Here is a 72,089-nt window from a genome sequence, read left to right as displayed (position 1 = left end):
ACTAGAACCGTTTGAGTTGTGTAGTTGTGGATAAATTGCTAAGATTTATAAACTCAAAACAGGTCATTTTTATATAGGAAGTTTTGGGAAATGTCTTATTTTCAAATGGCATGCTACCGAAATTTTTAAAAAAATTCCCAAACTTCTCTTGTATACAAATGATTATTAACCGTTACCTAGAACTGTAATTTTCATAGCCCTTTTGGTTGTTTCCAAAAGAGGGAGATGAAGAGGCAAAAAATTGGGTTGAAATTGGGTAGCACTTAATATATATTGTTAGGGGGAGCCATTTATGGCTATACCCACATTTTTTGCATGATGTATTTGTTATCATCAAAAAGGGGGAGAATGTTGACCTTATAGGTCACGCTCGGTTTTGATAATGACAAATACATGTTGTATTTAATGGATGTTTGAGAATATGTGTAGGTATACAGTTGGCAGGTCAAAATCAAATGGCACAAGGACTAAAAGTTGAAAGACCTAAAGACCTTGAAAAGTATATCATGTTGTATTGTAATTTATATATTTATCATTTTGGGTCTAATAGTAACTTAGGAAAAAGGTCTATAATAATTAATGTCTTACCTGCATGGTAAGAAGGATAAGCTCAAGACCATAGATGGACCTTAAGGGGTCGACCGACGCCGGATTTTTTCGATGTCCTAAAAAAGACCTAGAATGACCCTAGGATTCACATGTATGCATAAACATATATCATCATATGAATAGAGTTAAGGTATAAGGGACTTAGAACCGAAATGTATGAAAAATACATGACCGAAATGTATGAAAAATACATGTTTGGCCGACCGAACTTTCCAGTTCAGTATCACCCGGTTGACCAAACCGGGACCGGGTCAACACTTTGACCATAGCTTGGTCAACCGAACCTGTCTAGTTCACTTAAACCTGGTCAATCGAACTCCCTAGGAGTCAACACTTTGACCATCAAGTCAACCGTGCCAAAATTGCATGCCAACGCCCTGGTCAACTGAGTTCCCACATGTGGAACTCAATAGTTTGGTCGACCGAAATATGTAGTTCAAATCCCCAAAGTCGATCGAACCGCGTTAAATGAAAAAATCGCCCTTGGACCTCCATGTCCGGTCAACCAAACCTATAGTTCAATTTGTTCCCGGTCAACCGAACCATGCACAGCTCGATCAACCGAACTTCCTTCGGTCGACCGATGCTCTCGTGTTGGACATGATTTTTTACAGCAGTTAAATTTTTTAAAAGGGGTTAAATATGTAAAAATGTTTTTAAACAATTTTAATAATCCCCTACATGTCCTAAACGATTATATTTTTGGGGAACTCTATATATACCCCTTCATTTGCAAAAATTAGCAAGAGATTAGCAAAACAATCAGCAAATATCCTCTGATTCTCAAAAACTCTGTTTCTCACATACAAGCTTCATTTCTTCATTCTTACTCATCCTCATTGCAAACCTTGCTAAGTAAGAGAGCTATTGAGAGTATCTAGTTAAGCTTACACTCTCGTTAGTTCTAGTTGATTCATATATATTTTTATACGAGAGTAAGCTTGAAATTTTTCTAGGAGACTTCATTAATAAGTTTTGCGTAGGAAAACTTCGTAGAACTTGTGAGTTTTGCATCATCATTGCAATACTCAAGAGTTCGTATTGCTTTTTGTTTGTGAAATAAATTTTTACGAACCGTTTTCAAATATCTAGTGCGCTTATTTTTTAGAAAAATACTTTTGGGATATTTGCTAGTGAAGATTTTGTTTTGTATCTTTTGATTGATAATATCATCTTGACACAAGGATCAAATAATTTTTACAAACCGATTTCAAATATCTCGTGTGATTTACTTTGAGAAATATTTTTTTGAAATATTTGTGCATACACAAAAAGATCTTTGTTGAATATCTTTTGATGATTTTATCTTATTGAACACAAAGATCAAATCATTTTATAAATTAAATCTGAATATAACTTGAGGTATATATTTGTACAAAAATATTTGTTAAGATATTTGAAGTGTGCTTGTGATCTTTGTTTGTGCATTGTGATTGAAATCATTATTTGACACAAAGATCATATCATTTACACTCTCACGCACTGATTTCAATATTTGCATTAATAATTGAGAGTAAACTTTTAGACTACACTGAACTTATCAAATCCTATCTTTTGGTAGTTTATTGATTATATTGTGCGTATTAGGTACATATCTGCTTTACATGAAAGCATAATCATTGTACCATTTGATTGAGAAATTACTGTTGTATTTCCTGGCATGGCCTGAGGGGGCGATAATCCAGCCCGAAAGGATTATGTAGGTTGAGGTTAACCCTGTGTTAATTGACCTAGTTGTAAAGGTTGAGGTTAGCCATGTGCTAATTGACCTGGTTGTTTAGGCGCCGCTCCACCCGTTAAGTGAGCTTATAGTGGTAATCCTTGTGTTTGTTAGCCAAGGCGGGAACGTAGGCACTTTGGCCGAACCTCAATAACATATCGCGTGTATCATTTACTTTTTTCGCACTTTACTTTACTGCACGTGTATGTTTATTTATTGATTGCATAGATTGACCTTAGGCTTGAGGTAATACTGTTGTTAGTGGATTGACCTAGGGGATAAAATTTTTAAATACCAATTCACCCCCCCCCTCTTGGGATTACATCAAAGCTAACATGGATCATACCACCGTTTTAAGAATTTAACTGGTTAACGGGAGTGTGTGAGCCTAAGGATATTAAAATAATTATTATTCCAGGACTAGCTGATTATACTAAAATATGTGGTTACAAGGTTTGTGCTCTGAACGTCACAGGCGTTGGTTTAGGAGTCTTACAGGCACAGTTTCTGTGAATAAGTTAAGGGGAATAGATTAAGTTAGTTGTTTTGTAAATTCTACCAATTAAAATGGAAATTATATGTATATATATATGATTATCATGGAAGTTTTGAAAGCCAACCGTTTAAACTGAGGGTATTGAGCTTAGGGTTGTGTTAATAGCTATTATTTTCGAAAATGAACCGATTAAAGTAAAGAATAAGGTTACAGGATTTAAGTAATGGATTTTATGGATAATTTGACTAGTTGAAATGATTGGTTGGAATTGTTTTATATTTTCTAAAATTGGTCAAGGTGAGTAGGGTTAATTATCTCCGTTTTTCTTACTAATGCTTATTTTGAGTATTAGATAAATTGTGGTGATAATTTAACCTATATTTTAAGTAAAATGGATAATGAACATGGATTGACTTGTTATTTTAGTTGTTATATAAATATGTGTATTATTCAAATCGTGTGGCATGAGGAAAAATGAAAATACTGTGTTGAGTTATGAAACATGTATAATATGTTGAAATACTGAAATGCGTTAGGATTATATTGTATTTATAATTGTTTAATCAGAGTAGAGTATTAATGTTAAATTACAATGTGTGATTTGAGAACTCCAGTGGACCATAGTATGCACGGTACCGTTGCGAGAGTTATGAAGAGCTTAGTGCAACCACACGTCTTAGAGAGAGTATTGGTATTGAATAGTCGATTGAGCTGTGAAGGGTAGAGTTCCCCCTGGAGTCTAGACTAGCATAGGAAAGCCAATCGGACTAGCAAATTGAAGAGTTGGAACTTGATTTAACTTTGGTTGGCCGACCAGGGTTAAGTCCAGCATACGGGCCGAACAACCTATCATGTGGGGAAGCATGTTGGTTTTTATCCATCCGCCAGTGAGTTCTAAACTCATATCTATAGATTTAACAAAAGTATAATAGAATAGTGCATGAACAGTGTATATGAATACAAAATATATGAAGACAGAGGATGTGAAATGTGATAACAGTGCACGTGAATACAAAATATATGAAGACAGAGAATGTGAAATGTGATAACAGAGTATGTGATAGGAGAATAGAGCATGTGAAAGCAGAGATTATGAAAGTTGGGTTTTACAGAGATAACAGCATACAGAGTAAAGTAATAAAGTATTAAATGCATTAAATATAGTAGTATTATATGTATTTGGGGCAAAGTAAACTCTCCGTCTGAGGACTTGCTGAGAAAGGCGAGTGCCCTAATATGTATCAGTTGTAGCCATAACAGGTTGCATAACGTATTAGAGAAAATGTGAGCTACATGTATAGGAGTGTAATCTCCCCTATCCTTAGGAGCTTTCGCTCATAAATAATTGTGTGTGTGTGTGTGTAGTAGTAGTAGTGGTAGTAGTAGTAGTAGTAGTAGTAGTATTATATGTATTTGGGGCGAAGTAAACTTTTCGCCCTAGGGTTTGCTGAGAAAGGTGAGTACCCTAATAGGTTTCAGTTGTAGCCATACCAGGTTGCATAACGTATTAGAGCAGAGGAGAGCTACATGTATGGGCGAGTAATCTTCTCTATCCTTAAGAACTTTCGCTTATAAATAGTTGTGTGTATGAGTGGGTATGGTCTGAGAATGATTTTATAATTGTGGTTAATTAACAACTTATGATATTTTTGTATACACTAAACTCATGATAGCCACACACTAGTATTAATCTATTCTGCCTTACTGAGATGTATCTCACCTGTTATGCAATTCATCTTTTTCAAGACCTCTGCATGATCAAACTTTGCAAGTTTGGGACTGGGTTTGTTGGCATAGCATTTTTGTGAGAGGGTACAGATCTTGGATGTATTTTTAGGTTTATGTTTTTAGTTTTCTGAGATGAATATATATGGATACTAGATGTTGGGAAAGTTTTAGGATGTTTGTATAGAACTTTGGTATATTATTGATGATGTTTATTTATTTTTTCACTGCGTGATTGAGGTTATGGTATTAGATATAGGTGATTGTATCACATCACACCTCGGGCCCCACTTGGTAGGTTTGGGGTGTGACAATCATGGTTTATGTGTTTTCATGATACTAACCTATATGTTGTTCCTAGTGCATTCCATATTTGTAGATCATGTTTAGTTCAGGTTCAAGTGACAAATACATGGAGTACTAGAACAAAGGCAAAGATCAGACCGAGTTGATGTCAAGTAGGAAAGATCAAATGAACACTCACTTGAAAGGACCCAAGCACAACCAAAGGAAGCACAATTGTTAAATTATATGTAATAAGGGTTGTGTGAGGTAGGAACATTTTGTAACTCTTGCAGTTTTGTTTCTGCATGTTTTTTGAGTAAGAGTTGAGCAATTGCACATGCATATTAGGACACATGAGTTTATTGGATTGTACTAAAAGTCACAAACTCAACATTTATAGTTTTCAAATATAAAATAAAGAGTTTTTCAATAGAATCCTAAACTCAAATATGTTTTCCAAAGGGATAAGTTTTCAAATATCCTAGTACTTTAGACATCTTCATACTTTGTCCCTGTTTTATCAAAACGAGTCTTACATCCAAAAGTTTCAAGAAGTCAAGCATATTTTCATTAAAGGATATATTGACATATAAGATATTAAAATAAACTTTCAAATGTATTTTCATAATCAAGATATCTTATATCAAGAAGAAACTTATTTGGACAAGTATTAAACTTTATTAGACTTAATATATTTCATATACTTTTGTCCAAGAATGTTTTATGTCATTAAAAGGCTTTTTTTACAAGGAAAAACATAACTCTCATCAACTAATGCATAGCACTAGTCAACTCAAAAAACCAGTAGCTAGATCCTGTCTCGCAGTCCTGGCACTGGGCAACAGTGGAGGGCACTAGTAGACTAGTGGGTGGGACTAGTAGACTAGTGAGTGGGACTAGTCGACTAGTGGCCTTGAGCCCAGTACAATAATGGTTAGAAAACGATTTGGTTTTTTTAGGAATTGCTCCCAATGGTTCAATAACGGCTAGTAAGGGTTTTTTGGCTATAAATACAAGTCTATAGACTTGTTTAGTATGGTTTGAAAGATTTTACACAAGTTTAGTCATAAACATCTTTTGAATCCAAAACCTAACACTTTGCATTTAGTTATTCATTTCAAGTGCTCATTCTCTCTTACTCTCTAATCTTGTGTGAATCATTCCTTGAGAGAATAGTGGGAGGATTGTTTTGTATCAGCTCAAATTAAAGGAGCATCATTTGTATATCCATCTTCTTGTAAAAAGGTTCTTTGTGAACCAACTTGGTGAAGGTCCCTGGTGAACCGAACTTGCAAGGCATCTTGGTGATCCTTGTGGCTCTTAGTGAGCACGGTAGGGATTTGTTCCTAAGTGTAGGGATTATTCTTGAGTTGTAAGGCTTTTCCTCCGATGAAGGAGATTTATAGTAGATTGTGGAATCCTTGACTTGGTACTAAGGCGTGGACACAGGCTTGGTACCAAGCCACGTTAACTACCGGTGTTAAGCTTTTCTCTCCATACTTTTATTTTATTTGTCTTGTGCATGATTTATATTTTGTATATTGTGATTTAATTACTTTAATCTTTCCAAGAGTTTTTTTTTTTTGTAAAGAAAGTCCAATTACTCGAAAAGTGTCCATTCACCCCCCCCCCCTTGGACTATATACTCCTAGGTGGTACGTTTAACAAAAACAATTTCATCCTGATACACCACAACAAACTTGTCGAGGTACTCATGAGATACCTGGTTGAATGTCGTTGGCACATTCGTCATCAAGAACTCATGCCCCATTTAGTGTCACATAAGTCGTATCTATACATGCCTATCTACTATCCACACCCGATAATAGTCTGATCACAAATCAAGTTGTATGAAACACTCTACATGAATTAGTTGATCAAACAAAATAGTAATGAATGGAGCAAGATAATTGTTGCGCACAGTCACCTTGTTTAGCACATGGTAGTCTACACACATTCGTATGCTTCCATCTTGTTTTCTCGGAAACAATACCAATGCTCCAAATAATGCTTTGGAAGGGAATATATAGCCAACTTCCAATAACTCATCAAGTTGTTTGCTCAATTCTACTAACTTTGGAGGTGCCATTTGATATAACCTTTTAGCGAGCAGCTTCACTCCTAGTAACAACTTGATTTCATGTTCACACCTTGTCACAAAGGGAATTTGTAAAGTACATTGTTTGGTATAACAAATTTACACTCATCCAAAACAACTTGGATGGTAGTAGGCTCCTGCCCCTGGCCTACGTCTTTATCTACCATCATAAAAGGGTGGTCTTCCCTCAAATAAAGGGAAATAGAAAATGACATCCGCATTGCCTTAGTCTCCCTAAGAAATCCATTTGAAGAATAACTTGGAAATCATCCAATGACACAACTATGAAACTCAAATTTCCTACCCACTGCCCAAGTTTCATAGTAACTTGCTTGGCTACTCCTAGAGTAGGTTGAGATGTGGAGTTAACTGCTTTTATGTGTCTTGAATCCTTCTCCAACGATAAGTTGAGTCTTTGTGCTTCTGCTTGTGAAACAAAATTATAGGTAGCTTTTGTATCAACCAAAGCACGAATTCTCTTCCCGTTAATCTATAGATCTACAATCATCAACCCTTTAGCTTAGGTAACCTTTATCTCTTTTGTCTGCTTCTCGAATGCATTCACTAACCATATATTGCGCTCATCCTTGGGGTTTCTTCCTCATCCTCGTCAGCTTGCAGTGTCCCATATGAAATAGAAGTTTGTAAGACATCAAGTGATGACTTGTGAGAGCACTTGACAAATCTATAAAGTGCTCTATATATGAAGCATGCCATTTTACCCTTACCATTGGGTGCGTTGAATGATTAAGACAATGAAACTTCCTTTGAAATTGATGTCTTAGTGTCAAGTCCCCCACCTTCGGGTTTGCCATTCTTGAAAGAATTTCCATAATTTTCACCCACACCACTCTCTTTGGACATTGTGAAACTCTCTCCAACCTAATTAGTTAAACATTTCACGGCAGCTTATGCAATAGGCAAGTCTTGAACTCTTTGTCGATGAAGTTTTGTCCTCACCAGTTTCAAACCCTCAAGAAAATATAACAACTTGTCTCTCTTTGGCATGTTATGTATATCTAAGAGGAAAAAAGAAAATTGTTTGACATATTCCTTGATTGAACCATTATTCTTAAGGTCATTGAATTTACGTCAAGCATTGTACTTTCACTTGTTTTGATTTGGTCCTCATTGTGCGAAAGTACTACTTGATGTCAAATAAGTTCTCCAGCTCCTTAGCATCACAAACATCTCTAAATGTTCTGAGCTCTAGCATCCTAGTTCCTCTATACTCCATAGCAATATTGAAGTTCCCTATAACAAGAACCATTAGGTTCTTCTTGTAATTAGATAAGCCATTTGAGCCTATAATTTTTTTAGTATATGGTGGAGGTCAATTTTTTATCATAGAATTCTATTGATGTTTTTGTGATCCCTCTAAAGCATCGAAATTTTCAACAAGTTTGACCATATCAATGACCACATTGTTGGTTGTATCACTTGTGCCTCTAACACTTCAATTCTCTCAGTATTGGTTGACACAATCTCTTACCATTGCTTCATACAATTCCACAATGAAGGTAACTGAATTCATATAGCAATTAATTAACCAAGCTTTGATACAACTGTCACGGGTCAAGTATTTCACACCTTGTGAAGGGTGGGGTTGTCCGCTACTAGTTAAAGTACTCTTGTTTAACTAGTCAACTAAAAATTACTACAATTTACCACAAAAATGCATCGCAATAGTCAAATGTAAAGTAAGCGGAAGCAATAAGTAATTTATTAAAACGAATGGCAAGTAAGCGATAAACATTGAATTAACGTAATTCATTAACAAACACCTTCATAAGAAATATGTGTTTAGTAAGAGAGACAAGTAGGCTAAGCACATTTAACAATGATAGTGAGTTTTACAAAACCGATGAACATTCACCCTCCCTAAAATGGTTTAGATGCAATTTTTGTTCAGACACTAGAAAACATCAACTTGTCTAAAGAGTCAAACCCCCACGTTTATGCTAAACTTAAACACACTCAAGGCATAAAACTTACACTAGTATTTACATGATGGTAACCCAACTTATTTGCACTAGAAAAGCAATAATAGGCAAACACAATGTCCTGAACAATTTTGGCTTGTGACCCTAGGCATTTGTTATAGGGAGGCGACCATTACCATTCAGAGATGATAGAAATACAAACATATGGTTAATGAAAAAGTATGTATATGTATGCACACACACGGTCTAAATTTTGTTGTGCTAATAAATGTTAGCAAGTTGATCTAAAATATTCAAAATACATGAAATTTACATGTTAAATTTTTAAATTTATATGGATTTGAGCAAAAGGTAACAAACAATCATATTGATCTCCTTTTAAATCTACACAAATTTAAATTTAAGTGTCAAAATTTGTTTCCAAATAATATGTAAAACTTCATTTAAAATGAGTTAAAAGAGTTTTAAACATACAAAAATACTAATATGCATAGGCTTGTATGTGTTTTAAAAAGAAATTACGAGGGTAACAAATCCCTAGGAGGGTAAGCATAGAGTCCTCACTATCTCCCCATTGTTATATCACCCCTTATGACATGGGCTAAATACTTATAAGCTTTCATATATTCAAGTACTGCATGCATTTGCATTCTTTTTACATGCATTTACTCATCTCCACATCACAGCACCTTCATTCCTGTACTTAGCCTCATGAAATCAACTCATGCATGCAGAATTTTTTTATAATTGTGGCATCTGCTACCCTTGTCTCCTGTTAGCCGGAGATAGTTGCATTGTGCTACCTGCTGCGTTGCCCACTTGAAATAGTTTTAACAATATATTATATATTAATATACAGACTGACAAAATCCAAGAAGCACCGATCATAGAGGGAGTGGAGTGTATTTTGGGTGAGGAGGGAAGACGGGCGGGAGGGGATGTGACGCACGTGAGGGTGGGGGCAGCAGTCTCTGACGGCGGTCGGAGGCGGAGTGGGAGAGTGAGACAGCTGGTTATCTGTGTCGTAGGCTCCTCCACCGCCCAATCATTAATTTTTGATCGGAGCAAGTTTGGACTCTTTCTTTTCTCCACGTGCACCCAGCAGCCTTTCTTAGCTGGCTTCTACCCCACTCTCTCCATCTCTTTTTCTATTTAGATTAATAATAATTCAGCTCCAACCACCTTCCAACCTCCTCCTCCTCCTATAACTCCCTCCCATGCCTCCTCCCGGGTGGCAAGTGGCAACTCCTCACCCCGTTTGGGATTCTTCCGGAGCAATTGACACCGCCACTATAATAGGCGAAGCAATCCACACTGATGCTGAGTGGTCAAGAGTGATTCACGCCATAATGACAAATCTCCAACGGGTCAAACCTCGCCACTATAAAAGGGGATAATGCTAAGAGGCAAAGGTATCACATTCTAATCCAAATTCACTGTTGCTTACAACCTCTCTAGAGCAGCCTTACTTAGGCATCGGAGAGATCTCTCGAAGTAGACCCCGGGTCCTCCACGCCACCTCTTTTTCTGTCCTTTTCAGGGGATCAAGATTTGAAGGTTCACCAGAGGTCATACGACATTTTTATTCCACAACAGTTGGCGTCGTCTATGGAAACGCTTCTGAGAGGTTTTTTTTCCTACCTCCGATCTTTGATCCTTGAAACAAGACAAAGACCACCAACTCACTATCAAAGTCTGCTACGGGTGATCAATCACCTCAGTCCATTCATTCCACACTCGAAGACCAGGCGGGAGTGACAATGGAGGAATTCCTTATCTTCCAAAGGAGAATGGAAAACATGGTAGCCTCCTAGAAGAAGATGGAGGGCGTGTTCAACATGATCCTACAGCAAAAGGGTCATAGGGGATTTGCTCCCTCACATCAACCATAAAATCCAGAGTCACACAATAAAGTGGCGAACCTTAAGGAGAGCAATGGAAAAACCAACCCGACAAAAAAGGTGGAGGACACGAACAGTGTAGAAATCATTGAACAAAGATCGAACGAGCTAGAGGAAAGGATAAAAAAGATTGATCAAATAGAAAATATGATGAAGGAGGCCCACACCAACCCATCCTATGGAGAGACCTCGTTGAAGTCTTCAGATCCGCCCTTCACCAAAGAAGTGATGGAGGTCCCGCTACCAAGCAAGTTCAAGATGCCAACATTTGAAAGGTATGAAGGATTGACCAACCCAGTTGAGCACCTGGATACCTTTAAGGTATTAATGCAATTGTAAGGTGCACCTGATGACATCATGTGTCATGCGTTTACTGCAACCCTTAAAGGGAATGCCAGAGCATGGTATCGAACTCTGAAGCCTGGATCCATCAACTCATTCTTTGAGATGGAACAACAATTTACTGAGCACTTCATCAATAGCCGCAAGATAGCTAAAACCACGGCCCATATGATGAGCCTGGTCCAAGGAGAAAAGGAGACACTCAAAAAATTCATACATCGCTTTGTCATGGTCACCCTTGAGATTCGTGATTTGGATCACAGAGTGGTATTGGCAGCCCTCCAACCTGCAGAATTTTTGTACTCGCTAGGAAAGAAACCGCCAGTCGACATGGGAGAGCTGATGGCACAGGCACATAAGTATATCAATCTGGAGGAGGTAATGGACACAAGGAGAGATCAAGCTGACTTGAAGAGAAAAATATTGAGGGATACAGCAAAGGCCCCTAAAGCAGAGAAGAGACAAGAAAGTAGTAAGCTGCATAGCAGCCCCAAGGGGTTAGAACATACAAGTAAGTTCCAGTCCTACACACCACTAAATTCCCCACGTACCAATGTCTTAATGCTTATCAAAGAAAGAGGGTACATCTCATGGCCCGAACCTATGCGCACACCATCGCATAAGTGGGACATGTCAAAATTCTATCAATTCCACAGGGACCATGAGCATGACACGGAGGAGTATATTCACCTTAAGAACGAAATTGAGGCCTAGATAAAAAGGGGGCACCTGTCCATATATGTTAAAATATGAAATCACCGAATAGAAAGGTGCAAGTAGAAAAATCTTGAAGTGGAGCGAAAAGAGGATCAAATCGTCAAAGAGATTACGTAATCTTCGGTGAACCAGTGAGCGGGGGAGACAGTGGAGGTGCTCGTAAAAGATATGCAAAACAGGTGCTCCTAACGCAAGGGAAAGAGCTAAATCACGAGATACAGAGGCAAGAGGAGCCTATCACCTTCACCAAAAAAGATGAAGAAGGTGTACAACAGCCTCATGACGACGCCCTGGTGGTATCACTGCTGGTGGCAAACTACAAAATAAGGAGAGTATTGATAGACAATGGGAGTTCGGCTGACATACTCTTCTAGCCAGTGCTACAAGAGATGAAGATTGGGAAGGAATGCCTGAAACTAATTTCCACGCCTTTGGTCAGCATCCGAGGAGATGCAGTCCATCCGATGGGTACAATAACACTCCTCTTAACAATGGGGATATCTCTGCATCAAATCACCTTAATGGTAGACTTTCTGGTGATCAATCGACCCTTGGTTTACAATGTCATATTAGGCTACTCGACGCTCAATACGGAAAAGGCCATACTTCCACCTACCACTTGAAGATGAAATTCTCTACCCCACGCGGGGTCAGGGTGGTCAAGGGGGACTAGACAGTTGCCCAAAACTGCTATATAATGATGTTGAAAGGAAAGGTTGGGGCACGAGAGAACTTGGCTATCCAAGGATTAAAGGAAAGAAAATCATAAACATATGGGGCATTGATCCTTTAAGAAAGTACTGCTTTTGAATTACCATTCATTTCATTGTACGATTGAGTAACGAGTTACAAAGGCTTGAAAAATCCAAATTTCAAAAAGTAAAAGCAATAAAATGTCAGACTGGACTTTCTAATCACCAGTTTTACTACCTTCTCCCCCCTCCTCTTTAAACCATCTCCTCCCCTGATTATGGACTCTCATTGCCAAAGTTGTATAAGCATACACCAGTTAAAGAAAGGTCAAGATGCATCATTCTAACCTGCTAACAGCGCCTTCGGAAGCCTGCTCGATACGTCTTAGAAGTATCGAGGATGAACTTCTTGGAATTTTGATAATATGATACCGCCACACTGGCAGTAGCAAGGATCTCTTCGAACAAACACATGCTGACAAGACTCTGTATAAACACGCATCCTAACCAAATGGGACACCAAGGAAATGTGACAATGAGTCCTGAGAGAGATCTCAAAACTCTACAGGTATAGCCCAAATAACAAGAAATCTTGAAACTTTGCAGGTACAATCCAACAAATGAGCCTCCCTCGTAAATAATGCCCAAAAGATGAGCACAACCCATTAGGCTAGAAGATGGTGCAAAACATGAGCACTGCTTATTAGGCCAGAAGACCAGCCCAAAAGATGAGCACAGCTCATTAAGTCAGAAGACCGGCCTAAAAGATAAGCACAGCTCATTAGGCAAAGAAGAACCGACCTAAAAGATAAGCACGGCTCATTAGGCCAGAAGAAGGCCCCAAAGACGAGCACAGCTTATTAGACTAAAAGATGGCCCAAAAGATGAGCACAAATTATTAGGTCAAAAGGCTGGTTCAAAAAATGAGCACAGCTCACTAGGCAAAGAAGAACGAGCCCAAAAGATGAGCAAAACTTATTAGGCCAGAAAAAGGCCCTAAAGACAAGCTCCGCACATTAGGCTAGAAGACAGCCCAAAAGATGAGTACAACTCATTAAGGCACAAAAATACACTTGAAGAGCTACTCGGCACAATAGTGCCCACGAAGGGCAGGTCGGCAAGAATGCCCCATGAAGAGCAGGTCGGCAAAAATGCCCCATGAAAGGCAGTTCAACAAGAACAGGTCGGCAAGAATGCCCCACGAAGGGCAAGTTAGCAAGAATGCCCACAAAGGGCAAGTTGGCAAGAACAGATCAACAAAAACAGGTCGGCCAGAACAAGTTGGCAAGAATTCCCCACGAACGGCGGGTTAGCAAGAACAGGTTGGCCAAAACAGGTCGACAAGAACAAGTCAGCCATAATAGGTTGGCAAGAATTCCCCGTGAAGGGCAACTCAGCAAGAACAGGTTGGTAAGAACAGGTCAGCAAGACTGCCTCCACGAAGAACAAGTCGGTAAGAATAGGTCGGCAAGAATGCCCCATGAAGAGCAGGTCAGCAAGAACGCACCACGAAGGGCAGGTTAGCAAGAACATGTCAACAATAATGCCCCATGAAGGGCAGGTCGACAAGAACAGGTCAACAAGAATGCTCCATAAAGGGCAGGTCGGAAAAAATGCTTCACGAAGGGCAGGTCAGCAAGAATGCCCACTAAAGGCAAGTCGGCAAGAACAAGTTGGCCAGAACATGTCAGCAAGAATTCCCTACAAAGGGAAAGTAGGCAAGAACAGACTGCCCTACGAAGGGCAGGTCGGTAAGAATGCCCCGTGAAGGGCAGGTCGGCAAGAATGCCCTATGAAGGGCAGGTCAGCAAGAACAAGTCGACAATAATGCTCCACAAAGGGTAGGTCGACAAGAATGCCCCACGAAGAGCAGGTCGATAGGAACAAGTAGGCAAGAATAGGTCGACAAGAATGTCCCCACGAAGGGCAGGTCAGCAAGAACAAGTCAATAAGAATAGGTAGGCAAGAATGCCCCACGAAAGATAAGTCAGCAAGAACAGATGACTCTCTAAAAATGAGCAGCGCGAAGGCTATCTCAAGTATAGAAGTTTAGTCATGTAATAATTAGCCCAAGGGCCAGATCGTCTCCTTAGAAAATGCATTTTAATTCCAAACTCGTGTAATTTCAAAAGAAATTAAGAAAAGAAAAATTTACTAAACACAATTTATATTCGGTTTCCTAAGATTTTGCAATGAAATAAAAACCTTTACTAAAAATTAAACACGTGCAAAATAACTGTCTAAATACTAGATTTAAATATCGGAATAACTAAATAAGTAAACCCTAAAATCATCCAACTAAATAAAAATATTAACTTTAAACGTAAACCCAAGTAAGAATACACTCTAAATAAAAACATCAACTTTAATAATAAAAAAACCCAAAGAAAATAATTAAATCCCTATAAAAACTTTAAACAAGAAGATAAATTGAAATTAATAATAATAACGCTCAAACAAAATTTTAAATGCAAGAGAGAGAGAGAGAGAGAGAGAGAGAGAGAGAGAGAGAGAGAGAGAGATTTAAACAAATAATTATCTAATAAAAAGGAAGTTCATAAACTAAACAAATTATTTTTAAAAAAAATTAATCCAAACTTTGAATAAATTAAAAATTAACAATAAAATTAATTTTAACAAAATTGAGTTCAAAGAAAGAGAGAGATGAGAGAGTAAGGGAGGAGAGAGAGAGAGAGAGAGAGAGAGAGAGAGAGAGAGAGAGAGAGAGAGAGAGAGAGAGAGAGAGAATTGGTTGGCCGAGAATTGGTTGGCCGTGAGTTGAGAGTGATGTTGTTGTGCACGCCTCCTCCAGCCCTAGCTGCTACTGCCCCCCAAATATAATTAAAGAAAACCCCACCTAAAAACTCCCCCAAAAGCAAACCTCCCCACCAATATAATAATATCCCCTTTACATTTAATGGCCAATTCCCATTCAAAATCCCTCAAATATGCTCTTTGCAGTGCATGGAAGGGTTGCCTCACATGGTCACATCACCATGGAGCCCAGCCCATTTAAGTCTCTCCCTTTTCTTTTTTTCTTTTTTTTTTTTTCTTTTCTTTTGTTAACACATAATTAGTTCTGAACTTTCAAGACCCATTTTGACTTAGTAAACATTCGTATCTCTAAAAGTTCTAAACATGAAAGTTGTAGAGATTTTTCTCAGATTTTCCTAGAATTTTGAATCGTCTCGATCAGAGTTTGAATGAGAAAGTTATTCTTAGATTGCGAAGTAATGTCGAAATAGTCCATAAAATAGCATATGGTAATTTCATGTATGATTTCGACCTTGATGCAGCCAATATTTATCAAAACGCAAAACATGAAAATTGTAGAACGTTTTCTTATCTTTCTACTGCATCCTAAATCATCTAAATCGGAGGTCGTATGAGAGAGTTACAACAGATTATGAAGTACTGTCAGTTTTTAGCTTCCAATAGTTGCTCTGCAATAAAAAAAAATACCAAAATTCATAAATTACTCAATAAAACCCAAATATTATAAATAGGACATAATTTTAAAATATTGAGAGTAATTAGGCATTTAATTAAAAATATAATTCGTAAACATGAATTAAAGCACCTAATTATACAATTTAAGCGCGTAATCAACAGGTTGACAAGAATGCCCCATGAAGGGCAAATCGGCAAGAACATATCGGTAAGAATGCCTTATGAAGGGCAGGTCAGTAAGAACACGTCAGCAAGAATGCTCCACGAAGGGCAGGTCAGCAAGAATAGGTTGGCAAGTACAGGTCAGAAAGAATGCCCCACCAAGGGCAGGTCAGCAGGAACAGGTCAGCAAGAATGTCCCACAAAGGGTAGGTCAGCAGGAATAGGTTGGCAAGAACAGGTCAGAAAGAATGCCCCACAAAGGGCAGGTCAGTAAGAATAGGTCGGCAAGAATGTCTCACGAAAGACAAGTCGGCAAGAATACCCCACGAAACGCAGATGAGTTGACCAAGCCCAGTACAGACAAAACTCAACTCAAACGAGTCAACCAGCTCAAAAAAAAAAAAAAAAAAAAAGGAATGGAAGAGATAGGACAACTTTCAAACTTTCAGAACGAACTCCAAAAATTTGCAACTAAATGGATGGCAACTGATATACCCAAATATATCACCTACTATAGGTCAAGACGAAACCAAAGTGCAGCATTAATGAGGGCAATTACCGCCCAAATCAATCACCTAGCCAGAGCAATTGACGTCTGCGCTATAATAGCCGGAGCGATCCACACTGGTGCTATAATGGTCAATAGTCATTCACGTTGGGCGCCATAATGGCAAATCTCCAACGGGTCAAATCTCACCACTATAAAGGGGGTAATGCTAAGAGGCAAAGGTATCAAATTCTAACCCAAATTCACCGTTGCTTACAACCTCTCTAGAGCAGTCTCTTACTTAGGCATCGAAGAGATCCCCCGGAGTACACCCCCAGGTCCTCCAAGCTACCTCTTTTTCTTTCCTTTTCAGGGGATCGAGATCGGAAGGTTCGCCGAAGGTTATACGAAATTTTTATTCCGCAACAGTATATTTATATTGGATGACTCGAAATTCTTACTTGAGCGAGCCCTTTGAACTCGCTCAAGTGGCATCAAATTGAAGGAATCAAGACATTACCATTCGTCTAGTGACACATTCCTAGTAATTGACTAGCCTAACCATAAGTGAGAAATCAAACATTGCAACCATGTCCGAGCCTTTAGAGGGATTCAATTAATCAATTCAAATCTCTCTTTAACTTTTACTATGGTCAAATATGAATGAAATTTTGAAGTCTTGATCTATGATGAACAGTATTTGCATTTTGACTCATAAGATAATCCAAACCTTTTTAATTTTTCCATTATTATAAAATTACATACAAAAAAATATCAATGTAAGAGTAAGGGGATTTTGTGAGACCAAGGGGTTTAGTTTTTTTTTTTTTTTTTACTTTTTTTCTGAAAACGTCTCAGTGTTTTATGGTGTAGGAAACAGAAAAAATGGATGAAAGTTATTACATTCAAAGAGTGAAATCAGTTTCTGGCCAATGAATCTTTTCATTTGAAATTTTATACCTGCTGGTTTTATCATTTATGCAACTCTCTTGTAAGAATTTATAACTAATCCTTGTATGGGCACACAATTTGTATGGCAATACATATATATATATATATATATATATATACTTTCTTGAACCATTGTAGGATATTGGTGTATCAAATGAGGTCATTCTTCTTTTTTCTTTTTAATTTTTTTCCCAACACATCTTCTGAAATTCCTAAGTGGATAATGTTAAAATGTTAAGCTAGGCACAATCTAGTAGAGGCATGAATTTAAAAACTAAAAAACTAGCCAATCTTATTGTACCAAAATCAGTCATTGAATAATTTGGTTAACATCCTAACTTAGAAACGGAATGAATGAAATCTAAAATTGGTCGGCTTAGTTCATGTGAGAGTGAATCTCCAAATGGATTATTTTAAAAGTAATATTCTCTTCATTATAATAATAGTACCCTTGTTTTTTAATGGTGAAATACAGGAGTGCAGAAATGGGATACAGGAGGGGGAAGATCTCTTAGGCCCAATTAAGATAGAAGATTTGGAGTATTGTTCCATATGGCATTTATGGCCAAGAGAGACAGCAAGTAGAGAAGGGTGAAGTGAGAGGTGGCGACTACATTCAAGGCTTCTCGGACTGCCAGGCAGCTTCCTCAATTTGTACCGCGGATTCCACAGGCCTCGAGTCAACCCTACAACCACATATTTCATACATGCCCTTCTTTCTATCTGTCTGGCACTCTCCTTTCACCCCCACTGCAATGTCAACCTCTCTATGATTAGAAAGAAAATATATATTTTTTCTAAATATCATATGACAAATAAAACATGTTTAAAAATATCAATTTCACATCTCGCGTGAATTTAAACAAAATTTAATATAATTTTACAGTGTAATTAATTTAAATTCACACAACTTCAAATTCTAAGTTCCAAACAAGAGTAAGCCGTCAGTTCGATTTAATTCATGGGATCTAAAATGCCTTCAAAAACGACACATGGTAAAAATTTTATTCCCGAAAATGGGATGTTACGATATTTCTGGCTGGTTTGCATTCAAGATTCTGAAGAACCTGATATTATGGCTACTTTAATCTCAAAACAAATATCATAACACAATGCTATGGGTGTCAAATTCTCAAAAATCCTGAAAAATAAACGCTACCTTTATATAAAAGTTCCATACTCCTCACAACTAGAATGGCCTTTGAAGATGCGTGTGACCTCAGTATAGCAGCTGAAGCCCTCTCCATTATAAATATGATAATTTGAGAAACTATAACTAAGGCCTGAACAAGGCACACAAAAGTTAACAAAAATAATCAGGTTATTCATCAGCAAACATAAAGCAAATCCTCTTATTAACATTAGATTAAGTGAAAATCTTTTACATAATTTAAAATTTTTTTAAAAAAAAATTCAGAATGGAGAATGAACAATTGAGTACAGAATAAGACTGTCCATAATTAAAGAGAAATCACCGTACAATACAATTTGTCTGACAGATAAACACAAAAATTAAAAGACAAGTCATCAATAATATATTAATATCCATTTCTCCAACAATCCTCCATTTTTTCTCTTCATCATCATCATCAATCAAGTTTGGCAGTTTGGTGCCTTTTAGTTGTCATTTGGAAGAATGATTGCATGCCAAAACAAATTGGGGAAATGGCAAAACAAATTGAGGAAATGGTTCCAAGTGCTGCTGGTCTGGTGCATTGTGACTGATTCTCGAAAATTATACAATATGAATCATTCTCGTGTATCTCTTAACCTTCAGCATTTGCATTCTCAATTCCTTCCATGTTACACAGCGCTAAGGTTTTCTATGCCTTGATCCTCAAGGCCCAGTTTGAAACTCGCAAAATATTAGAGAAAGAAAATGAAAATATCAAGAAATCCACATTTTCATATTGGTTATCAAGGAAATTGAGAAATAAAATAAAATAAATAAATAAATATCAAATTCATGAACAAACTTTTGATTTTACAAATCATTAATATTTCAATTTTCCTAACTTTTAATTGTATTAAAACAATCCTTCATTTTTAATAGTATTCATATGGAAGGAAAATATAATAGAAAATGAGTCTCCTCCTTATTTTCCTTCCTTTCTTTTCCCAAATAAAATCCTTGATCCAAACGAACCCTAAGAGTCCGTTTGGATCAAGGATTTTGGTTGCAAAAAGGAAAGAAAAATAAGGAGGAAACTCATTTTCCACTATATTTTCCCTCCATATCAAATACTACTAAAAATGGAAATTTTTTTTTAATGTGGTTAAAATTATGAAAAATTAAATGTGTTTAACATCATATTATGTTCATTGATTTGAAATTTATTATTTTTATCGCTTTCCTTGATAACCCAACATAAAAAAAATAAATTCCTTCATATTTTCTTTTCCTTTCCTTAAAGGTTTTCCAAGTTCCAAATGGAGCATAAATAAACATGGTCCAACAAATAGTAAAAAGTCAAGTATAACAAGGTTAGATCAATACTGCAGCCCACCTCAATTTCTAATTCATAGACCTTTCACCTTTCTTCTTCATTCTTCTAAATCATGGTTCCTGATTGGAAGATACCTTGAACAACTCAATTTGAAATTCTCACCTTGCACACTTAGCTCCGAGGGGGAAGGATATCCTCTGAGCCTGAGGAATTTGCTGTGGTAATTTTGTCTTCTGTTCTTGGGAAAGGTTTGGATCAACAGTCTCCTCATCCTCTGTTTCTTTCTACTACCTGTGCAGTTTGCTTCTTGGGGATTGCAAGTTGGTAGTTGGGGCTGATTAATGTGTCTTGTTCAGGTGGGAGTGGGATTCCTGGCCTCCTTACTGATTTTGACAACGGAATTCTGTTCCAGTTTCTTGCCGGCTTTAGCAGGACCTGTGAATGATCAAGTATACAAATCTTTCAATATGAAATATTACAAATATTTCACACACAATCATTCAGATTCACAAGACCCTGTCCTTTGCCTGCACCCGCTTAATACAAGCTGTTCAAAATTAAGTGAACCTGGCTTGTTTGATTCAAGCACTTAATAATAATAGTGTTTCAACCAATTCAAATTTTTGCACCCTTATTTGATTGGTGCTTTCTAAAGAGTCTTTTGCTTTTGTCATCTTTTATTTATCTTATTTCTGAGTGTTAGGGTGTGGCTCATAATGGAGTAGGCAGCCGCACCAACCCAGCCGTGTTCGTTGATGTTGGAGACTGGCGGCCACCAACCCTGCTGACCATGCTGAAATTTAAGCCGCCTCTGCTTGACTTTTACCCCCCATCCATGTATATATATATATGTGTGTGTGTGTGATGTGTGTGTGTGTGTAATCGGTGTGGCAAGATGTGAGTTGCAGAGGATTGTGTGTGGGCAAGAACAGAATGTACTCTGTTGAGAGAGAGTGGCGAGGAGCAGAGTGTGTTGTGTGTGAGAAAGAAAGAAAAAGAGAGTTGAGTCGAGGGCAGTAGCCTCCTCCTCCTCCTTGTAATTCTCCCGGTTATAGTGAATCGGTGTGTGCTCCACGGATGTAGGTCAGATTGGACCGAACCACTTTAAATCTTGCTGTCTTTATTTTTCTCATGTGTGATTATTGCTCCTAGATCCCCCCCCCCCCCCCCCCCAACCAAAACACTGAGAACTAACTCCTAAAAACATTAGTCCCTCTCCCCCTGTCTCCCTCCCTCTCTCTCACCATCTCCCAGCTCCCTCGTGGCCCTTTTCTCCTGTGTCTCCAACTAATCCATTGGTGAAAAACCCTGCAACAGCCTCCCTCCTAATACCCTCAAATCATCTCTTGTTAGCTCTCTCTCCCTCCCTCTCTCTCTCTCTCTCTCTTCCTAGTCTTAATTTTCCTTACCCTTTTCATTTCTAGCCAACGTCCTAGAGGCCTTGAGCCCAATCTCCCTGCAATGAAGTAGAGGCCCGGCCTCTCACTGCCTCCCACTGGTGAAGGCCTCTATCTCTTTATTTTCTCAGTCACTGTCCCTCTCACTGATTACGGCCAAGATGGCTATGGGTGCAGCTTGTGAAAAAAGTGTCAGGGCTTGTGATTTGGCCAGATATGGCTCTTCAGTAGCAACAGAGATCATTTGGGGTGGCCATGACCATATGATGGTCAAATTTCTGGTTCTGCAATTGCAGTCAGAAGCAGACATTTGGTTAGCAGTACGAGAAGAGCGGAGTCCTACAATTGTGGATTTTCTTCTTCTTTCACTTCCCTCTTCTTTTTTTTGTTGAGTTTATTTTATGCTGTGGAGATGGAATTGGCTATTGGATTTTCAGTTGAATCTCCATTTAGAATTACAGGCTTGATTTTGTGGCTTGGGCAGTAATGTAGTGTTATTGTGGCAGTGTTTGGATCAAGTTGCTATGAAAGTGGCTGGGTTGTTGCCATGCTATGACACCAGTTGTTTGGATGAAAGTTTTTCTATTTATTTAATTATTGGGTCATTGGCAGGTTAAATTTTTTTTTTGGGGGGGGGGGGGGGGAGAGGAATAGACATATTTAAATATCATAAAAATGGTAAAAATCCAATGCTCAAATTCGGGTAAATTTTGGCAGTGGCCACTCAATTTTAAACTCAATTTCATTGAAGTCACTCAACCTGAAAATGTTTCCAGTCAGAATCCTAAGGCTGCTCCATTTAACCCTACTAACGTGAAAGGGTTTTTTGCATGCATGGCAGCACTAAAACCCATTGATAAAGCTGAAGAGCGGATGAACTGCTGCCGCAGTCTCATCCGCTAATCCCAATGTGTTTGGCCTTGTAAAGGGAAAGAACCAACCCAAGATCAAGATCAAGACCAAACCTCCCAGACCCAAGCCTCAATCTCCCCCTTCTCTTCCTCCCAACACTCCCAACTGTGTGTGAATTGAATTCTGATTCCCATACCCACCACCCCTATTTCAAAAATCAGGTTTTCTTTTTCACCACCAACCCAATTCCTCTTAACCCAATTTGGATTTTTTTATCTCTCTCTCTTTGTTCTCCCTCTCAAATTATTGATCCATCTTTTCATCTTATGATGGATTGTAGTTGTTTGGTCTGCTAGTACCAGCCACAGCAGACAGTGAAGGATCTGGAAAAAACCAATCCAACTAGCAGACCAGGTGATGAAGGCTGCTGAGGAGGCCCCCTCCTTCAAGCAAGAATGCGTGAAACTCAAAATCCAAGACAGAAGCTCGTCGCCCTCCTATGATAGATGGCACAAGCTAGCTCAAACCTCTACAAGCGCCTTATGCACCGCATCATTGACCAAACAGAGCATGTCCTGGACAAGGCCCTCTCCCTCGTCCTCAAGTGCCGCACCAATGGCCTAATGAAGTGTGTATTCACCGTCATCCCCGCCATCACAACGATCCGCAAGATGTCCTCCCAACTCAAGAACTCCATCAGCGACATCTCAAGGCTCCTCCACGTATCTGCCTCCATTGAAGATCATGACAAGTAAAAGAAAAAAAGAAAAAATTGCCCCCAGCAAGCCCATCCTGTGGCAAAAACACAGCAAGGTTCAGGTGCACACCCTTAGCCTGAAATCTTCCATGGTAACAATGGTGCTTCTGTGCTTTTGGTTTGAGAGGGTAGCTAACAAGATGAGGGCTTGATTAAGAGGTTGCCCCAGCGTTAGTTGGGTGAGGGGCTTGCACTAAAGTTCACAAAGGTGGTACGAATTATATACAGAGGTTGGCTGCTGATGCAGGGGATAGTTCGAGTTCGAGAAGGTTTATGGTTGCCAAATGGATGAGCAAGATAATTCTCCTAGGAAAATTGGAAAAAAATGTAATTGTCGCAACGTCCCGGAGGAGGGTCCGGAATGACAAGGAATAATAATATCAAAGGTTCGATGGAGTCGCCACTAACCTGTCATTTACCTAAGTGCGGTTAGTTCTCCTAATTACTACTCGTTAATTGGTCTTAGACTAATTCTAAGGCCAAGGAACCAGTAGTCTTGGTTTACATTTACTAGAGTTAGGATCAGGAGTTTAGCTATATGAGGGGAAGGTACTAGCACCCCTTACACACTCGTTCTATGAACGGTACCTAATTAACTATGAATTATACCTAAACTAAATCTAATGGCCTTTAATTAACTCCTTAATAAATTAGAAAAAAACATTAAAATTTTCGAAAGAAAGTATAAAATAAGATGCGATTTAAGAATATCTAATAAGACCTTCAAAAGAGAAAATCTTATTACATAAACCCCCTCAGAACTAATATAGGTGTGGTCTAAAACATCTTTTTACCCTTTGTTTAATTGTTGGGACGCGCACACACAAAATATAATTTATACAAATAATAATTAAATAAATTCATAAAATTTGAGCAAAAATAGTCTTTAAAACATTCCTAGGTTTTTACAAAATTTTTTAAGAATTTTTTGAAAATTTTTCAACATTTTTCTGCAATTCTTTGGGATTTTTAAAGGCTTTTTCTCCATTTTATTTATTTTTGGCATTTTTTCAATTTTTTTGTTATTTGAGTCAAAATGACTCAAATCATTTTTATTTATTTTTTTCGGATTTTTTATGATTTTTTACAATTTTTTCTAATTGTTTTAAATTTTAAAATTAATTAAAAATCAATTTTTAAAATTAGAAAAAACAAAAAAATAAAAAAACAAAATCGGCAGTTCGAGATGAGTCAGACCGATTCAATGGGTTGACTCGGGTTGACCTTGGTCAAACCAAGTTGACTTGGTTGGAGAAGAAGGCTGCCATATGTCAGCCAACGGTGGCGACAAATGACGTTGATTTCAATTTATTTTTTTTATTATTATTTTTTTAATTTACTCTAGCAAGGTGGCGTCAGCATGGCGTACCCGCCACGTGGCAGGACACAAAAGGCCCGAAGCTTTTGATGTGGATCACTGATGTGGCAACAATCCAACCGTCCAAAGAAAACACAACTTGGATGGCTAGGATCGTGCCATGTCACTCCCCCAACGCACAATCTTGGTTATGCCTTTTGTCACCGTCCGTACGGTGACACATGTCCCACTAATTATTATTATTTTTTAAAAAAATTAATATTAAAAACATTTTCTTTTACTTTTCTTTTTTTCCCTTTCCTTCTGAATTCTCTTAAATCTCTCTCTCAACTCTCACACCCTCTGTCTCTCTCACTCTTCTCTCTCCATTCCTTTGATCTCTATCTTTCTTTGATTCTCACTCTCTCTCTCTCTCTCTCTCTCTCTCTCTCTCTACAACTTTCCCTCCACTCTCCTTGTCTCTCATCTCTCTTATCTCTCTCACCTCACCCATCCATCTCTCTGTTTTCAAACCTTTTATCTAATCACTCCCTTTCTCTCTCTTAGCCTTCGTTTTTCATCTCTTTCCCTTGGCTCCCTTCCTTCTTTGCTTGTATCTACTCATCCTGTCTCTCAGCCTCACCGCACCACCATCGCAACCCTCCGTGGTTACCATGGTCTCCACCACACAGCGACACTCCTTCCCAAGTACACTTCTCAACTTTCTCTTTCATCTCTTGAACTCTTTGATCTTTCTGATCTCCCTCTCCTTTGATCAACTAACTCTGTTCTCTCTTTTGTAGGTTGGGCACAAGCTTACGAAGGCAGAGAGCCTAAGCTCCTTGCTTCTCCCTCAGATCTGAAATTGGATCTATCTTCAAAGGTAAAAACCCCCCTTTTCCTTTCTCTCTCTCTCTCTCTCTGTTTCGTTGATTTTCCCTTTGGTTTCCTAGGTTTCTCGATTTTTCCTATTAGCTAATCAGGGGGAATTGGGTTCGGGCTTACCAAGGTTAGGGTTCAGGTTAACTCTAGTTCAGTAAGGTTTAGGTTGGTGGGCTTGGGTCATAGGTTAGAGCTTGCCCTAGGTTGGGGCCAGGCTTTAGTTTAGGTGGTTGGGTCTAGGAATTGGGTTATTGAGCTATTGAGGTAGAATGGGCTTTCGAGCCCAGGATTGGGCTTAGTTAATTTAGGTGGGGCTCAAGTTAAAGCAAGACCAATTGGGCCCTAGGGGTGTTTAGGTTTTAGGTTAGGGTTGGGCTTAGTTCTGATTAAGTCTTTGGACTAGACCAAACCCAATTGGGCTAAGGTTAGTTTAGATTTGAGGTTGGGCCAAGCTTTAAATAATTTAATTAGACACTGGGCTTTTAGAGATTGGGCTTGAGTGGGGTCTTGGGCTAATTGGTTTAGTGTTAACTTTAGGTCGGGTCAGGCCCAGTTGGTCCTGGGTTTGAAATTGGGCATTAGATTGGATTGGGCTTAAGTTCAGATAAATTAACTGACCTAGGCCGATGTTGACCTCGGTCACAAGTTTGGGTCAATGGACTTGGGACCCAGGTCAAGTTGACCTGGGCCTCTGGGTCGGATCTGGGGTATTCGAACACCGGTTATTGGATATGGGTATTTTGGGTTTTCGGGTTAAATATTCGGATCTAGGTCAACATCTGGGTCTGGATATTTCAAATTCGAGTCAAATACTAGAATTTTGTTTGGAATATTCTGGGAAAATTATTAATTTCTATTTTGTTTAAACTTAAGCTCTAATTATTGAATCTTGAGTTCAAAATTCAGCATTTGCTAGAAATTGAAATAAAATTAATACAAAATTAACAAGTACCTTCCCCTACTCCTGAATTCTCCATTTTACAATCTTCTCTTCCTTTTGCCTAAGCCTCTTGAATTCTTTTCTGCAAAACTTCTACAATTCAAACCTTTTGTTTTTCTACTTCTCTTCACTTCCCAATCTCAATCACGCAAACTCTCAACTTTTCTTCTCACAATTCTTTCTCAATTTTTCAATGAGCAATTCCCCTTTTTTCTGTGTCTTTTACCCTTCTGAAGTTCACTATTTATAGGTCTGGTAGAACCATTGCATCAATTCTAATTTGATTAATCAGAATTTAATCAATCCATTAAATTTAAGTTGAATGGCTCAATTTACTCTGCATTAAACTCTGATTTTACCCACATGTTAATTGTGCAATCCCACGTCTACTTTCTTTTTTCCTTTCGTGTTGCAGGTTTAAAGATGCAGACCCACTAGATTTTCCCCTTTCTTTTCTTTTTCTTTTTTATTTTGTATTTTTAATGTATTTAATCTATTTATTTTTTTCATTTTCCTTATATTCAAAGTTTGTTCTATATTTTCTCATTTTATTGAATTAATGAATATTTACACAATTATGCATAAATTCCAAAAATTTGACTACGAAAAAGACCTAAATGAGCACTAGAATTAGGCCAAAAAAAAAAAACAAATTCTGCTATATATGCCCTGGAGAAAATGGGATGTCAACAGTAATAAACAATGCTTAAAAGTACTTTGTGTTGTGAATTCCCAGAATTTTTGGAAGGGAGATATAAATGGGAGTAGCAAGGGGAGGAGAAGGAGAAATGGGGTGATGTGTTGGATGATGATAGCGATGATATTAGTGGATTTTTCATTGAGGGTGGTATGCTTTTGGATGAGATTTGAGATAGTATGGCTATGTTTCTGAATCATGTGATTTGTTTGGGGATTTATCATAAGTGGCACCATCTCCAATGGAAGGTTTAGAGGGCATTTTTATAATTGAAGAATATGGTTTGGACAAGGAGCAATAGTGTAAGGAATTTTGTCAAGTTGAAGTTGATTGAAAGGACGTAGAAGCTCAACAATTGATGGATGGGTTTGTGGTTTTCCAATCCTAGAGATAAAAGTTCGCCTGGATGGAGGTAAACGAAATTGAAGAAGAGGCAGCATGAATTAGCAAACTTGAAGGGCCCCATTTAGTTGTGGAAAACAATTTTCATTTTTTATTTTATTTTTTCAAAAAATTACAAAAAGTATAGCCTATTTTCAGTTTTAAAACATTTATATGCAAAAAAATGAAAAAGAATCAGAAGTGTTGGAACTATTTGTTTGTGGAAAATAGATTTTTTTTCGTTTCCATTTTTTTTTTTTTTTAATAATCACAAAAAAAGCCAACTTGTTTTCCAAATTTCTAAATTTATATAGAAAAATTGAAGTGTCTTTATTGTTTTCTAGACTTCTGATTTTTTTACTCTATATTTGGGAGCATGGAATTCAAATGTTGGATTTGGATTTGTGTGAATTATAACAAAATATAATTTATTCCAAATCCACAGAAAACCAAGTTCAAAACTCCATTATCCTATATACTACCTTATCTAATCTTCAGAAAAATGAAAAACAAGTAATCTTTTTTGTAATTATTTTAGAATTTAGAAATAAAAATAAAGAACTGTTTCACGCTACTAAACAAAATCTTTATTTTCTACCTTTTTAATACAAACCTTTAAAAAATAAAAAATAAGCCAGAAATTTTATAGTTCTTTGGGAAAATAAAAATGAAAAAAAAAATCCACAACTAAACGGGCCCAAAGTGTTTGGTGAACTAGGGCAAGGACTTAAAGAGGGAGTTTCTCATGTGACTAGTTAGTTAGATCATTTTCATTTATTTTATTGTTATTTTCTTTGGGAAATGGCTCATCCTCTTTTACGCTGCAATCTTCTCTCTCTTAATGTATTCTATTTGATTATCCAGAAGGAAAATAAAAATAAAATAAAATAAATAACAGCCTTAAGCAACTGTCCTGCATCTGAATTTGAATTTTCATGTTCAAATGTGCTTGGACCACGTTTGCCATACCTCTATTTCCGCTTGTGATGACAACCTGTTCTCTGGCATCAAAACACTCCCATTGTTATGGAGTTGCAGCAGTGCTGCCTCTGTGAACAACCCATTGAACAGCTTCAGTAATGAAGCCCCAGGGCAGTCGTCTCCACCTTCATCAGTTTTCCACATCCTATTCTGGACTTCTAGAAACTGAAGCAGTTGCTCTAATTCTTTCACAAAGTCAACTGCCTCACTGATAATGGATGCTTGGTCACTCTTGATATTCGAACAAAGCCCACCATTATTTATGAATTGGAGACAGTGTGGCACGACCTAGTCAGAGTGGGGTAGATTTCACCAACTTTGGGATGTCCTATGTCTTGGATTTGAACAGCAATGACATCTACAGAAAGTTGTAGGTGATGCAGAACCTTCTCCTAGCTCTCTTGGTTAGTCTCCATCTAAGACATCTTGAACACAACTGATGCAAGGCAATGGCAGAAGGGAGAAGACAGGACTTCCTGAGCACATGTTTTACTTAGAGGGGGAAAGGCACCCAGGTGGCTCACAGGGCTGCCACAAACGCAAAAACCCTTCCACATCGGGCAGGGTTGATGGAGTAGCCCTTGATGGACATAGACACAGTTTTTAAAGTATACTAACTGCAATAGAACATTTTAAAGTTGAGTGACTTAAATGAAATTAAGTTAAAGTTGAATGAGCCCTAGTGAATTTACCCTTCAAATGCATGTCACAGTCTGGTTCATTAATCCAAAAATTTTCCAAACTTAGAACTTATCACTCAATTTTTTTTTCCCAAGCCACTCTAAGAAAATAAGCTTATCTTATCAAGCAAAGACAACAAATGTAGCTAAAATTTCTGTTTCTAAATGTTACTAATGATAAAGTTCCCAGAACATGATCCCACAGTTAGGAAAGAAACTATAGTTGACACTTTAGCAGTGCTATAGTTTAGTATAACCATCACCTATTTCCATAAAAATACCGAGCAGTAATACATTATAAAGAGGATAGGAAAATTACCATATCATGCTTTTAGAAGCTTCATATGAATTGCAGTTTGGAGGGTATGGATAAATTAATCCTCGTCCTCATATATAAAAAAACTAGAAGAATTAAACATACTTTAACAAGTTAATTGCTTCAACCAAGAGTCAGCGACTCAGCATTCAATGCCTCATGTATAAGAGTTCAAAAATCTGCAGTATTACATGTTGATTGCAAATCCAATTGATGCCAAACCCATAGCTGAAGTCCAAAATCTTAGTGCTTGTGGAAAAGAGTTTTCACTTTCCTTTTTCAATTTCAAAGAATTACGAAAGGCTACTTTGATTTTCAGTTTTCCGACAGTTTTAAGGAAAACATCTTTCATTTTTTTTTTAGTTGTTTTCCAAGGTCTTTATATAAATGTCGGAAAAGTGAAAAGAAAAAAAAAAAAAAAATTTTTGTAATTATTTGGAAAGTTGGAATTGGAAAATGAATATTGTTTTCCCCAACCCAGTAGGCCCATAATGCCTCTTAGCAGATTTTTACTTCTAAACTTCCATAAACCACTGCAGATTTAACTCCATTTGCCAAAGAAACTAAACCTCGACTCAAAAGGAATATCTCAAAATGCATAAAACTAAATAAAATAGCACAAGAAACCAAGTCTGAAAATAAGAAATTCAACATCAAGATTCAAGAAAGATTGAACCATAAAGAGAGTAGCTAGTTGTAATACCTCTTGGGGTAGAGGTTGAGACTTGAGAGAAGCTGAAATTGACTTTAGACTGAATAGCAAGCTTGACATCGTCAGAGTCCATCAATGCCTTGCCAGAATGCTCAGAATTGACCTGTGCCTCTGTCAGAACATCAACAATGTACCGTTACCCCAGCTCCATAAATTGATGCACAACATGAGGTTCAGAATCATCAACCCCCATTGATTTTAGCAGTGATATTACAATGATTGCATCCCTTGGCAAGTCATCTCCTCCTGCCATAGCTCCAGGAATTCAGGAACAAGAACAACTGAGGTGACAATGATGACAATGAAAAACTGTTGATGGAGAATCTATGCTCATAGGCAGAAACACAAAATCTGAACGATGAGCTTCAATCTCTAAATCACAAATCTTTACTTTTCTTCTGCTCTTCACAAATCTGTCAAACACAAATCTGTTAGGGCTACATCAAACAAGATTTCGACATGGAGTGTTTGTTTTGGTCCTACATGTTAACAGAACTGAGCTTGGGCCTGTTTGGTGTGGGCTCATTAACAAAAAGAAGCCCAGTAGGCTCTACTCCTGCCCCAGTTCCAGAACAGAAGTCAAAGCAAGCCCAAGTCGTCTGCAAACATGATGGTTAGTTTGCAGCACAGCTATTCTTTTGTTGTAAAATATGCCTAGGGCTATGCACATGCCCATCCTCCCCCCCCCCCCCCCCTCCCCGCCCAAAAAAAATTGCAGGTCCTTCCAGGCACAGGCATTCACGAGCCACTACACTGGTTCAGAGTACAATAACTTAGAGGCAGGTGAAAGAGACAGTAATCAGGTCAATCTAATGAAGTTCCTTGGGATAAGAGAATCCAAATTATGCAACTTTAAAACAGTAACCTGCCTCATTTGGTTTGCAGAATCAGGACTAGAATGAAATCAAATTTCAGGAATAGAATCGCATTCTGTGAGCGGAATTCAATTCAATACTTCTTGTTATTATGTACATCCCAATCTTACATTGTATAATGCAATCAACTATCTAAACAAGGAAATAATCCCCCTACAAAATAATATATAATCTTCTACATTTACCCACTTTCCTAATTTACTCATTATTCACAAAGATACTTGGGATTTTAACACTCCCCCTCAAGTTGGATCATAGATATTAATCATCTCCAACTTGCTAATGAGATCATCAAAGTTCTGTCGTGTCAACCATTTAGTAAAGATATCTGCAATTTGTTCCTTGGTAGGTACATAAGTCATACAAATAGTTCCTTCTTCAACTTTCTCTTTAATAAAATGTCGGTCCACTTCCACATATTTAGTCATGTCATGTTGAATTGGATTGAGAGAGATACTGATAGTTGTTTTGTTTTGTTTTCACAATAGAGTTTGATAGGAAATTTCACTGGGACTTGTAGTTCATCCAAGAGTTTTCATAACCACAGTCCTTCACATATTCCTTGAGCAACTGCCCTAAACTCAACTTCGGCACTACTACAAGCCACTAAATTCTGTTTTTTGCTTTTCCAAGATACCAGATTTCCCCAGACAAATGTGCAATAATAGGTGGTGGACCTTATATTTTCCACTAATCCTGTCCAATCTGCATCTATAAAGATCTTTACTTCCTTACTTTCACATTTCTTGAAGAAGAGTCCTTTGCCCGGGGAGCCCTTGAGATATCGAAGGATCTTGTACATAGCATCTAAATGAGCTTCTTTTGGTGAATGCATGTGTTGGCTTACCACACTAACTGCAAATGCAATATCTGGTCTAGTATATGAAAAGTAGATTAGCTTACCAACCAATCTCTGATACCTCTCCTTTTCAACTAGTACTCCACAATCTTCGACCCTCTTTACTGCTTTAATCGAGATTTCACTAGGTTTGCATCCAAACATGCCAGTTTCAATTAGGAGATCAGTGATATACTTTCGCTGAGAGACACTAATACCCTTTTTTGTTCTAGCAACTTCCATGCCCAAAAAGTAACCATTTGTCCCAAGTCTTTAACTTCAAATTCAGTAGCTAGAACTTTCTTCAATCTTTCCATCTCTACTGTATCATCCCCAATTAAGATTATATCGTCAACATACATTATTAGAATTGTTCTCTTACCGCTTTCAGACTGTTGGAAGAACAGAGTGTGATCAGATTGCCCTTGTCGATATCCTTGGTTCTTTATTACTTTTGCAAATCTGTCAAACCATGCTCTGGGAGATTGCTTGAGTTCATACAAGGACTTCTTGAGTTTACACACTCTGTTTTCTTCACCTTTCTTACTGAATTCAGGTGGTATTGTCATATAGACTTCTTCTTCTAACTCATCATTTAGAAATACATTCTTAATGTCGAGATGTTATAGTAGCCAATCTAAGTTGGCTGCCAAGGACAAGAGGACCCGAACTGTATTCAAATTTGCCACCGGTGCAAATGTCTCCGTGTAGTCAATGGCATAAGTCTATGTAAATCCTTTTGCAACGAGTCGGGCTTTATCGTTTAACTGTCCCATCAGATTTATATTTCACTGTGAAGACTCATTTACAACCGACTGGCTTCTTTCCTCTCGGCAAATTCATTACATCCCAAGTTCCACTTTTCTCCAGGTCCCACATTTCCTCCATGACAACCTCCCTCCATTTAGGTATTTCCAGAGCTTCCTGAATATTCTTTGGAATTCTCATCCTGCCAAGGTTAGAGGCAAAAGCACGATATCCTGTAGATAAACTTTTATAAGACATGTATTTAGACCAGGGATATTGAGTACATGACCAGGTTTGTTTTCTGACTGCAATAGGTAAATTGATGTCATCAGGTACAGGATTATCATAAGAGAGCTCATGACTATCTATTACCAAAACGGAATTGGGCGTGGACTCACGGTTGTTCGGAGCCATCACCGGTTCCAACGCTCTTAGTGCCTTAGGTATGAGATTCTCCCTATTCTTTGTGTTTGGCTTTCTTGAGTAAACAAGTATGTCTGTGTTGTTTTGCTTTCTTGCATCTCCCCCTGAGGTTAAGTGCTCTTTTGTGTTTGACAGGTCAAGAAGTGATGCAATGGGAGGCTCTGTAGATGGGTAAGGGAATGAAACAATGGGAGACTCAATAGATGGCACAGATTCAGTAGTAAAGAAGTCAAAGAACCGATCTTCACTCCATTTCTCCCCCTGAAGAGAGGTCTTTGGAAAATAAGGAGCGGTTTCAAAGAATGTGACATCAAGGCTAACAAACATCCTTTTTTGAGACAGGGTCATAGCATTTGTAGCCTTTCTAGGTAGGGGAGTAACTAATGAAGACACATTTAACGGCACGAGGATCCAATTTATCCCGATGGTGAGCATGAACATGAACAAATGCAATACAGCCAAAGATTTTCAGCGGAAGACTGGAGGGGAGTCGAGAGGTAGGAAAATGTTCCTAGAATTTCTGGAGAGGAGTAGCAAAGGAAAGTACTCGACTCAGCATTCGATTAATGAGATGTGTAGCTGTTAAGATGGCATCTCCCCAAAAATAGTTTTTCATGTTTGTAGTGAACATCAATGCCCCGAGCTACTTCAAGTATATGTCTGTTTTTTCATTCAGCAATCCCATTTTGTTGAGGGGTATCCACACAAGAACTCTAATGAACAATCCCATTTTCATAATAATAATAATAATAAATGTTAAAATAATTATTATTATTTTAAGAATAATAATTATTCTAAAAATAGTATAATAATAATAATAATAATAATAATAATAGCAACAACTAATACTTACAATGGAAATAATATTTATTACTGTAAAAATAATAATAACAAATAATAATATTATTTGTCATTATTATAAAAACAATAACAACTAATAATAATTACAATAACAACAAATAATAAGAATAACAACAAGAACAATAATAATAAATAAATAAATAATAATAATAATAATAACAAATGAAAAAAACTATTATTATTATTTTAAGGACAATAATTATTCTAAAAATAGTAAAAAAATAATAGCAACAACTCATAATTACAATGGCAATAATATTTATTACTGTAAAAATAATAATAAAAAAAAGAAAAATAATAATAATAATAAAAATGAAAAATCATTATTATTATTTTAGGGACAATAATTATAATAAAGATAATAAAAAATATAGACAAAACTAATAATATTTATTATTATAAAATAATAATAAAAAGGAAAAAGTAATTATTAGGGCAAAAGACACTCACCTCTCTCTAAGGTTTGACAAAAAAACAAAGACCTTCCTTAAAGTTTCAAAATTGCAATAGACCTCCCATGATATTTCAAAAATGTTACAAACCTCTACTAAGATTTGCCAAAAAGACATAAACCTCCACTAAAAAAAATTGTCGTTTTACAAAATACAAGGGGAGGTTTGTATCTTTTTAGCAAACTTCAAAGGAGGAACTTGAAATTCTTGAAACCTTAGGAGAGGTCTTTGAAATTTTTTAAACCTCAAGAGAGGTCATTGTCTTTTTGTCAAACCCCAAGAGAGGTTAGTGTCTTTTGTCTTAATTATTATTATTTTAAAGATAATAATTAGTATAAAAAGTGAAAAAGAAAACAAAAACAATAAAAAATAATATTAACACTAATAAAAATCACTATTATAAAATAAAAATAGTAATACAAAATTAAATAATTATATATTAGTATTTTTTTAATAAAAAATGACTTATTTTTCATTCCATCATAGAAGCCATTGAAGAACACCAAACACTAGAAAGAAATTAAAACTAAATTCCTACAGTCATTCCATGTTACTAACAAAACGCAGTAATCTTCCAAAAACAACTTCATTCCTACCTTGATTCCATTCCTTCTTCGATTCCTTTCCTACTTTAATTTCATTCTACAAACCAAATGGAGGGTTACTTCTCTCTTTTAACTAAATGGCCATCTGTGGCATGGCAACAAATGTCGGATTAACATTGCAGGAAATTATTCAAAAATTAAAATGTTAACAGACAAGTAGCTTCGAAACCAAAGTGATTCCAATACCAATAACATATGAAAAATAAAATACTCAAGATAATTTTGAAAATAAATGTTTGCAAATAAATTGAAGAAAGATAAGAATGATTCATATAACAGAGAAAAAAGAGGAGGGGGCACACTAACTATAATACTGGTTTGACTATAATAAATTGGGAAATAATCAAAATATATTTTTGCTCTATTTTTTTTATGAAACAATTATAGAAAATCAATTTGGTTTTATGCCTGGGAGATTGACTACAAAAGCTATATATATCTTTTTCAGAAGACTAAAGGAAAGGTTAAGGAAAAGCAAGACTTGCATATGTTTTTTATTAACTTGGAGAAAGCCTATAGGATAACTAGGGAAGCTCCGTGGTGGGTTCTAAAAAAAATAAAAATAAAAATAAATAAAAATGAGGAGCGTGCAATAGGCATATCAATGTTGTTAAGGATATGTATGATAGCTTAATGACTAGCATTAGGATTATAGAGGGATATTCTAGGGAACTTTCAATCACAATAGGTGTTTATTAATGATATGCTTTGAGCCCTTATCTTTTTGCACTAGTCATGGATGAACTTCTTGGAAGTATCTAAAATGAGGTTCTAGTGTATGTTGTTTGTAGATGATAGCCTTGATTGTAAAACTAGATGTGGAGTAGAATCTAAGTTAGAGTTATTGAGAGAATCCTTAGAATCTAGAGGGTTTAGAATAAGTAGGACTGAATATATGAAATGTAATTTAAGTGATGGTAGGAGGAATAAAAGGATTTAATATGATAAATGAAAAATTATTAATAACAACAGTAGATTTTGATAAGTTGGTGCAAGCTGAAGAAGAAATCAAATAGCATGTGATACGTAGAGTTAAAGCAGGTTAGATAAAAAGGAGAAGAGCTTTGGATGTGTTGTGTGATCATGTAATACCCTTAAAATTAAAGCAAAGGTTTTATAGGATTACGGCCATCAATGCTCTATGGATTAGAATGTTGGGCAACAAAGAGATAACATATCCAAAAAGTAAAAGTTTCTGAAATGAGAATGCTAAAGTGGATGAGGGGGTTGGTTAAAGGTGTAGAAGTAGGGAGAGAGGAAATGGTGATTCTCATCTTTAGTTTGCTGACAGCACCATTTTCTTCCTTGACGATTGTAGCCCCTCCTTTAGGAGAATTTTGGGCATTCTTCAAATTTTTGAGAGTGTTTCGGGCCTAAATTAATAAGAGGAAGAGTGGATTAGCAGCTTTGAATGTGCCCATGGAGTGAGTGAGGAGAAGGGCTACTGAAGTGGGGTGTGGCATCCTAGATTGGCCGATGAATTGCTTAGGGATCCCCTTGGGGTGTAACCCTAGAGTAGTGAATTTTTGGAATCTAGTAGTGGAAAGGTTGACTAAGAGGCTAGATAGTTGGAAGGGGACTCTTTTCTCTTTAGGGGTAGAATAACATTGATCCAAGTTTTTCTTTCTAGCATTTTGTTATATTACTTATTTGTGTTAAGAATTCCGATGGGGATTGCTAGCAAGATCAAGAATCAAGAGAGACTTTCTGTGGTCTAGTAAGGGGGATCACAAAGACCACTTAGTCAACTAGGGAAGGCTTGTAGGTCAAAAAAGGAGGGGGTTGGGTCTAAGGAAACAATTCTTTTAGCTAAATGGCAAAGGCGTTTCCCTCTAGAAGAATTGTCCCTTTGGCAAAGGGTAATAAGAACTAAGTTCGGGTTGGATGAGAATGGGTGGGATACCATTGTTAGTTTAAGATGTTCCTTGGGTAGTCCATGGAGGTCCATTTCTCAGATTTATCCTTCTTTCATCCCTTACACTAAACTTGAGGTAGGGAGGGGTTCTCAAATCTTTTTTTGGAAAGACCCTTGGCTGGGTAATGCATCCTTATCCAATTCATTCCCTCATCTTTTTCGACTAAGCTATGAGCAAAATTGAGCTATATCTTTCTTTGTTGGGAATTTGTGTAGTCCATTTGTTTCCTAGAATCTCTATTTTAGGAAACCTCTTAATGATGGGGAGATGGTAGAGCTGTCTCCTTTGTTATCTTTATTGAATGGGAGCAAGTTCTCATTGGAGGGGTACATTCAGTCCTGCTCTTTGGATCAGTCGGGAGTGTTTTCTTGCAAATCTTATTTTGAATTCTCACTCCAATTCTTCTTTCCCACTCTATTATTTCATTGGAAAGCTAAGGCTCCTCCAAAAAATGAGGCTTTCACTTGGTTGCTTGTTCTCAGCAAAAATAATACTATTGCTGCAAATTAGAGACCTTTGAAGGCTCTCTCCCGATGTATGTGTGCTCTGTTACAATAATTTGGAGATGGCTCCTCATCTTCTTTTCCACTTTGAATTTTCTTGGAGGATTTGAAATATGCTTTTTGGTATTTCTGGAGAGTGCTGGGTTTGTCCTTCTTCTATTGGTGAATTGTTAGCTATTTGTTTCATAGGCTTTGATGGGAGAAAGGACAAGGCAGTCCTATGGAGGTGTGGAATATTCACAATTTTATGGGGGTTATGGTTGGAGCATAATGCAAGGATATTCAATGGGAAGAAATTAAATTGGGTGTTGGTTTGGGAAAAAATTTAGTATTTGGCCTCATTGCAGTGCACTGGTTTGGGTTTTTTCAGAGGAATTAGTTTCCACAAGCTACATAGAAAATGGAGGCACATTTTGGCACATTTTTTATGGTATTTTTTAGCTGTTTTTTCTGGATAATTCCAGGCCTCTTTAGGGAGATTCCTCATTCTCCTTCATAAAATTCTCTTCCTATTAATGAAATTTTCTTTTGCCATAAAAAAAATGGTGGATGAGTGGTATAATGTTTAAAGATGAATTAAGGAATGAACATATTCACGGTAAGTAAGGCATAGCAACACTGAAAGATAAGGGAAGGGCGGCTGAGATGGTTTTTCTTCCAAAACATAAGCCAAATAGTGCACCATTTGGAAGGAAATGAGTTAGTCACTGTTTCTGGTAGTAGAAGGGATAGAGGAAGATCTAAAATAACTTGCAATAAGATAGTAGAGTAAGGATTTAATGGCCCTTAAATTGTCAGAGAAAATTGCATGCAATTGTGCAAATTAGTGGAAAAGGATTCATGTAGCCATCCCCACATTGTGGGACTTAAGGATTTTTGATTGCTTCTTGTTGTTGTTACATGGGCTCCATAACATATTAAAACACCATCAAAGGCTTTGGCATTTGAAGATGTTAATCAAGAGTCGAGACCATTCACAATAATAACTTTTATCAAAAAAAAAAAAAGAATTTAAATTCATAGACATGAAAAAGCATAATGAACACACACATGCACACAATGTTTTCCTAGAAGCTTACACACCATGGATGTGAGATGGTCACACCAAAAGTTGGTATATGCTAAAGGAGATAGATTTCAATCTCTCTACTTTGTAACAATATTGCGAAAGAAACATGAGATTTAGAAAAGAAAAAAAAATGTAAAAGGCACAAAGAACCAGTTCAAAACCCAAAATATACCAAGCCATATAAAAATTCTTGAAACCACTTTGGCAATTTAAATTCTCAATTTTCCTTGCATAGATTTGATGATAAACCGCATATCTAATACAACGGAGCTCGCCAAAAACAGGAGCTTGGTTAAAGATAGAGTAATGGCAAGCATAGAAACTTCTTCTCCACATGAATCGATTTATACAAACCATATCAGTGCTTCAAATCACAATCATGTTAAAAGAACAAGAAAATAGAGCTAAAGTTGCACAATCAAGTTAATTTATCAGTTTGTCAAAATGTAAAAACTCCATGGAAGCAATATCACTGTTTATCCAAGACTATACCACTACAATAAGCAATGCCTCTGCCAATCGGTAACTAAAAAGTATGTCATTTGGTTTAGAACGCTGTTGCTAGGTTGTGTTTATGCCTCTGATAATCCACTCCCAACAATTTTTTTTTTTTTTTTAAATTTAAATTGCATTTGCTTCACTCCAAAATTGAAATAATAATAATAACAAACATGAACAGTAACCCTAACACAGAATTCTCAATACTAGATAAAGATACAGAATAATGGCCTTGGGGCAGCAATATGTCATTTTTGCTAGGATGTGTTTTATACCTTTTCTAATCCATTCCCAGAATTTTTTTTCTCTAAAAAAAAATTATCTAAATTGTGCTTGCTTCACTCCAGGATTACAATAATGATACAAACAAACATGAACAGTAACCCTAACACAGAAATCTCAATAATAGATAAAGACAAAGAATAACGGCGTTGCGGCCGCAATGTAGGAGGTCTGTAAAGTGGACAATAGGGTCATTCTGCAGGCAAAGGGTTGAAGCCTTCAACTCGAGGAAAATTGAACTATTGGAGCAATTTTTTTAATAATAAAAAAGGGCGAAATTGGAACTTTTTCACACTATTTAGGCATCTGTTCGGTTGATTTGCAGGAAAAGCCAGCGTTCAATGTTTCTCAATGCAGGAGGAGAACGACAATTGGAGAAGAACATAATTACCATATCCACTGAGACGTTTGCTCCTCGTCTTCTTCTACTAAATATTTCGTCGGGGGTCTCGGAAGCCATTGATCCAGCAGGTGGTGGGTCATCGCTGTGAATGCAATAGAAAAGTTTGTGGAGAGATTGGATATCCATCTATTTGTTCGTAGTGTGCATGAGTGCATCCAACCACTTCAAGGGAGCCAAAAAAACCAAAATACGTAAGCCCAAATAATGGGGCATTCCGAGAATTGAACTCGGGACCTCTCGCACCCTAAGCGAGAATCATACCACTAGACCAAATGCCCGATTGGTTGTTTCTGTTAATATAAAATTGACTTATTCTTCAAGTGGGTTTTTAAGCAACCATAAATATCACTACGATCATCAATTAATACAAAACCAAATTGCTATTAATTTTACTTTCTATTTTTTTTACTTTTATTTCTATATAGTGAAAAAATAAATTATAAAAATACATTTATTTACATTGTCATATTTTTTTCTCCATTATTAGTTTTTAGCTACTTTTGAAAAAATTAAAAATCAAAACTTATGATTTTAGGTTTGTTTTGACAACCTACTATCAGAATACTTTAATGTTCATAATTTACTTTTCTAAATTTGTTTATTTATTTTATACATAATTTTTAATTAAAATTAAAGTAAAATGATCATATGAACTTAAAATATAATTAGTAAGAAATTGAATTCTAAAAAATAATAATTAACTAAACTAACCATATTAGTTTGTTATTATATAATTAATTTATATTATTTTATGTTTTTACTAATTTAATATTTATTTTAAATTTTTATTTGATTTAAGGACTTAAATGAGCATTTTTTTTTATCAAATTTATAATTTGTTTTAGTTTTAAAAATATTAACAAACAAGTTGTCGGTTTTTTATTTTAAGTTCCTAATTCTATTTTTATTTTTTTATTTCAATTTTTTACTTTTATAATTTTTTATAGTAATATCCAACTACTTAATTATCTAATGACTTAAAATATAAACATTCAAATAGAAAGAGTTATTCTAAAGAACCTTAACTTTAGGGTCAGACATGAGCTAGAACCGACGGCTTGTATAGAGATGCATAATCTAACCCACACACTTTTGAAATAATTCTTTGCAGGTTGTTTGGATTGGGTTAGGTAGGGTTAAGTGAGTTGCGTGGTTTTATGAACACTCCTAATTGCAAATTAACCAGTATTTATTAACAAAATGTAAAAGAATTTTTTTCACATACATTATTTGGTGAATTTGCAATTCTTTTTTGCCTCAACTTCTTAATTTTAGAAGCAAAAGTTAGGTCTAACGTGTTTGATAAATATTTTCCCAACTTTTAAAAGTCAAATTTTAACTTGTTTGAGGAACTTTTAAAAGTTACAAATTTAAATATTTTAAAATCTAAAGATTAACTTTTTCTTCAACAAATTATTTTATTTCATTGTTATTCTTAAATTTTGTTTTTTCAATTATTACAAAACTATGAATACATTAGTTATCTTTCTTAAAAATTCATATCTATTTTAATCATTTTAAATATTTTTAGATACTTTACAACTTTTTTACTAAACACTTAAAATTAGTTTTTCCTTAGATAAAATATACTTGTGATCATTGAACTTTTAATTAAAAATCATTATTAAATTTGTGACTTATATTAATGCACAGGAAAAGTATGGTGAGGAAACAAACAAGGAAGCTGAGTTTCACAAAGAACCATCGACAATTTGGTCGAAGGTTACATCATCGGTTTAACCTTGGAAAGAAACCGTTGACAATTACATCGACAATTTAGCCTCGAAAAGAAACCATCGATCAAACCGTCAATGATTACATCGAGGGTTTTGCCTCGGGAAGAAACCATCGACATTTTGTCTGAAACCGTCGACGGTTTTCAATCTGTTAGTCAGTTATTTGTTATTAGTATCTTAGTGTTATGTTAGTTAGCTAATAGTTATGTTAATTAGTTATCAACTCATGTGTATAAATAAAGGTCTTATTCATGTAAAATGTGTACAAGAAATACAATACAAGTATATTGTTCATTTTTCCTCTCCAAGACTCTATTTTTCTCTTTATTTTTCTTGCAATACATTCTTTCTTTTATTCTAATATGGTATCAGAGTACGGTTCTCATTTTTTGCTTGAGGTTTTTTTGAATCCATATTTTCTTCATCATGGAGAATGCCCTGGTTCAATCTTGGTTTCTTAGCCTTTGAATGGTGAGAACTATTATAGGCGGAGCAGATCAATGTTGACAACTCTCAATGCCAAGAATAAGACGACTTTCGTAGATGAAACGTTTTCTTAGCTTGAAAATAAGTATGATCCATTGTTCATTCTATGGTTTCGTTGCAACAACATGGTCCTTCATGAATCTTAATCAACCAGTATGTATATGTCAAAAAAAAATTAACCATCATAAAATGATATTTTAAAATGACACTTGTTTAATAAATTAGATTGAAAAAAAAATTAGTCAATATAATGTCTTGAAATTGATTCTCAACTTTTCTAGTTTATCCAACTCAATCTCTTTAAATCATCCAATTGACATCAGCATAACAAAAAAAAAAATATCTATTATTGTTTCAAAGTTTTTTAAAAAATACAAAAAAATAAAAATTACTAAGAAATCATAACAAAATACTTTGTAATTATAATACTACATAGTTTTTATAAGATGTAATTTTCATAAAAATTTAATAACTAAACACATCATAAAACAAATAAAAGATAGTTCAATATTTTTAAATTCAAGTAAATTATCAAACATAGTGTTAGAAAAAAAAACTAAAATTTCAAAATTCATTATTTATAAATTAAATTATATGAAACTTAGATGTTAGTTCTTGTAGTAACCTGAATCGAGAAAATAAAAGAAAATAAATATAAAAGAGAGAAATAAAGGAAAACAAAAGAAAAAGAAGGAGGTTGGTTTGGCAGGGCCCAAACCGTCACCGGTTTTCTAGAGGGTGAGAAAACCATCACCGGTTTCGGTCAACTAGGAGAGTCAGCTGCCAAACAGACGCCGATTTCTTGAAGTTTAGGAAAACCGGCGACGATTTTCCTGCGGGTTTGTTTACTTAAGGGCTATGTTATGTCATTTTTTTTTTCATAACTTACAACTCTCTCTCTCTCTCTTCCTCTCTCTAAAACTAGGGTTTTGGTTCTTTCTCTCTTTCTAGCTCGGGAACTCTCCGCTAGTGCTCCTCGGTTCTCTCTCCCTTCTCCCAACTCATAAGATCTCGTTGTTCAGCCGGTTCGAAAAGCTAGGGTTTCGGGTTTTCGTCCATTTCAGATTGTTTTCGGGAAAACAGGTAAGGAAATTATATTATGTCAGTTAGTTTTGAGATGTGGACCAATTAAAATGCAATATATGCTTATATGCAATTGATTATGACTTTTATTTTCCAATCCAACCGTTCAAACTAAGGTTTTCGAGCCTAGGGTTTGGTTAATAAATATTATTTTCGAAACCAGCTGATTAAATTTAAATATGAGATTACTGGATTAAAGTACTAGATTTTCTGAACGTTTTGACCAGTTGGAATTATTGATTTCAAATTATTATGGGTGTTTTATAAATGATCAAAGTAAGTAGGTTTAATTATCTCCGTTTTCTTTTATATGTATATATTTTAACTAAATAAAATATGTGGAGATAATTAAACTCGTATTTTTATCTAAGCTGATATTTAGTATGATATGACGTGTTTCAGTTGATGAAATAATTATGATTTATCATAAGGAAATTCGTGTGGCATGAGAATGATTTAAATGGTATATATGAACAGAAGGTTTTCACTGGTATTACACAATGTGATATAACGGCCAAGGGCCAAGTTTTGATATAACTGCCAAGGACAGAGTTTTGATATAACGGTGGGGGGCCGAGATTGATATAACAGTTGGGGGGCAGGTTTTTATGGACTAATATGTTTTAATACGAAATGAGTTATAACATAGTTTTATTTTATAAATTGTCATATATGATTCTAGAACCCTGTGGATATGCGATATGTGATATTGTGAACACAGTACCTTAGTTATATGTGGGTAGTGAGTGCAATCACACGGGCATGAAAGTGTGATAAGTCAATTGGAGACCTGGGCCATAGTACTACTCCGAGGTGTTTGCTTGGGGGCCACATCCATGGTATACCGGATGACCATAGGTAGGCACAGTCGTACTTACTATGTTAGTTTTGACTCAGCAGCGGAACCGCTGGGTGCTAGTTGAATCCAGCCTTCGGGTCGCACAACCCGTCATGGGGGGAAGCACGTTGTATGAGTATGTGATAGCATGACGACACTACTTTTGCAGTCCAAGTTGTGTCTTTTATGTATATATGGACAAATTTACTATAAAAGGGTTGTATTGAGTCGACAGTTTATTATTCGAGAATTATGTATTTTCTGATATACAATATAGTATAGTTTTTAAAATGCTATTTTCATACACAATTAAATGATGGAATTTTATATTCTCACAGGGACTCATGCTAGCCACACACTAATAATAATATAGTCCGTCTTATTAAGAAGTGTCTTACCCCATTATACAAATCATTTTCAAGACCTTTAGGGAATCATGTCAAAATTACCTCGGGGTTGGGATTAGACTTTTTGAAGTAGTAATCAGAACTGGTGAGATACCTGATATCGTATTTTCTTATTTTGGGATTGTATTATGTAGACAAATGATGTTATGTATGTATGTATTTGGGAATAGTTAGAACTCTGGTAAAGTATTTGGATTTTTTTAGAAATCTTCCGCTGTTTGGTTTTAATTTCAGTAATGGAAGATGCACTCGAGATTCTCTGGTTAGGGCGGGTAGCAATTATATATGTATGTGGTATTAGAGAGTATTTATGATTATATCAGGTTATAAATATTTGTGTCGTTACTTACTAGCACTCCAGACCCACGTGGCGAGTCAGGGCGCTACTGGTGGTATCAGAGCCTAGGTTGTTAGGTCCTGCAGACTAGGTCGGATGATTTTACCAGAGTATAGGTTTAAGTAGGACAAGGATAGGAATGGGTAGAATAAGAATTTTGAGTTTTGCTTTATAAGCCCGAAGGCAAAAATTTCTTGACAGACTTCTGTGTTTTTCTGGATTAGTCGACGGGTTCTGAAAACCATGGCAATCCATTAATGGTTTTGTTTCCGAGCGGAGCGGCAGGAACTTGGAAACTAGAAAAGGATTATGAAATTGGCAGAGTATATCGTAAATTAGGGGAGAATATTTAGGTCAGTATTGGGGTTTATTTAAAGTGAATATTTTAGTGTTATAATTGCACCGGACATGTTAGGTTATGAGAATTCTAAATTCGTTTTGGTTCTATCTTCAGGATGGATCCCAGGGACAGTAACGCTATCGCCGAAGGAAGTAGTAGTGAGGGGGCTGCCCATAAGGGTGGCAACGATACTACAGTGGCACTTTGGGACTTCGCCCAACAGTTTATGGCCGAGGTGATGCAGAGTTCTTGAGGGTAGGATCGTCCCACTGCTGAGCTGGGAGATTCTATTGAGAAGTTCACTCGCCTAAAGCCTCTTATCTTCGCGGGAAGTACCAACCCGATCCTTGTAGAGAATTGGATTCGGGAAATCGAGAAGATCTTAGTTGTACTGCAATGCACAGATGAGCAGAAGGTATTATACGCCATATTTAAACTGACTGGAGAGGTCGAGAGATAGTGGGAAGTAGTTAAGCTACTTGAGGAGCAGAGACTGGTACTGGTGGCAATGACGTGAAGCCGCTTCAGAGAGGTGTTATTTGAACAGTATTTTCCAACCTCTGTCAAGAAAGCAAAGACAGAGGAGTTCCTAAACCTGACCCAGGGACAGCTGATTATTCAACAGTACACCACCCGTTTTGTGGAGCTGTCACAGTTTGCTCCGTACATGGTACCTGACGAGTCCATGAAGGTTTGGAAGTTCGAGAGGGGGTCTAAGGTAGGAGATTATTAAGTAGGTGGTGGTGTTACAGGTACAGGAGTTTGCTATATTGGTGGATAAAGTCACTATGGCAGCGGTGAGCTTACAGGAAGATGTGGAGGCTCGTAACTCAAAGAAAAGGCCGATACCTTCTAGTTCACATACAGGTGTGAGGCAAGGCCCTTAGAGAAGGTACGGTAACGGCAGAGGCCAACATCAGTATATGGGTGCTAAGGCATTTCAAGGTAGCTTAATCTTTTTTAATTTTATTTTATTTTATAGGAACCTCTCAGTTTCAATTGATCAAATCCATTGAAAACATTCAAGCAAATCCATGCAATGATGATTTATTGTTTCATGCATTGAATTTTTCTTGACAGTCTTGAAATTGGTGATTGCATATAAAAAAATTGGGTTCTAATTTTTGTCAATTTTGGATTATGTTTCTGGTGTCTAATCAAGCCAATGTTGAGAGTACTCATTTTTTTCCCTCTTATTTTTACGGTCAAGTTGTAAGGAAATTATCATGAAATTCTCAAATCCTGTGACAAACAAAATAAAGAAAAACACACGTCAAAAAAAAAAAATAATCACACGCACAAGACAATATTTACGTGGTTCAGTAATTTTTCCTACGTCCACGGAGTTACATGAATTTCACTATTATCAGGAAGAAAATACAGAGAGTGCGGCAGTACAATATTATGTGTCTCTCTCTTAAAAAACTGTGATGGCGAGCCCTAATCACCAAAATAATGGTTTCTATATCCTACGCACAGGATTCACAATGGGTTACAAAACGGGCGAAAAAAATTTTCCCACGGGCGACCCCCACGAATACGGCTTCGGCCACTTAGTCCATGGAGCTAAACCTCAGACTAAAAAAACTCCCATTAAAAAACCACGCAACATTATTTCGGGTCGGGTCGTCATCCGGATCAAACACAACTAGACTCCTCAAAGCCCAACACATGCAAGATTGCCACATTAAACATCAAGTTTTCATCACCCAAACAAGAAACTATCCCTCTTCTTCCCTTTCTTTGTTGATAGTATACTTGATATGCTACAACACAGACCAGTGTTCGACAGTTCAGGACTTCATGAAAGATAGGGAACGCTTGGAGATTTCCTCGTTCATTGTAGAAGCAGTCTTTCTGGACTAGATACCATGGATAGAAACCCAAAAGTTGAAGAAACTTTCACAGCCTTTAGTGGATAAGCTTAATATAAATAGCAAAATCCAATCTTTGATCCTTGCAGGTCCCCTTTCCCCCAGTTTTGGCTGCTTAGGTTACTTGCTATCTACTTCCTGGATTGGAGCAGAAATTCTGCTGCAGGCTTGGACTAAAATCCAATAGCAATTTTCTTCTTCCCTGCATTTGATTACGAAATCTTGATTTGAATTCTTTCCCATTTGTTCTTTTCATTTTTCGGTTGGGAATGAGGGAGAACAATTATGGATAATTTTCCAACTGTTTGAATATAAGCAGTGGCTGCAGCCTTCAGGTTAAACTCGAGTTGTCATAAAGAAATGAATCACATTTTGATGGAGACGTGAGATTGCATTGGGGCAATGAGTTGGGGCACCCAGTCAAAGGTGTAAAAGATATGAACATCAAGGCAAAATATGAGAGGACCAAAATGAAAACCCTTTGGTTTAAATCAGTCATATACACGCACTGAAAGAAAATAAAGCATCTAGGACTTTAGAGAGAGATTCCTTAATTTTAAAAGTAGATTATTTCATGATTAGACATTTTTTGTTATAAGAATATGTGTAGAGAAGGGCTTCTGCACCCTTTGACAAGGTAAGAATACTTGGCCTGAACTCACTAAGTATGAATTACCAAATTAATTTCTATTGGTTACCACCTAGAGAGAGAGTGAGAGTGATGGCACGGATAATGCAATAGTGTGTATTTGCATGTGTGTGCAGCAGACTAACACAAATATGATTTTTCAAAATCTTTTTAGTTAAAAAATTTTCCAACTCCATGCAGATTAACAAGAACTTGATTTCTAAATTCTAGCGCTATGTTTGGGGCATAGATTTCGGACTTCAGATTTCGATTTAAATAGATTTTGTGGTGCCTTGAACCCGGTGGGGTCCAGGGTACGATTTTCCATAAATAATTTAATGTAAGCAACGGAAATAATTTAAAATCTCAAATATTATACGCCAAAGTACTACACAACCGTATTTATATGGGTATCTCCAATAACGATATTTACATCATATGAAATATAAGAACATCCTTAACTAGTATTATACAAATATTTATTCTAAACTACACTCTCTAGCTAATCTTGTCGAGATGTTCGTTATGCCTGATTCTCAATACGTCCTGCATACTTATCTGAAATGTGAAATAATTATTGGGGTTAGACGACGCTTAGTAAGTATAAGCTAGATTATTACTAGTGTGTGGTTACGATGAGCTTTACAATGTAAAAATAACTCATTTAATAATTTAACAGTTAAAAACTGCATTTGAATAATTGTATATCATTTTTATCCAAATAGACGTATGCATATAAATATATATGCTTTCCTCTATATCTTTATTTCACATCATCATTTAGCCTACTAAACGGGGCTCTGTTCATAAATACGTGTACACTTTCCTTACTGAAAATTATCATGCAGACCCTTTAAATATAGTTATGTATAACTATATATATATATACCTAATAATTGGCCCTTATCACATAAATATATAAATATGTATACAAAAAAAACTCTTTTTGGCTAATGGGTGTCATGTTTACCCCCATGATCGTGTTGTGCGGTCCGAAGACTGGACTTAGGTTGGTTGGCCGATCAAACTAAATCAAACTGTAACATGTCTATAAGTGCGATTTTCCTATCACATCTTGGTCCGAAAGCAGGTGTGCACTTAGGACAAATCCACTGTCCATCACCAACACTTACACAACAGTGTGGTTACACTTATACTTATATGTAGCTACCGTACCGAGCATCCATCACATTCAAGCCATTAGGATTCTTAAAACATACAATTATAATTTATACAATAAAAACATTATCATAAAAGTCTTATCATTTCTTAATATAACACTTGCAATAAAATCTCATCATTATTCGCAATAAATCATGTAATAAACCTAACACCGCAAAAATCTCATACTTGCTCATTTATGCAATAAAATAAACTCATACCACACAATTTGCATGCTACGTATAATTTTATAAATTACCTGAGAAAATTTATAATAATATACTCAGGTATATTTTGAAGGGACTTGCGGAATAGTCCTAAGATCTGGCTATAGTGCATACGGATAACAAAAAAAAATAATCTGATCATGCAAACCCTAATTACGTGATTAGGATTATACTTGCGAGATATGTCTGGTTTGATCCCTAATCTGCAAGTACGAAAATGAGCTCTTGAAGATGATCAGGAATCTTCTACTATATTCTTTGAACACATTTTACTCCTAAGAGAGTGGACTCATAAGTGGCTGCTAAGGTTTTCTTCTAAAACGAAAAATGTCTACCTTTGTGAGAGTTCGCGTCTCACCCTAGCTGCTGAATAGAGCGCGTGTATATAGGCTACAACACTGACCTCTAAGCAAATATGACTAGAGCTTCCCACGTAATTAAGAATTCCTAATCTGACCCGAATTCATTCTTAATTACGTTATTTGTAATTCATACCACTGAAGAATTATAATTGCACTCCCTGTCATATTCGAAATTAAATTTCGAGCTCCTATTATTAAATGCTTATTTATCTCCCCACGTAAAGATTACAGATACCTGTCTATTAAATTAAATTACTAACAATTTAATTAATTGACATATTAATTCCCTGAGACCTTCCACTTAACTTATTTGATGTGTTAGATTCAAAATCCACTGCAGGGTTTGACACAATCAAAACTTATAAGCTTCCTCTAGGGGGTATCATCAATCCTGATATCGGGATGTAGATTCCATCAATAATTAATGTTTACCATACACATAATGTCATCACCAAAATTACTAAGTTTTTTGACCCATAAAGAATCTCACTCTTCTATGAATCAAAGTAATAAACATTATATGCACATGTCCAATAATCATATCAGGATTAAGAGCATAAGCACTCATAATAACCATAAGGTATTAATTGTTTTATATAGTCAGTATAAAAAACAATTACCCTACGATGATTCTATTCAATACACACAAAGTGTACTAGCACAAGGAGTTGGAGCTGTACAATTCCCAATAGGCAAGACAAACCTATTAAACCCTTGTGCTACGGTCCTACCAATGGTGTGTCCAATTTCATAATAGACTATGAACAATAAACTCATATTCTATAAGAGCTGATGATCTAATCTTCTGTGTATAAGTTGTACTCTACACACTAGATCACCTACTATATAGAATAAAAGACACACATGCATAATCATTAAATAAATAATGTCAGACGAACATTACTTACAAAGATTCTCATTAAAATGGAATAACTAAAGTTATTAAAAAAATACTAAAACTGATTACATAAAGCATGTCTTTAAATATAAACCCCTAACAATCTCCCACTTAAACTCAAAGTCATGTTGCCATACATGTAGAAACACGAACTTGAAAAATAAAGAGGAAATAAGAAAAAGAAGAAAGGAAAATTTTAAAAGGGTAAACAACAGGGCTCGTCGACAAATCCCCTGCTTTCGTCAATGAATGTCCTTCTACAATTCGTTGACAAAGTTCAGGCGTCGTTGATGAAGAGATACCGAGAGGAAATTTCAGGTATACAGTTCGCCGATGAACCCTTTCTTTCGTCGACGAATGTCCTTTTACAGTTCATCGACGAAGGTGCTATTTCGTCGATGAATTGTGCTGGGTCAACGGCTTATAAATACTTTTTTTTTTTGCTTCTTCATTAAGAAATCAGTTTTCTCTCTCCCTCTCTCTCTCTCTCTCTCTCTCTCTCTCTCTCTCTCTCTCTCTAACCTGTGCCCCACTCCCTTCTCTTTTCAATTTCTCGTCGTTCGTCACCTGATTCAATGATCGGAAGTTACCACGAGGATCTAGGGGCGTTTCTCTAACGTCTAGCGGAGCAAATTTTCGAACGAGGGTTTCTAAGCACCACTCCAAAACCAGGGTAGTGTGGTATTTTAGGATTTTATTGTTAGTTTAGAGTATATAGGGCCTAGGAAATGCAAAATGAGGAATATTCTGTGGGTTGAGTTGATTAATTTGGGAAAATATAATTTTAGGGTTTTGATCTTCGAACGCCGTAGGGCGTGGATTTAGGGTTCCCAGTAAGCCAGGTAAGGGGATTATATTATGCCAATTAAATTTGGAATATGGACCGATTAAATTGCAATATGTGATTTTCTTAACGAATCGGGTATATGAAAAGGATGGTTTTGACTGTTTTATGTTTTGGGGAATATTCATGTGATTAGTTTGAAATCTCCTATTTTCTATAAAATAAATAGTTTAAGTTAAATAAAACCTTGGAGATGCTCAGACCTTATTTTCAGCAATTAAGGTTTTTCCCCATCAGTTTATTTTATTTATGATCTATTAGATAAAAATTATGTGGCATGAGAACAATTTTTAAATGGTGTATATATGAGTAGAATATTTTTACTGATAATACACAGTATGATATGATGGTCGGGGGCCGAGAGTTCATAAATGACAGGTTTTATATGAAATAAGAATAAAGCAGTTTTATTATGTAAATTGTCATATATGATTCTAGAGCCCTATGGATATGAAATGTAATGTTATGAGCACGATACCGTAGCTGTATGTTGGTGGGGAGTGCAATCACACTGGGATGATAGTGTGATGATGGATAGACGATTTGGTGACTTGGGCCACAGTACTACTCCAAGGTTTCTGTCAGGGGGGCCATCCGAGGTAGTTCCGGATGACTATAGGTAGGCACAATCGTATTTACTACCTTTTCTAGACTCAGCTATGGTCGGCCGACCAAGAGCTGAGTCTAACCTTCGGGCCGCACAACCCGTCATGGGGGGAAGCATGTCGCATGAGATTATGATAGCATGATGATGACACTAATACAGCAGTTCAAGTTGTATCTTTTATGAATATATGGACAAATTTACTATAAAAGGGCTATAATGAGCCGACAGTTTATTATTCAGAAAGTATGTATTTTCAAATATACATTGTAGAATAGTTTAAGTACCATTTCCCATTCAATTAAATAATGGTAGTTTTATGTTCACATGAGAACTCATGCTAGCCACACATTGATAGTAATATAATATGTCTTACTAAGAGGTGTCTCAGCCCAATATACAAATCATCTTTTCAGGATATACTAGGGATCGTACGTAGCAGACTAGAGGGGCTGAGTTAGAAGTATAGTATTTGTACGTGGAATGTATGGATTGAGTTGTTTTTGTTTGTACTATTTTAATGGGTTGTAATATGGATAATTGGAGACTATCGTGTAAAATGATAGTTTAGAACTCTGGTAATAGATTATGGAGAATGTTTTATTTACTTTCGCTGCATTTATATAATGAATATAATATCACGTATTCAAACGTCACTAAAGTAGCACCCCAGGCCCACATGGCAGGTCGATGCACTACAGGTGGTATCAGAGCCTAGGTTGCTAGGTTCTGCAGACTAGGTCAAATGATCTTACCGGAGTATAGGTTTAAGTAGGATGAGCATAGGAATGGGTAGAATAGGAATTTTGAGTTTTGCTTCATAAGCCTGTAGACAAAAATTCCTTGAAGGACTTCTGTGTTTTTTTGGAACAATCGACGGGTTCAAAAAATCACGGCAATCCATTGACAGTTTTGTTTCCAAGCAGAAGGGCAAGAACTTGAAAACTAGAATGGGAATATGAATTTAACAGAGTATGTAGTAAATTAGGGGAGAAGATTTAGGTCGGTATTGGGGTCTATCTAAAGTGAATATTTTTGTGTTATAATTGCACCAGACATGGTAGGATATTAGGATTCTAAATTCGTTTTGGTTATGTCTACAGGATGGATCCTAGGGACAATAGCGTTGTTGCCAAAGGTAGTAGCAATGAGGGAGCTACCCATGGGGGTGGCAGTGATTCTATAGTGGTACTTCAGGATTTTGCCCAACAGTTTATGATCAAGGTTATGCAGAGTTCTCGGGGGTAGGATCGTCCCACTGTTGAGTTAGGAAACTATATTGAGAAGTTCACTAGCCTAAAGCATCCTACCTTCGTGGGAAGTACCAACTTGATTCTTGCGGAGAATTGGATTTAGGAGATCAAAAAGATCTTGGTTGTACTGCGATGCACCAATGAGCAGAAGGTGCTATACGCCATATTTAAGTTAACTGGAGAGGTAGAGAGATGGTGGGAAGCGATAAAGCTGCTGGAGGAGCAAAGATTGGTACTGGTGGTGATGAAGTGGAGCTATTTCAGAGAAGTGTTATTTGATCGGTATTTTCCAGCCTTTATCAGGGAATCAAAAGCAGACAAGCTCCTAAACCTGACTCAGGGACAGCTAACTGTTCAGCGGTATGCCGCCCAATTTGTGAAATTGTCATGCTTTGCTCCTTACATGGTACCAAATGAGTCTGCGAAGGCTTGGAAGTTTGATATGGGCTTGAAGAAAGAGATAAAAAAGTAGGTGGCTGTGTTACAAGTGCAAGATTTTGCTACACTAGTAGATAAGGCCACTTTGGTAGAGGTAAGCCTACAAGGGAATGTAGAGGCTCAGAATCCGAAGAAGAGGTTGATGCCTTCTAGTTCTCATACGGGTGCTAGGCAGGGCCTTTGGAGGAGATACGGTAATGGCAGAGGCTAGCAATAGGATACGAGTGCTAATATATTCCAGGGTACCTCATCAAGCCTTGTTTGCCTTACGTGTGGCAAAAGGCATTTGCGAGAGTGCAGGGCAGGATCTGGTGGTTGCTTTCGGTGTGGTAGGATCAAGAATTTGGCACGAGATTGCCACGCGATGTGGAACAACGCACCTCCACAGCAGCCATATTAGGGAGGTAATCAGGCACTACGCGGAAACTATTTGAGGGGTACGACCCAGGCGCGGGTGTGTTCCTTAACTCCTTGCGATGCTGAGAACGTCGGTAACGTAATGACAAGTACAGTTTCTATTTTGTCAAAAAAAATTCATTGTATTGTTTGACTCAGGTGCGACACATTCTTTTATTTCTTGGGGTTTCATTAAATTGTGTGTGGTAGAAACACAATCGTTAGATGCCGAGTTAGAAGTGGTCACACCAACAGGGTTAATGGTAGTGTGTAGTAAAGTGATCTGAGACTGTCCAGTAGAAATTCAGGGGAGAATGATGCCTGCTAATTCGATTATATTTGATATGCATGGCTTTTATCTTATTTTGGGGATGGATTGGTTAGTAGCTTGTTATACGAGTATTGACTGCCACAAGAAGGAGGTAGTGTTCTGACCTCCTAAGGAGCCGATGTTTATATTTTTTGGGTCGTGTGTCCGCTTTGCATCGCGGATTCTTTCAACTATGCTAACGAGGAGGTTACTCCTAGAGGGATGTCAAGGGTATTTAGCATTCATAAAAGAGGCACCAAGGGAGCAACATAAACTGGAGGATATTTACGTAGTAAGAGAGTTCTCCGAAGTTTTCCTAAAAGATTTATCAGGATTTCCTCTTGATCGGGAGGTGGAGTTTTCCATTGAGTTGCTTCCAAGGACAACATCTATTTCTAAGGCTCCATACAGAATGGCTCCAGCTGAACTAAAGGAGTTACAAGAGCAGCTTCAAGAACTTCTTGACAAAGGATTTATTAGATTGAGTGTATCACCCTAGGGAGCACCGGTGTTGTTTGTAAAGAAGAAGGATGGGTCGATGAGGATGTGCATCGACTATAGAGAGATCAATAAAGTGATAGTAAAGAATAAGTACGGGTTACCTCGAATTGACGATCTGTTTGACCAGTTACAGGGCACACGGGTCTTCTTCAAGATCGATCTGTGATTCAGGTAACATCATGTGAGAGTAAAATCAAAGGATATACCAAAGACGACCTTCCGTACTAGGTATGGCCACTACAAATTTCTGGTTATACCGTTCAGATTGACCAATGCTCCTATGGCATTCATGGACCTGATGAACAAGGTGTTCCACGAGTATCCTGGTTTATTTCGAGGAATCCTGAGGAGCATGAAATTCATTTGAGGTTAGTACTCCAAGTACTTAAAGAAAAGAAGTTGTTTGCAAAGTTCAAGAAATGTGAATTCTGGTTAGAGCAAGTGGCATTTCTGGAACATGTAGTGTCCAGAAAAGGTGTCTAAGTGGACCCGTGCAAGATAGAAGCGGTAGTGGATTGGGCGAGATTGAAGAATGTGCATGAGGTTCGAAGTTTATTGGGTCTAGCAGGATATTACTATCGGTTTGTAGCAAGATTTTCAAAACTATCAGGTCCACTAAAATGGCTCACGAGGAAGAACATGAAGTTTTGGTGGAATGATGAGTGCGAGTAGAGTTTTAAGGAATTGAAGCAACTTCTAGTTACTGCTCTAATATTAACCATTCCATCAGGAGAGGTTGGATTTGTGATCTACAGAGATGCATCTAAGAAGGGACTCGGGTGTCTCTTAATACAGAAAAAAAAGGTTATCATGTATGCTTCTCGCCAATTCAAAGAGTACGAGAAGAATTATTCGACGCATAACATGGAATTGGCAGCAGTATGCATTGAAAATCTGGAGGCACTACCTGTACGTTGAAAAATTTGAGATTTTTACTGACCACAAGAGTCTGAAGTACTTTTTCACTCAGACGGAGTTGAATATGAGGCAGCAGAGATGGCTTGAGTTAATAAAGGACTACGACTGTACCATTAGTTACCACCCACGAAAAGTTAATATGGTAACTGATGCTTTGAGTCAAAAGTCAGTGGCAACGTCTGTCTCAACAGTTGGAGGTCAGCATCAGATTAGGATAAACCTGGAAAGGTTAGGTATGGAATTAGTGGAAGGAAATCACCAGGAGTTCATCGCTAGCCTAGTAATGCAACCGACCTTACGAGAAAGGATCAGGACGGCTCAGATGAAAGATGTAGAGTTGGCAGAGATTATGAGTAGAATACAGGATGGGTTAAATGCAGATTTCAATGTCTCATATGACGGGGTGTTGATATTTCACACCAGGATATGCGTACTACATGATGCTGAGATTAAATGAACCATCCTAGAGGAGGCACATCGCTCTCTATATACAGTACATCTAGGGAGCATAAAGATGTACAGAGACTTGCGGGAATCTTTCTGGTGGTCTAACATGAAAAGAGAAATCACTCGTTTTGTTGAGCAGTGCCTGGCATGTTAGCAGGTGAAGGCCGAGCACCAGAGGCCAGTAGGACCGTTACAACCACTTCTCATTCCTAAGTGGAAGTGGGAGCATATTCCCATGGACTTTGTTATGGGTCTGCCATCGGCACTTCAGGGATAGAATGCTATTTGGGTAGTTGTTGACAGGCTGACAAAGACTGCTCATTTCATTCCTATTAAAGTCAATTACTCTATGAATAGGCTGGTAGAGCTTTATGTGCAAGAGATAGTCAAACTGCACAGGGTGCCTGTGTCTATGGTTTCAGATAGGGACCCATGGTTTACTTCCCCATTTTATAAAAGTCTACAGTAAGCATTAGGATCTCAACTCACTTTCAGTACTGCTTTTCACCCACAGACCGATGGTTTGTCAAAGACGACCATTCAGATTCTATAAGATGCTAAGGGCATGTGTACTGAATTTCGGAGGTAGTTGGATTAAATATCTACCATTAGTTGAGTTTGCATACAATAACAGTTATCAAGCTAGTATTGAGATAGCACCGTATGGTCGAAGGTTCCAATCTTCGTTGTATTGGCACGAGTTTAGTGAGCGGCAAATTTTGGGACCGAAGCTTGTTCAGCAGACCTCTAAGAAAATTCAGTTTATTAGGGAAAGAATAAAGACAATATAGAGTCAGTAGAAGAGCTATGCGAATACACGCCGGTGAGAGCTGGAGTTCGAGGTAGGTCATCTCATATTTTTTAGGATTGCTTTGATGAAAGGGGTAATGAGATTTGAGCAAAAGGGGAAGCTAAGCCCTAGATACATCGGGTAATTCGAGATTCTGGAGAGAGTTGGCCCGGTGGCATACAGAATTGCATTACCTCCAGCACTGTCTAGGATTCATGACGTGTTCCACGTGTCTATGCTAAGAAAGTACATTTCGGATCCTTGGCATGTGAACAGTTATGAGTCTTTAGAACTCGGGGACACTTTGGTATACGAGGAGATACCTGTTAAGATTTTAGATTTTAAGGAGCAGAAGCTTCATAGTAAGAGGATTTCGCTAGTAAAGGTACCTTGGCATAATCATGCAGTGGGGAAAGCAACATGGGAGTTAGAGACAGTATACATAACCATGGTATTCCTCTGCCATAAGTGAGGGTATTTAATAAATTTGGGACGGGGTTGCTATGTGGGTGGCCGCCGGCTCTTCCTAGAGTTGGATTAGCAGATCAATGATAATTCAAGGGAATTAAAGGAAATCAATTAGCAAAATTTGAGGATGAAATTTTTATAAGGGGGAGATTGTAGAAACCCGAACTTGGAAAATAAAGAAGAAATAAGAAAAAGAAGAAAGTAAAATTTTAAAAGGGCAAACAGTAGGGTTCGTTAACGAATCTCCTACTTTCATCGATGAATGTCCTTCTACAGTTCATTGATGAAGTTTATGCGTCATCGACGAAGAGATACCGCGAGGAAATTTCAGGCAACAGCTCTTCGATGAACCCCTTCTTTCATCGATGAATGTCCTTTTGCGGTTTGTCGATGAAGGCACTATTTCGTTAACGAATTGTGCTGGGTCAATGGCTTATAAATACATTTTTTGTTTGCTTCTTCATTAAGAAATCAGTCTCTTTCTCTCTCTCTCTCTCTCTCTCTCTCTCTCTCTCTCTCTCTCTCTCGCGCGCGCACCCCACTTCCTTCTCTATTCGATTTCTCGCCATTCATCGCCTGATTCGACAATTGGAAGTTACCACGAGGATCTAGAGGCATTTCTCTACAAGTCTAGTGGAGCAAATTTTTGAACAAGGCTTTCCGAGCACCACTCCAAAACTAGGATAAGTAGGATATTTTAGGATTTAATTGTTAGTTTGGAGTATATAGGGCCTAGGAAATGCTAAATGAGAATATTTTGTGGGTTGAGTTGATTAATTTGAAAAAAAAAAGTAATTTTAGGGTTTTGATCTTTGAATGCCGTAGGGCGTGGATTTAGGGTTCCCAGTAAGCCAGTTAAGGAGATTATATTATGTCAGTTAATTTTGGAATATGAACCAATTAAATTGCAATATGTGATTTTCTTAACGAATCAGGTATATGAAAAGGATGGTTTTGACTGTTTTATGTTTTGGGGAAAATTTACGTGATTAGTTTGAAATCTCCTATTTTATATAAAATAAATAGTTTAAGTTAAATAAAACCTTGGAGATGCTTAGACCCTATTTTTAGCAATTAATGTTTTTTCCTGTTAGTTTATTTTATTTATGATCTATCAGATAAAAATTGTGTGGCACAAGAACGGTTTTTAAGTGGTATATATATGAGTAGACTCTTTTTACTAATAATACGTAGTATGATATGACAGTCAAGAGCTGAGATTAAATATGATGGCCAGGGACCGAGATATGATATGACGGTCGAGGGCCGAGATTTAATACGACGGCCACGGGCCGAGAGTTAATAAATGACAAGTTTTATATGAAATAAGAATAAAGAAGTTGTTTGCAGATGATATTGTATTAATTGACGAAACTAGGGATGGAGTAGAGGCTGAGTTAGAATTATGGAGAGAAGCTTTGGAATCCAGAGGCTTTAAGATAAGTAGAAATAAAACAGAATATATGAAATGTAATTTTAGTAATGATAGGAGGAATATTGGAGACAAAGTTAAACTTGATGATGAAGAAATAAATAGTACTTGTAGATTTCGATACCTTGGATCTATTGTGCAAGCTGAAGGAGAAATTGAAGATGATGTAATGCATAGAGTTAAAGTAGGTTGGGTAAAATGGAGAAGTTCTTCAAGTGTTCTATGTGATCGTAGAATACCCTTAAAATTGAAAGGGAAGTTTTATAGGACATCTATAAGACTAGCTATGCTATATGGATCAGAATGTTGGGCGACGAAGAAACATAATATCCAAAAAGTAAAAGTTGCCGAGATGAGGATGCTTAGATGGATGAGTGGTATAACATTAAAAGATAAATTAAGGAATGAACATATTCGTGGTAAGTTAGGTGTAGCTCCTATAGAAGATAAGATAAGGGAAGGACGACTCAGATGGTATGGACACTTGCAATGTAGGCCTTATAGTGTACCTGTGAGGAAGAGTGACTTAGTTACTGTGGGGGGCAATAGAAGGTGTAGGGGTAGACCTAAAATAACTTGGGAGGAGATAGTGAGTAAGGATTTAATGTCTTTGAATCTATCAAAAGAAATGGTCCATGATCGCATAAATTGGAGAAAAAGGATTCATATAGCCGACCCCACTTAGTGGGACTAAGGCTTGGTGTTGTTGTTGTTGTTGTTGTATTATGTAAATTGTCATATATGATTCTAGAGCCCTATGAATATGAAATGGAATGTTCTGAGTATGGTACCATAGTTATATGTTGATAGGGAGTGCAATCACACTGGGATGATAGTGTGATGATGGATAGATGATTTGGTGACCTAGGGCATAGTACTACTTCGAGATTTTTTCTTGGGGGGGGGGGCATCCGAGGTAGTTCTGGATGACCATAGGTAGGCACGATCGTACTTACTACCTTTTTTTAACTCAGCTATCGTGGACCGGCTAGGAGCAGAGTCCAGCCTTCAAGTCGCACAACCTGTCATGGGGGGAAGCATGTCCTATGAGATTATGATAGCATGATGACACGCTAATACAGCAGTCCAAGTTGTATCTTTTATGCACATATGGGCAAATTTACCATAAAAAGGCTATAATGAGCCGACAGTTTATTATTCAGAAAGTATGTATTTTCAGATATATAGTGTAGAACAATTTAAATGCCATTTCGTATTCAGTTACATAATGGTAGTTTTATATTCACAGGAGAACTCATGCTAGCCACACACTAATAGTAATATAATCCGTCTTACTGAGAGGTGTCTCACCCCATTATACAAATTATTTTTCAGGTCCTTTAGGGAACTATACCTAGCTTACCTTGGGGCTGGGATTAGACTTCTGGGAGTCGTTATTAGACTAGTGAGATACCAGATGTCTTATTTTGTTATTTTTGGATTGTAATACGTAGACAGATAGTGGTATGTATGTATTTGGGAACAAATAGAACTCTAGTAAAGTGTTTGGACGTTTTAAAAATCTTTTGTTGTATGGTTTAATTTCAGTAATGGCAGTTGCACCTGAGATTCCCTGATTAGGAAGGTTGCATATTTATATGCTACAGTTGGTATCAGAGAGTAATTATGTATTATACTAGCACTCCGAGCTCACATGGCGGGTCGGGGCGCTACAATACATCTCACTCACATTCCCTTTACATGACTATCGAAATTCCTAGCTGGTAAGCTCTTTGTAATGAGTTTGCTAGGTTGCTTGCCGATGCAATCTTGGTCACCATCACATCACCTCCTTGCAAGATATCTCGTATCAGGTGATACTTATGCTCGATGCGTTTTGCCCTCTTGTGGGTCTTGGGTTCCTTTGAGTTGGCAACCGCTTTGCTATTATCACAGTAAAGTGTAATAGGTGATTGTACCGAAGGCACAACTCCTAGACCCAATAGAAAGTTCCTGAGCTAAACAGCCTCCTTAGCTGCCTCCTTGGCTGCCACATATTCGGCCTCTATAGTGGAATCAGCAACACATGATTTGTAATGACCCCAAAAATATATATATACGATTAAATAATAATAATAATAATAATAATAATAATAATAATAATAATAATAATAATAATAAATAATAAAAATGATCATTAAGTTAATATCAATACAGAGGTACTTTTCTGTAGGATCCTTGATTCCATGTTTGATGCCTAAGAAAGACCTTGTCTTAGTGAGTGCTCAGAGACCATTGCGGCTCAATCGCTTCCTAGAGGTCGACCTGGTCAAAATGGAATTTCATAGGATAAACAGGGTAGACACTGTTTGTACACGTTAAGTACATATAAATAAAATAATGTTTTAACTAACATAATTTATAGAAATACATGATAAAACAATAGTAATAAAAAATGGTATCCTATGCAGGGCCCACATGACTGGGTGGGGCCCACACGAGTCTCAAACTTGAACTTGCTTCAGCATATCAACTGCGATCTTCATGCATCAAAAGTCTTCACGTAATCCATGGGTACCTACATAGAGTTACAAACTGAAATATGTTTTGAGTGCATGTGCTTGTCTAAGGGTTGAACCATAGGATATAGGTCAACCAATTCCTTTTTACTTCAGTATCTTTGTATACACTTCATAAATCTCGCAATATAGATAATCATTCCCACATCCAGCGCATGCGAGGCCCACAAGACCACGTGAGGCCCACATGAGTCCCGAAATTATGTGAGGCCACAAAATTGTGTAAGACATATTGGAGTAGTGTGGGGTCCACATGGGTCTCAAAACTGTGTAAGGCCCACAAGAGTTTTGGACTCAAACTTGCTTCTTCCTTTATAATAAATAATAAAAATCTAATTAATGGTGACTCTTACTCTGCTCATTTTACCGTTCACACTTTCTTCCCAAATAATATGCACAATATATATATATATATATATATATATATATATAATTAAATATAATAATAATAATAATAATAATAATAATAATAAAGGGAAAAAAAAAAAAAAGAGGAATGCCGGCAATCCAATTGCAAAATACATCACCCCACATCCCACATCCCAGATGTCATCCCATCTTTCAACAATAATTTAAAAATATTAAAATTAAAATTTCACTCCTCTTCTCATACTTTTGAAAATATAATTTTTCTCCCCAAAATTTTCCTATAAATAGGAAGCTTTCAACCTTCATTTTTCATAAAAATTTTTCAAAAGAAAAGAAGGATTAGTGAGTGAAAAAATTAGTGGTGGAGGGAGAATTTTTGTTATAATTAAAATTTTCATTCACCCACTCTTTCCGATCTCATTTTTTTTTTGAGATATTCATTGTGATTGTATCAAAAGGTGAAGTAAGAGGTAAGTAAATTTGATTATATTAGATTTTTATTTAAAATTTATACTCGAATTTATTTGTAAGCAAATTTTGATTATGTTAGTTATTTTTCATAAATTTTTTTGAATTTATTTTTACGCATATTTAATTTATTTGTTTTATCTTTAATATACTTGCATTTATTTTTGAGTTAAGAAATGTTCTAAACCACTCGGATATTTTACAGCATTAATTTCTATTCGAGAAAATATTTTTAACATGAAAATTGTGTGGCATGTGTAACGCCCCAACCTGGGTCTGTCAGGGAGCATTGCGTCTCTCCTCCTCCATATGGACCAGACAACAGGGGGCGGGCCTTATCAGGTTAATGACTGACTCCACAAAACAACACGTGTCATTTTCAATGTGTTTTTCCTCACTCACACACTTCTTGAGAAAACTTCCCAAGTAGTCACCCATCCCAAGATTGCTCCAAGTCAAGCACGCTTAACTATGGAGTTCTTATGGGAAGACTCTCGAAAAGAAAGGTGCACCTTATTGATATGGATAGTAACATCTAATCTTTTTAAGTCTTTTCATCCATGGGGTATCACATTCTCCCCCACTTATAAAACGCAACATCCTCATTGCGAACCCACATTTCCAAACTCAGCGATGTGAATCTCATCACACTTCTGACTGGGTGTTGGCTCTGATACCATTTGTAACGCCCCAACCTGGGTTTGCCAGGGAGCACTGCGTCTCTCCTCCTCCACCTTGACCAAACAACAGGGGGCGGGTCTTATCAGACTAATGACTGGTCCCACAAACCAACACGTGTCCTTTTCAGTGTGTTTTGTCCTTACTCACTCACTTCTTGAGAAAACTTCCTAGGTGGTCACCCATCCCAAGATTGCTCCAAGCCAAGCACGCTTAACTATGTAGTTCTTATGGGAAGACTCCCGAAAAGAAAGGTGCACCTTATTGATATGGGTAATAACATCTCATCTTTTTAAGTCTTTTCATCCATGGGGTATCATAGCATGAGTTTATTTCTACGTTACATATTTCATAAAAATATGAGTAAAGATGACATGAGTTGATTTTTACGTTGCGCATTTCACGAAAATATGAGTAAAAATGATATTTTCATGATATTATTTTAATTGTATAAATTATATAATAAGATAACCCCTTATGGCTCAGACGGTATAGAATACGAATGCTCAATACTGTAGCTTAAAGTTTAAACGGATCAAAGTGTACCCACACTGTTTACAGAGTGATTATATATGGTAGTGGATTTCTTCTGAGTACACACCTAGTCCTGGGCGAGGACTTAATAGGGGAAATCTCATTTAATGATTATGTACGTTGATTTAGTTTGACCGGCTAGCCAGTTAAGTCTAGTTTTCGGACCACACAACCTAGTCATGTGGGTAAACATGACTTACGACTAACAGAAACATGACTTACGGCTAACAGGCCTAGCGATTTTTTTTTTTTACAGTATATGTATATACATATTTAATTACGTGTATAGAACTATTGATGATTTGAAAGAAAAGTATATGTTTATGTGAACATGGTCATTTTTGTGCCTAAATAATGATCTAAAAGAAACGTGTAAGGAAAAGTATATATGTATATAATTAAATATTATAGTTACATTTTTAAAATTAAAAGTCTAATTTAACAATTACAGTATATGGTTATAAAATTTTACTGCTGTAGTTGATGGTAAAAGTTTTATGTAGAAATTTTTAAATTAACATTTATTTTAAAAGCAGTTTTGAAGTTATAGTATTAAATATTATTTTACGAAAGTATAGTATTATGAAAGCTCATTTTGACCACACACTAATCATAAATTTATTCACTTACTGAGCGTCGTCTCACCCCAATGTTGGGAATTAATAACAAATTCCCGAAACCTGTGAGAAACAAAATAGAGAAAGAATACACACCAAAGAAAAATTAATCACACGCACAATATAGTATTTACGTGATTCGACAATTTTACCTACAACCACAGAATTGCAAGGATTTCACTATTATCAGGAAGAAAAATATAGAGAGTGCGGCAGTACAATGCTCTCTTTCTTGCTCTCTCACGAAGTGTGACCACTTACCCAAATCACCCAAAAACAATCATTTTATATGTTGTGCACAAGGTTCCAAATGGGCTACAAAACGGGCCCAAAAATCTCTCATTAAAGAAAATTCAGGTCTTTATCCAGATTGAATGCAACTAGGCTCCACAAAAACCCAACACCCAATCGTTATTTTATATTTCAAATAATTTGAAGAGTATACCAAAAATCTGGGATAGCAAGTGCATGGGCGGGAGTAGAAAAAGTAAAGTAGAATAAAAATTTAGCACAATATAATTTAGAATATGTTTATGTATTTTAGAATTTTAGAAATTTTCATTTTAATAGTCGAGACATATATTTTTTATAAAGCTAATTAGTGCTCTAGTAATAAAAATAATTTAGATTTAAGTGCGTCTACTGAAAAATTTATATGTAGGAACCCACTCAGGTTCGGGTTCGGGTCCTTACATGATTGCTTGATGCTCCTCCAACTAATGGCTCTACCTCCTAGGGTAAACATATTTCCCGAGGTTGATTTTCTAGAATCCTTATTTGACTGAAAATTTGAGTCTATGTACCCAATGGGTACTAGACTATCTACCTCATAAACCAACATATAATTCCTAGTCTTTTTCAGGTAATTGATTATATGTTTTACCATAGTCAAGTGTTCCCGCCCTAGGTTATACTGATATCTATTGACCATGCCTACGGCAAAACAAATGTCAAGTCTAGTGCTAAGCATAGCATACTTAAGGCTTCCTACTGTTGATGCATAAGGAACTGCCTTCATGTTCTCCACCTTAATCAGTGTTTTAGGAAACTGATCCTTGGATAGAGAGATTCCATGTTTGAAAGGAAGTAACCCTTTCTTGGAATCCTGCATGCTAAAATGGGCAAGAATCATATTGACATAAGTAGCTTGTGATAAGCCCAACATCCGTTGCTTGCGATCTCACAAAAGCTTGATCCCAAGGATGTGACCGGCTTCTCCCAAGTCCTTCATGTTGAACTATCCGGATAATCATACCTTAACCAAAAATAATACCCCCTACATCATTTCCAATGAGTAAGATATCATCCACATATAGCACCAAGAATACCACCACGTTTCCATCATGCTTTTTGTATATACATGACTCATCAGGGCATTAATCAAAACCATAAGATTTAATGGCTAGATCAAAATGGATGTTCCAAGATCTAGATGTCTGCTTAAGTCCATAAATGGACTTCTTAAGTTTGCACAACATGTGCTATTGGCCTAATGCTGCAAAACCATCTGGTTGCACCATATAGATGCACTCATCCAGACTACCATTAAGGAAAGTTGTCTTAATATCCATTTTCCAAATTTCATAATCGAAATGAGCTGCAATGGGTAAGAGAATCCGAATAGACTTTAACATGGCTACTGGCAAGAAAGTTTCCTCATAGTCGATTCCCTCTTTCTAAGTAAACCCTTTCACAACAAGCCTAGCCTTGAAGGTTTCCACCCTCCCGTCTGCTCCTCTCTTCTTCTTATAGATAAACTTGCATTCGATGGGTTTTATCCCTTCGGGTGGCTCTACAAGACCCCAGACTTAATTAGAGTACATGGACTTCATCTCTAATTTCATAGCCTTCTGCCAAAGTTCCGCATCTTTATCTTGAAGTGTTTCACAGTAGTTTTCGGGTTCAGTATCCAGTTCATCAGGGATCCTGTCATAAGACTCTCCCAAGAACATATACCAATCAGACCGGTGTACAACCCTCCCACTACGACAAGGCATGTTTTGATGAATAATAATTAACTAATTAGGTGATTTATTTAAATAAGGTAATAAAATAAATAGTATAATTCATGTGAATGAGATGATAGGTTATATATATATATATATAACAAAAAGATAAAAGTACGATATTTATAAAGTAATAATATAATAATGATATTATATATTTATGTATGTAAAAGGAATCTTTCAAAGGAAGATTTGATTTCCAATTTTAAAGCCCTCACCCCCCCTGGTTGTGCTTCACTCTTTGCTTCTCACACTCTCTCTCTTAATTCTCTCTCTCTCTCTCTCTCTCTCTCTCTCTCTCTCTCTCTCTCTCTCTCTCTCCTTAATTTTCTCGGCCAAATGTGAGCCGATCAAAGAACGGAAAATACCCTTGGATTTCAAATTCGACCACCAACATTTTAACAGGAGTGGATTTGTCGTAGGAGCGTCAAAGACACCACTTCTGGGATAAGGTAAGGGGAATACATTATGTCAATTTTTTAAAGATTTTGAACCGATTAAATTTGAGTATATTATACATATACGTTGTATTTGAATTTCTGTATGATTTGGGTATATGGAATGGTCATTTTTTTTTTAGTATTATACATATTTGGGAATAACCAGGAGGGCAATTCATGTGCCTCCATTTTAGGAAAAATTGCTTTTTTAAATTAAATAGAATTTTTGGTGTATTTGAATTTCTGTATGATTTGGGCGTATGGAATGGTCGTTTTTTAGTGTTAGACATATTTGGAAATAACCAAGAGGGTGGTTCGTGTGCCTCCATTTTAGGAAAAATTGCATGTTTAAATTAAATAGAATTTTTGAAAATTAATCGAACCAAATTTTAGAAATACATGCTTTTTCCTAGTAGATTACTTAAATGAAAGTTTTAACGTATGACCGTGTGGCATGAGATTAATTAACAAATAATTTTATATGAATTTGTTGAAATTGTTTATGGATATATGTATATAGTGGGATTACTGTGAAATTATAAAATGATAGGTTTGATATGGATATGGGGATATGATAGTTTAATTCCATTAGTCATTGAATGGTAAGTTAGATTTTGCATTTGATTGAAAAATATGAAGTGGTGATGCTCAATATAGAAACTTTGTGTGAAGTCTATACTGATGCCGAAGGCCTATGTGGCGTATAAATTGAAGTGGTGATGCTCAATATAGAAACTCTGTGTGAAGTTTATACTAATGTCGAAGGCTTGTGTGGCGTATAAATTGAAATGGTGATGTTCAGTATAGAAACTCTATATGAAGTCTATACTGATGTTGAAGGCCCGTGTGGCGTATAAATCAAAGGAGAAAGCTTGTGTGGCATATAGAAGTGTTATAAAAGTGTAAATTTAATTATCTGTGATGTGTTGTAAAACCTACGTTAGTAAATGTAATTGAACTGCATTATATTGTTTGTGATATGTCGTAAAACTTACATTAGTAGATTTATTATAAAATGCTTTACCTTGTGTGTGATATGTCGTAAAACTTACGTTAGTAGACTTATCTAACTGCATCATATTGACTATACTGATGTTGAGTATATTTAGGGGTAATATAAGAGACATATATAAATAATTGTCACAATAGAACTCATCAGCCACACACTGATAATGATGTATTTCTTCTTACTAAGAGGTGTCTCACCCCATCCAGAATATTAACTTTTCAAGTCCTTCAGGAAGTTGAGCCTAGGAGCTCCAGGGCGGGACTGAAACAATCACGCCGAGGGTGAGTGTGGGTAGGATACTATATGGTTTATGTTAGATGTTTTGGATATTTGGGGTGGCTATATGTATTATTTTGGGACTGGTAGATGTCATGGTTGGGTTTGTACTCCGGTGGGTATGATATTAGGAAAAATATTTGCTTCCGTTGTTTGCTTAATTATGTTATGGACAGTGATACCTTGGACCCCACTGGGTTCTTTATGATATGACAATTGTGGTATCAAGGCATGTATGTGTTGATGGTAGTTATGATATGGCATTTCGGGTATTTATGTATATGGTGTGTTGAAATTTTTTGGGGCTGTGGTAAGTGGTATTAGAGCATTTATCTGATGGCGTCATTAATCATGCTATTTGGTTATTTAAAATTTTTGGGTTGTTACTTGTGGTATCAGAGCCTAGGTTGCTAGGTCCTACAGACTATAGTAGATAATACTACCCGAGTATAGGAATGAGTTAAGGGAAGGATAGGAATGGGGTTTTTGTCTTGTAGCCCGAAGGCAGAGATTTCGTGGTGGTCTTCTGTGCTTTTCCTGAGGCGACAATTTCAAGAAAATTATTGCATACCATCAATAGTTCTGTTTCTGAACTGTAAGATCGAAACCTGAGATTAGAAATTTGGAGGGTTACTAGTTCATGGTGAGGAGGAAGTCTAGATATTTAAGTATAAGAGGGTAGTGAATTTCAAGATTAGTTAGTTAATGGTATTAGTCGTGTGCTGGTAGTAGGATTCTAAGAAATCATTCACTGTTATATTTTCAGGATGAACCCAAAGAACAATAATGCAAACTCTAGAGGGAGTAGCTATATAGAGGCTTCTAGCTCAGGTGCCAGTGATTCAGATCAAGTCCTACGTAGTGTTGCTCAGCAGGTTATGACTGATATAACACGGAGTTCCAGGGAGCTGGGTTGCCTATCGGTAGATCAGGGCTGCACAATAAAGCAGTTTAGCCAAATGAATCCCTGACATATTCAGGAAGTGTAGACCTGATTATGGCAGAGAACTGGATGCTGGAGATTGAGAAAATATTGGCAGTTTGCACTACACTGATGATCAGAGAGTTTTATATGCCACGTTTAAGCTGACAGAAGAAGCTGAGTGATGGTGGTCATCGGTGAAGCTCCTAGAAGAGCAGAGACTAGTACCACTAGCCTTGACTTGGGGATGGTTTAAGGAGATCTTCTTCGAACGCTACTTCCCCGCCTCTATTAGAGATGCTAAGATGGAGGAGTTTTTGAATTTGACGTAGGCTCATCTGAAAGTGCACAGTATGCTGTTAAGTTCATGGAGCTGTCCCATTTTGCTCCGTTTATGTTTCCCAATGAGTTCAGGAAGGCACATAGGTTTGAGAGAGGGTTGAGGCAGGAAACATATGGGCAGGTGGCAGTGTTACAAATACGGGACTTCTCAGAGCTGGTGGATAAAGCCACCATAGCCAAGGCGAGTCAGTAGAGGGGTACAGGAGGACAGAGTCAAAGGAAGAGGCCTGCGCCTCCTAGCTTTTAGGTGAGTTCTAGTCAGGGCCCATGGAGGAGGAACAACAACAATATAGGCTAGAGACCAGTAGTGGGAAATCAAACTAACTAGGGTGATTTGTCACGCCTTCCATGCCCTTAGTCTAACGAAGGGCATGTGGGGGTATGCTGGCGGGAAATGAGGATGTGTTATCTGTGCGGTAGACTTAGCCACCTTGCACGGGAATGTCGTGCACATCTAATCAATGCCACCCCTATTAGCCAGTTTCAGAGAGATGGTCAGGCACCCCGAGGTGGCCAGCAGAGGAACACTGCCACGGCTTGGGTCTGTGCACTTATGATGGGAGAAGCAGAAAAGGCAAATGATGTAGTGACAGGTAATATTTCATTTCCTTCAAATAAAGCTATTGTATTGATTGATTCAGGGGCAACACATTCAGTCTTATCTAGGAAGGATTATCAAGTCATATAGGGTGAAAACTCAGCCATTGGGTGTTAATCTATCAGTGGCCATGCTGATGGGGATCGTGGTAGTGTGTAGAAGGATTTCTAAGGATTATCTGATTAGTATATAAGGGAGAACATTGCTAGCTAATCTTCTGGTTTGACATGCACGATTTTAACGTAATTATGGGGATGGATGAGCTAGCATCCAGTTATGTCAGTATGGAATGTTATGAGAAGGAAGTAGTATTTAGACCTCTCAGGGAGTAGGAGTATAGATTCGTGGGGTCGTATGTACGCGCTTCGCCATCGATCCTATCAGCCATACAGGCTAAAAGGCTACTCCTGTATGGGAGTCAGGGGTACATAGATTGTGTAAGTGAGTGCTAGAGGGTAATTTAAAACTTAAGGATATCCCGATAGTAAGGGAATTTCATGATGTGTTCCCAGAGGATTTGTTGCGGTTACCTCCTAGGCGTGAGGTGAAGTTTTCTATCGACCTATCTCTTAGGAACGACGCCAATTTTTAAGGCTTCGTATAGAATGACTCCAGTAGAGTTGAAAGAATTAAAAGAACAATTACAGGTTTTGTTGGACAAGGAGTTTATTAGGCCGTGTGTATTACCGTGGGGTGCACCAGTGTTCTTTGTTAAAGAAGGACGGGTCGATGAGAATGCGCATCGACTACCGAGATATAAATAAAGTGATGATTAAAAACAAGTAACCGCTTCCTCATTTAGACGATCTATTTGATCAACTTCGGGAAACACGAATTTTCCCTAATATTGATCTTCAATCCAGGTACCATCAGGTGAGGATCAAGGCAAAGGACGTACCTAAAACAACGTTCCGAACTCGATATGACCACTAAGAATTTTTGGTTATGCCCTTTGGATTGACTAATACCTCTACTACATTCATGGACCTCTTGAGCAGAGTATTTCATAAATATTTGGATCTGTTTGTGGTGGTATTGATTTACAATATTCTAGTATATTCAAAGAGTCATGAGGAGCACGAGGATCATTTGGGGATGATACTTCAGGAGTTAAGGGAAAGGAGATTGTATGCCAAGTTCAGAAATAACAGTTTTAAACAAAAATATTATAAGATAGATTTTATACAGAATTTTGAACATGTCAAATTTTATACGGACTTATGAAAATGAGATCATGTGATAGTGTTGTTATTATAAATTGTATAGTATGGTACTGTATGGCAAGAGTTATGATATAACGGTTGTGTGCCGAGATGACTATGTGCTAAGTTGTGATATGACAATTGTGTGCCGAGGTATAATATGATGACTATATGCCTAGATTTCATATGACGGTTGTATGTCGGGTTATGATACGATGGCTTTATGCCGAGACACAACATGTTTGGTTTTATATGATTATGTGAATATGACAGTTTGATGTTGTTTAAGGATATGTTGAACTCTGCATTGACTTGGGAAATGTGAGATGACTATGGGAACTGTTGTGTGAAGATTCAGTATAAAAACTCTGCGTGAAGTCTATACTGATCCTAATGGGAAAATATGCTCAGTATAGAAACTTTGTGTGAAGTCTATACTGATGTCGATGAGAAGTTATGCTTAGCATAGAAACTCTGTGTGAAGTCTATGCTGATGCTAATGGGAGAATATGCTCAGTATAGAGTTTATTTGTGTGTAATGCGTAGATAAATAAAACATGTGGAAATTAAATCATGCGCAGCATTCACAATATAACTTACACGTGTAGTAAATAAATTACGAAAAAATAAAATGTTCGGCCAATATTGACTACGTCCCCGCCTCTAACTCATAAGCCCAAAGATTCCACTAATGCTCACTTAACGGGTGGAGCAACATCGATTACAACCACATCAATTAACGGGGCTGACCTCAACCTACAACCGCACCTTACCAGGATGGTGCACCGAACTTTCTTAGTAGGGTTTAAGTCAATACGAGACTATTCAACCGAGCTAGTCTCCCTCTTTAGGCCCATGCCTGGAATACAACAAATATAAAAGTTTGCATACAAGCAAATGTTTCTTACACTAAGCAGGTATATACCACAATACGCACAGTATAATCAATGCACATCAACAATATAGGAATTGTAAGCTTAGTGATGTGTATGTGTGCTATCAACAGTCAGTATAATGTGTATTCTCAAATAAGCACTAGAGTGTATAAACTAGTCCTTTTCTTTGAAACATAATATAGAATATCTCAATATCAACCTAGGGTTTTAAAGATGCTAGCAAGGTTATTCAAACAGCCTCAAAAAAAATATTTTCTTAATTTACTAGGCACAAGAGATGTTTGAATCCTAACTTATAAAAATGATTTTGCACACACAAAAATTATAAGCTAAGGTATCTTGAAATATTGATGCAAAAACCCACAATCCTCAAAGTTTTCCCCACACAAGATTTATTAGATTAAATTAATGGGAAAATTTATGCTTAACTCTCAATATCAAAATCAATCAACAAATAAAACAAATGAGAGTATTAAGCAAAATGAAGTGGAGTATAAACACTCAAGGCACTCTCACAAAGCTTGGATGATCAAAGAAATTGGTGTATGAGAGTTTATGGGATTAGTATGAACAAAATAGGATTTCGAAATTTGAGAGAGTTTTGGTTTAATCCTATTTGCTAATCACCCCTAATTTGTGCAACAAAAAGCATATATATATATATATATATATATATATATATATATATATATATATATAAAGAAGGGGCAAATTATGACCGTTGGAGACTCAAGGGCAAATTTAAAATTTGTTTCAATTATGTTTAAGAAATTAACCCCCCCTTTACCCCAAATTACCTCGGTTAAAAATTTGTCATCTCGAGAGTTTCGGGTGGCTGACTTGAGGTTCGGTCACCCGAATAGACTCAACAAAAAAAGGTGATTTTCAAAGTTTGGGTGCCCGAGTCAAGGTTTGGTTGGCTGAACCAAGTGATTTTCCAATCGTTCGAGGTTCGGTCTCCTGTACATAATTTCGGTAGCCCGAACAACAACCTTCAGTCACCCAAAGGTATTTTACACGTGAAAGTTAGGGTGCCTGAGTTGGTG

The 72,089-nt window shown here is 36.9% G+C and overlaps 1 non-coding gene and 1 pseudogene across 1 annotated transcript; both read right to left on the bottom strand.

Annotated features, from left to right (window-relative positions):
- Positions 1-19,949: 19,949 nt before the first annotated feature.
- Positions 19,950-39,521, bottom strand: LOC131167921 (transcription initiation factor TFIID subunit 9-like; annotated as a pseudogene).
- A 74-nt stretch (positions 39,522-39,595) lies between these two features.
- On the bottom strand, positions 39,596-39,667 carry TRNAP-AGG (transfer RNA proline (anticodon AGG)). The gene has a single exon. It is a non-coding gene; the product is annotated as a tRNA-Pro (tRNA).
- Between the last annotated feature and the right edge of the window lie 32,422 nt (positions 39,668-72,089).

Source organism: Malania oleifera, chromosome 11 (genome assembly GCF_029873635.1).
Source record: "Malania oleifera isolate guangnan ecotype guangnan chromosome 11, ASM2987363v1, whole genome shotgun sequence".
NCBI lineage: Eukaryota > Viridiplantae > Streptophyta > Magnoliopsida > Santalales > Ximeniaceae > Malania > Malania oleifera.
The sequence above is the reverse complement of the archived record's forward strand: the minus strand, read 5'-3'. Positions and strand labels throughout refer to the sequence as shown.